At 39.5% G+C, this 72089-nt stretch overlaps 2 protein-coding genes across 6 annotated transcripts; both read right to left on the minus strand.

The window, feature by feature from the left end:
- Positions 1-5827: 5827 nt before the first annotated feature.
- Positions 5828-7152, minus strand: Kcne5 (potassium voltage-gated channel subfamily E regulatory subunit 5). The gene has a single exon (XM_052171497.1). The coding sequence runs from the start codon at positions 6922-6924 to the stop codon at positions 6490-6492; it is 435 nt and encodes a 144-aa protein (XP_052027457.1). The 5' UTR covers positions 6925-7152; the 3' UTR covers positions 5828-6489.
- An 11622-nt stretch (positions 7153-18774) lies between these two features.
- On the minus strand, positions 18775-57802 carry Acsl4 (acyl-CoA synthetase long chain family member 4). Of its 5 annotated transcripts, none has more exons than XM_052170608.1 (16): positions 57782-57802; positions 57585-57634; positions 50165-50401; positions 49756-49933; positions 48272-48381; positions 45110-45248; positions 43078-43228; positions 42838-42961; positions 41270-41341; positions 40150-40289; positions 38996-39168; positions 34573-34647; positions 32971-33162; positions 29574-29688; positions 28661-28818; positions 18775-21593 (listed from the first exon to the last, which is right to left on the minus strand). In XM_052170608.1, exons 3-16 carry the CDS (start codon positions 50390-50392, stop codon positions 21436-21438), a joined length of 2013 nt encoding a protein of 670 aa, XP_052026568.1. In that variant the 5' UTR covers positions 50393-50401; positions 57585-57634; positions 57782-57802; the 3' UTR covers positions 18775-21435. The 5 variants fall into 5 exon arrangements, with proteins under 5 accessions (XP_052026568.1, XP_052026566.1, XP_052026569.1 ...); XM_052170606.1 differs by having other exon boundaries at positions 50165-50404; XM_052170609.1 differs by having other exon boundaries at positions 57581-57634.
- Between the last annotated feature and the right edge of the window lie 14287 nt (positions 57803-72089).

Below are 72089 nucleotides of genomic sequence, written 5' to 3' on the forward strand. Positions count from 1 at the left end.
CCATTTTTTTTCCATTTCCTTTCAGAAAAAGAGCAGGCCTCCCAGGAATAGCAACCAAACATGGCATAACAAGTTACAACAAGACTAGGCACAAACCATCACATCAAGGCTGAACAAGACAACCCAACCGTAGAAGGAAAGGGGTCCCTTGAGCAGGTAAGAGTCAGAGATAATTCCCAAGTCCACTGTTATGAGTCCTACAAGAACACCAAGCTACACAACCATAACTTACATGCCGAGGATCTAGCTCAGACACATACAGCCTCCGTGATTATCATTTCAGTCTCTGTGAGTCCTGCTTAGTTGAATCTGTGGGCCATGTTCTTATGGTGTCCTTGATCCCTCTGGCTTCTACATTCCTTTTTGCCCCTCTTCCAAAAGATGACCTGATCTCTGCCTAGTATGTGGCTGTGGGTCTCCACATTTGTTCCCATCATGTTGCTGGATGAAGCCTCTCTAATGATTATGGAGCTATGCTTCAGTCTATGAGTGTAGCAAAATATAATGAGGAAGCGTTTAATTGACTTTTCTCCCAGCTGTATTTGATTCTATCTGAGGTCCCTGGGCGATCCAGACTCTGGTTCCTTGCCATCCAGTGTCAGGCACGGACTCCCTCTCCTATCATAGGCCTCAGGTTGGATCAGTCATTGCTTAGCCACTTCCACAAGGTCTGTGCTTTCCTCCATTACTCTAGCACTTCTTACAGGCAGGACCAATTTTAGGTTGAAGGATTGTGGCTACATTGATGTCCCAGTCCTGTCACTGGAAGCCTTGCCTGGATACAGATAGTGGCCAATTCAGGCTCATTGTGTATCCTTGTTACCAGGAGTCCTAACTAGATTCTAGGGAGTTTCCATTCCACTAGGAGTCTACATTGCCCCAGAATTGCCTGACCCCAATTTCAGTCATCTCTCCCAGTACTCTTTCCTTCCATCCTCACCCCCTCTTGATCCTTCCTGTTCCTATTCTCACCTGCTCCCAGTTCGCCCACAAAATCTATTTTCCCTTCCCAGGGTGATCCACGCATCCTTCCTTGAGCCCTCCTTGTTACTTAGCATCTCTGAGTCTGTGTCTTGCAGCATGATCTTATAATTCTTTGTTGACTCATCTTTCCCTTTGCGTCCTTTTAGTGGACAGAGGATTAAAGAGAGAACATGGCAAAGGTTTCGGTCATGTTCTGTTTACCCATAATTCATTTCATGCCAACCTCATTCCCCACCCCAGGAGATGTGAATACCCCTAGAGGGTCATCTGAGGCAATGACAAAGTTCAATTCTGTATAACTTAACCATTTCCTTTTTCTCTGACTTAAAGGGGCAATGTGGAACAACATGACCGTGTTCTTTGACAAAATGGTAAAGTGTTCAGGATATGTGATTTACCATAATTGTGCAAAACATATCTGAAGCGACCTCCAATCTGCTCTGGCTGAGTTTCCTTCAGAGGAAAAACGACATGACACAGCTTTGACAGTGACTCTGTCACCACTCAAACAAAACCCAGTTGACAGGACACTGAATCATGTGCTATCTTGTTCTGAGATTTAGCAGAGAAAAAAAAATATTACCTTGACCACATTGCTTTACTGGGCACACTGCAAGTTAAATAAGAGCATGGCTGAAAGATGACTTCCTGTCCAAATTCTTCTGCCACAGCCATCTTCAGTGAGCAGCTCAAGCTCCTCTAGGCTGGCCGCTGACTCATCCAATCTATTCACCCTTGATTCCCCACACCCATGCTCCTTACCTACACAGAGCATGCTAGACTATTCTTCCTCTAACAGTCTCACAAAATCTATACTTGCAAGGGACAGTGCCAATTACTTGAGACTGTCACTTAGGATCTAATGAGATCCTGCTGTTGCGGGGGAGGAGGGGAAGGGGGAGGAGGAAGAGGCTTGGAGAAATGCAGCAGCTAAAGATGTGCGAGGTGTTTGGTTTATGCTTTCATTTCCCTTCTTTGGCAGAGTAAGCTTGGCAAATCAGCAGGGCAATGTGGAGGAGAACTATAGAAGCTCCCCCCATATCCTGCCCTTTTTGGTTGGGTTTTCTTTCTTTTTTTTAAATTCGATGTATTTTTTTATTTACATTTCAAAATGATTTCCCCTTTTCTGGCCCCCCACTCCCCAAAAGTCACATAAGCCCCCTTCCCTCCCCCTGTTCTCCCATCCACCCCTTCCCATTTCCCTGTTCTGGTTTTGCCCTATACTGCTTCACCGAGTCTTTCCAGAACCAGGGGCCATTCCTCTGTTCTTCTTGTACATCATTTGATGTGTGGATTATGTTTTGGGTATTCCAGTTTTCTAGGTTAATATCCACTTATTAGTGAGTGCATACCATGATTGATCTTTTGAGACTGGATTACCTCAGTATGATTTTCTCCAGCTCCATCCATTTGCCTAAGAATTTCATGAATTCATTGTTTCTAATGGCTGAATAGTACTCCATTGTGTAGATATACCACATTTTTTTTTGCATCCATTCTTCTGTTGAGGGATACCTGTGTTCTTTCCAGCTTCTGGCTATTATAAATAGGGCTGCTGTGAACATAGTGGAACATATATCCTTATTACATGCTGGGGAATCCTCTGGGTATATGCCCAGGAGTGGTATAGCAGGATCTTTTGGAAGTGACATGCCCAGTTTTCTGAGGGACTGCCAGACTGATTTCCAGAGTGGTTGTACCAATTTGCAACCCCACCAGCATTGGAGGAGTGTTCCTCTTTCTCCACATCCTTGCCAACACCTGCTGCCTCCTGAATTTTTAATCTTAGCCATTCTGGCTGGTGTAAGGTGAAATCTTAAGCTCTACCACTCCCTGTTACCTTATTCCTAGTGAAGCTCTGTCTGTACAAGTGGTATCATGGTCATTTTAAATGGGAATTCTGGGCCTGCAGGCAAAGGGGAATAGAGTGGTGAGACCTTTATTCATAGATTCCTACTCAGCTGAGATTTCTGAGAATGGGGAAGCTGAGCTCAGAATTGTGATAGTTACTAGTTGAGAAAGTGTTGCTAATGTTCCTTAGGCAATCTGAGTAGATTCTACAAGGTGTGGAATCTTATCTCCCCTTTATCTTCCTTCCCTGTTTGTCTTTGAAAAGAGGGATAAAGAAAACAGAAAATGAACACTTGAACATCTGTGGCTCGTGCTTTTCTCCTAACTATTCCCTATCCATGGCTTCATTGCATCCTCAAATTTACCAAAGCTTGGAGAACTAATCCCAGAGAGGCTAAGCAACTCACTCTGATAAAGAACACTGGGTAACTGGCAAGACCATGGCTAGACTCCAGTTCTTGGGGTTCCTGGTCATCTGCCTCTCTCTAAGACATCACAGTACATTTGCTTTAAGCACCAGACAAGAGTGTTTGGAAAGCAGCCCAAGTCCTTTCCTCTTTGTGGATTCAAACTGTGTGCAGATCGTGGGTTTATAAAAGCAACTGCAAACTGAAAAGAAGATGGTAACTAGAAACAAATGAAAGGCTCCATTTATAATCCTGTAAAAAAAAAAAAACTAAACTGTACTACACGGAAGTATGCTTATAATGGAAGAAAAGCTTCTGTTCACTTTCTCACTGGTCATGAGCAGTTTGGCATACTGTAACTCAAAACATTTTCTAGGACTTGTCTATTGAGACCCTCAAGTTACAGGGAAGTCCGGCTCTTCTGCTTCTGTATGGTTACAGAGCAAACATCTAAACCTGAGTGGAAAGAGGATCTGTGTGATTATGTGGGGTGAAAAGTGGTCACTATTTTTTTTTAAAAGCTTACCACCTTCAAAATGAGTTAAGAGCAAATCTAAACCTCCCAGACTTAGAGAGTGACCTAATGCTATTTGAGGCTATGTTACCAAGACTGGAGGTTCATGCCATCTAGCTTTTCTCTGGTCTGTGTTTTGTTGATTGTGACATGATCACTTGGATGCTATGGCTATCCCTATTGGTTGGTAGATATATGGGTGAAGTTGTGGGAAACTTCATTAACTGAGCCAAAAATCTTAATTATGAAAGCATTTGACAAAACCTGCTGTAAAGCAGGTCACTCTCCCCCTCCAGCCTGTTCACTTTTCTAGAAAGGAGCCTTCTATATAACTACTGTGTGTAGTAAGTAATTCTTGATGGGCACCTAAGGTGTGAAAAGGTTAAAAAAAAATCTAAAACCAGGACCGACTTGACATGATACTGTTTTCCACTACTAGCATTATAATGCTCTTTTTGTGGGTATTGTTTCAACTCTGTCTAGTTTGTTTCTTATACTTTTTGCAATATATACTTATAGATATTGATAATGGCTACAACTATGTTTCCCAAGTTTCAGTACCAAATGAAGCCATTACATTTAATTATCAAAACAACTCCTTTTGCCCCTTTATGCCAGAGAAATAAATGGAAGTATTGCAGTTAACACACAGCGCTGGGGACTACCTCCCATGTCCCTCTGCATGACTGTGTATCTCTGTCCTTCTTCCACAGCCTCCCCAGGTCTCCCCTACATGGCTGGAGTGGCTCTCCCAGCATCCTCTATCTTCCCATCCTTGTCCTGGACATCTGCCCAGTTCTCAGCCCCCACCTTCAAGAGAAGGAGGTAACCTTAGGCCTGGAACTGGAACTGGAGAGGAGCCAATGAGGCGATGCCAGCATAGCTTCAAGGAATGAAGCCTGGGAATGAAAGTAAGTTCGTGTAACTTATTAATAGAGCCCGTAAAAACCAGATGAATTGGAAGGTCAAGGGCAATGGCTTGAATGAGTCTTCTGGTCTATCAGTGCATGTAACTGACCCATAATGTCTTCCTGATGCTATTACTGAGAAATCAGCTATAAGGAAACAAATTGGCTGACTTTAATGAAGTAATTTCATGTACAATTAATGAAGTCCAAACCATCCTTATAAGTATTTCAGCCCTAAGCAAGTTTCTGATAACCTGGAAGGAAGGAGAATGAGTTAGAATGGATTCACTTCTAGAGCCAGGTATAATGGTGCAGGAGGAGGAGTTCAAAACCAGTCTGGGCTACATAATGAGTTCAGGGTGTGCCTCAAGTGTATAATGAAATCCTGTCTTAATCTCTCATATGAAAACACCCACCCCTGACTAATGTGTCACAATTTTACATTGTGTAAATCTCATCTCATTATAAAGGTAGCTCTAAAAATTCACTTCAATTACAGCTAGTACTTTCCGGACTCGGAGACCTTTTTTAAAATTTATATTAATTTTAAAGTTGTATATGTGTGTGCCATATCTGTAGCACCCCCTCCCTCCAACTTCTTCCATGTCTCGAAGGCTTTTATAAACTGAGCATTGTCATTTTTAAAAGTGATGAGGAATTAAGAAAAAGGGTAGAGGTGACAAAGCAGTTAAAACTTCTGAAACCCATTTAAAAAAAAAAAAAGCATTCAGACACAGAAGCAGCTTCACTATGTTGTCTGGGCAGCCTTGAACTCATGCGTTCAAATGATCTCCCTGTCTCAACACCCCCAGTAGTTGGGACCCTGGATATGTTCCTTCCTCCCCCATCCCACCCCATCCCCCACAGCTATCTATCATATTTGGCCTGTAATCAATATAGAAATCACAACCACCCAATTTCCAAACAGTGTCTCCAAATGAAAACTAAACAGTTCCCTGTCTATCCAGTAGTTGGTCTCAAGGCTGGGATCTTTGAGGCAAGAGTCTTGAGTTATTGTTTAACAAATTTTATTGCCTGCCTGTAAGATTCCCCAGGGCTACAGAGCTGGGAAAGACTGAGCCTCGTGGTGAATGAAGCACACATTGCAGCAATAATTGAACCAATATAAGAGAAGCATTTGGGATCATTAAGGCTAAGCAACTAGTAATGATTATCCAAATCACTAATACTCCGACCTTTGCGATGACAATCAGGGGGAACAGGGAAAATAACCCCAGGACCATAGATCTTCCTTTCCCATTGAACCTTCCCTCCCCTTCAGTCCATTCTATCCCACAATAGTGTCTCCCTAATAGCCTGCTGAAGGAAAAGATGTCTGAGGTCTCTTCTTGCTCTTTGTCTCTGTCCCCAAGGCAACAGAAAGCCAGAGCTGCTGCCACTGGCCTGGCAGTGATGGCTAACCCCATTAGCTGTGCAGAGTGAGCAGTCCTTGGCAGCCCCCAGAGCAGCTGCCAGTTAAACGGCCCTGGAGTTCTGCTAGACTTCGTTGCTTCGACTCAATGCCAAGTGTTGGACGTGTTGGATTCTGTTCCCAGAAGGCTGGAGCATGGTGTTGGGGCTGGCTGAAGACAAGAGAGCAGAGACGATTTAATTCAGTTGGATGTGCGGGGTAGGGGTGCTGGCATGGAAGGGAGGGGAGAGAGAAAGTGGTCGGGTGTGAGGAAGGCGCTGCTTCTCCTTCCAGGGCCTTGCCTGAAAGGGTTCTGACTTCTCGTCGTCTTCTGGGCCTCAGGTAAAGCAAGCTCTGGAAGGGCAGTGAAAGCGCGGGAGCCAGGCCCAGAGCAAAATGAGGAAGGCAGCGGATCTAGACCCGCTCAGCGCCCTGAGCCAGCGCAGGCAGCGCCCCTGGTGCGAGCTGGCGGCCGCCCTCAGCCAGCAAGCCCGGGCCATTCTCCGGGTCGGCAGATGCAATGGCAGCAGGAACCCATTCCTGCTCGGCGACACAAGCCAGGGGTGGCTCATCCTTGGCCTCGACGAGCTTGCGGGAGCGGGTGTAGGCCAGGATGAGGCCTCCGGCTAGGCAGGCATAGAAGATCATGATGAGTAAGATGTAGAGATAAGCATCATCATTACCCTTGGCACTGGTCGCCTCGCGGCCCACGAAAGGGTCAGGGACGACCCCCATGCCCATGCTCGGGCCCGGACCGACACCCAGGCTGCTGGCGTTGCCACGATGGTGCAGCTCCAGCAGCAAGCGGTTCAAGAGAGTTTGCAGCCGTTGGCTCTCGCTGCAGTTCATGGCTGTTGGAGAGTGGCACGGAGGCTCCAGGACGCCGTTGACCTTTCCCCCTGGACGAGGGGAAGCAAGCAAGCAAGAGCGGCAGGCAGAGCAGGCAGGGTGCAGAGACTTCGACAGGGAGCTCCCCGGCAGGCAGGCAGGCGCTCAGTGACTGGGGGCGCAGGCATGGGCTTCCTTATCCCCTCACCCCCGCTCCTCCTCCCCTTCCCCACCACGCCCCCTCCAGCCCGCCGCCTCCTCTTTCCAGGCTTAGACAGTCTGGCCACTTAGGGGAAAGGGGACAGCTGGTATAGGGGGAGGAGAAGGGGACAAGGGATGGGACGAGCCCAGAGGAGGGGCGGAGAGGGTGGGGGCTCGGAATGCATGAGGCCCCAGGCAGCAGAGGTTGGCAAGGCAGCATGCTGGGGCCAAGCCTGGACCCTGGGCTGCGGAAGAGAATTCCTTCCAAGTTCTAGCCACCAGCCCTGCAGGCCTGGCTTTGGCCCAGATACAGCAGCCGCCTGCCTCCCCTAAGGCAGAACCTGCCCTGGAGCGTGCCCAAGCAAGACTTCAGATGTCTTCCATCCGCTCTAGCTAGATTATGGCAGCTGAGACCCCTTGCTAACATCCTACCCCTGTTAGTCAAGGTCTATTTCCTTTCTAGTCCTCACACATTTTCTCACATTCTCCCACCTGTGGTTTGAAGAGAGTATCATATTTTGAAGATACCCAGGGCAAATTTGGTGCCAGAGTGATTGATCAGGTAGGCCAACACAATGGAAGACCCCCAGGTTGTTCAAAATGCTAGCTAATAATACACAAGACTGCAGGAAAGAAGTCTTGCTCCGATATTACACCTTGACAGTCACCGGTGTACCTTAAGATATGAGTGTTCTATGAGCAATGCGACCTTGTTTCCTTTGACTAAGCCATCTTCCCAGCAATGACATCTAATTCTACCATTAGAAGGAGGAGGGACAGCAAAATAAATAAATAAATAAATAAATAAATAAATAAATAAATAAATAAATAAATCTATGATTATACTCTCTTTGGGTCTGAAAAATGCCCTTTCTAGAAAACATACTTATTCTCAATCAAGGCTGTGCGACTCTCCAAGGCTTGAGAGTAGCTCCAGTATCTGATGGCTTCTGGAAGAGTCGTGTTTTCTTGGGGAAGGGGGAAATAAGGCAGTCGGACAAAGATCATTTCCAGGCATGTCTAACCTGAGGTCTGGGGACCATGCTCCCCACAATAAAGATGAAAGGATGACTGCAGTCAAGGCCATTTGTAGATGACAATGTCATGGTTTATTCCAAAACTTTCGGTTGACTTAAACTGAATACAGACTAAGAAAGGGGTTTGTAGTCTAGAGAAGTACAAGAAGTGTGGTAGTGGCGGTCAGGTCTGGCTGCATGGAGAGAAGGGCAGGAAGAGAGGCCCATGCCGTCTGGACACTCACTGGCTGAACTAAGCTGCCTGAGCAACAAAGAGCATTTGTTCCAGAGACCAAGCTGTAAGTAAGTGCTAGGGGCTCTTAATATTTATTTTTATTTTATGTGTTTGAGTCTTCTATTCACGTGTGTTTCTGTGCACAGCACGTATGTTTTGTGCTTACCGAGGCCTGCCTGAAGCAGGTATCAGAGCCCCTGGAACTTGAGTTGTACATGGTGACTGAGCTGAGATAGCACCTGGACCCTCTGGAAGAACAGCAAATGCTCTTAAGTGCCAAGCCATCTCTCCGGCCTTGCCATGGCGTTTGAAAGAACTTTGCTGGCACCTTTGCCCCAGCCACCCGCCTCAGCCCATTCTCCCCTCAGGGGCCAGAGCCTTATAGGTGTGTGGGTCAGGTTGCTATCACTCTCCTAGGTCACAACTTATAACGGGCATCAGAGACCTTTTACATGTCTTGGATAGATGCCGCAGGCTTCTCAGCTCAGAGGGGCTTCGATCAGGGAATGGCTGTTAAAGCGACTTCGGTGATGAATGCTACAAGGCACCACTAGGGACTTTCTAATGCAGTACCTCTCCAGAGATAAAACTGTAGAACTAAATGACATTTCCTGTCTTTTAAAATATGCCTTAAAAAGAAAAAAACCTAAGGTTTGGGCAGAAAAACTCCTCCCCATAACCTAAACAATAACCCCTTAACCTTGGACTTCTCAATGAGTTATGAAACTCATAAGATGACTTCTGTTTTTCCAAAAAGGAAACAGATTAAGAAAGTCAAATAGATATGCTGAAACTGTAAGCTTAGGCTGGGTGTTTGTAACAAACACATGTCTTTAATCCCTGAAATATATATATATATATGTATATATATATATATTCTCCCTTCTAATAAATTAGTTACATGGGTAGGTTCTATGAGCCTCACCTATTTATTCTCTGCCTCAGTCGAATGCTTTCTACGAGACCTCTCTTTATTTGACCTCCTGGTCAAATTCAGGGGTCTATCCTCAGTTTTCCCCTTTGACCTCAAAGGTAAATTTGACACTGCAAGCACCAGTTTTTTTCCTGTCACCATCTTAGTCTTGGCACTCCTGGCGTTGCACCCTCAAGTGTCTCTTATCTCCCTGACCCATCATTCTCTGTCTTCTCTGTTGGCTCCCCTTCTTCCCTCCTCTAATTAACTGTTGGAACCTGCAAACACCCAGTCCTCAGCTATTCTCTCTTAATACCCATTTCCTTGGAAAGTATCTCCTTACATAGCTTCACCTACTACCTGGCAAGTATTTAGTCAAATTTGGATGCCCAGCTCTGATTCTTTCTGCATAGCATCTCTCAGATCTGTCCGCCTGCTTCTTCCTTTCTGGTTTTATTGCCATGAGCCTAATCCATGCTCTCATTAGCCAGGTCAAATGCCGCAGACTGTGAGTCTCTTGGCAAATCTCCTTGCTTACAACCCAATCCTCCCTTCTTTGGCTAGAATAATTCTCCAACATCCCTGAAATCAATTCACTCTGTATTCTGAAGCCAGAATTGCTCCTTGTTTCATTAATGGAGCTCAATGTCCTTTGGTGGGCCTTAAGTTTGTGTCACCAATAGACAGCCTCTCTCCCTTTGAACCGGAATAAAGGCATGTTCTCTAAAACTCTGTGAATTATGCCCTGCTCAAAATGAGAAAGAGCAAGTTTCAGTGGCACACACCTTTAATCTCAGCACCTAGGATTAAGGCCAGCCTGGGCTACACAGGGACAGCCTGTCTCAAAGGTCCAAATTTTAAAAAATGAAGAAATCCTTTAAAACACAAAGAACCTCCAAAATCAATTGTGCATTTCCCTTCGCCTGCATGTGTCTATAGACACACTTGCATGCACATTGGCCCAGTAACCTATTTTTCTCATTTAATATATTGTGCATGCATCCATATCACTTTCTCTTTTCCTACAATATGATTTCATTAACTATAGAACCTTCCAGATAATGGATCTATTATTATTTATTTAAATGAATCATTGTCTTAATAGTTCCGTTATACCTAAAACTTCACCTTTTATCCTAGGCTTTATAGATTCATAATATCGTATGTGTGTAGATAACATGAAAAAAGAAGCAAAATGGTCTAAGGAAACTAACAAAACCAAACTGAGAGGGGAGAGGGGAGAAAAGGGGAAGCAGCCACGTATAGGGGAACACATTCAAAGTGCACTATGTACTTGAATGAAAATGTCAACAAGTAACTTAGTATAATAACAATCCTTAAATCCATGGAAGTAGTGTTTTACTGAAGATGTACAAGGATATGCCTAATTCCATTAAAAGCATTACCAAAACAAAAGCAAATTATTAATGTCCAGTGCCATTGAGTGTGGTGGATGTGCATAAGAGAATGGAAGCAGAAATTAATAGTCATAAAGTTTAACTTGACTTAAACTTTAAGGTCAATCCTTGGAAAAAGAAATGTGTTAGGGGAGGGATGTCTGGTTTCTTTATACACCAGGGACTACTGGGCGTCCCTTCAAATCCTAGTCCCAGGACAGCCTTAAGTGGGCTTCCCTTTCACACTTAATGAAACTGATTCTATCAGACAGGAACCCTTCTTAATCTTCCCCACCCTTACAGCACCCCCCAGGTGCCCCATAACACTTAAGAACTCTTTTATTTATCCATCATCTAGGATTCATTAATTTCTTGAATGGTAATCACAAATATTGGCAAAGGGAAGTCATTTATAATCATATATCTGGGCATTAAAATTGTACAGTAAAGTTTCTGATCCATGTCCAAGTGGTCTTAAGATAAAAGACTTGAGATTCTAGGGAAGAAGGGGCCTAGTGGGGGGGGGGAGCACCCTCATGGACACAAGAGGGAGGAAGAACGAGATGACAAACTGTGGGAGGGGTGGCCTAGAGAGGGAGCAATGACTGGAATGTAAATAAATAAAATAATTTTTAAAAATTAAAAAAATCAGTAAAATAAAGGCACCATGGTCTAGGAAATGCTTCTTCCTCCATTCCTTAAAACTGGGAGTCTTAGCAGGGCAGTGGTGGTGCACGCCTGTAATCCCAGCACTTGGGAAGCAGAGGCAGGCAGACTTCTGAGTTCAAGGCCAGCCTGGTCTACAGAGTGAGCTCCAGGATAGCCAGGGCTATACAGAGAAACCTTGTCTCGGAGGAAAAAAAAAAAACAAATCCAAACCAAACAAACAAACAAAACTGTGAGTCTTTCTTGTTAACAGAGCAGCTCCATGCAAGTTAGTTGAATGGAACTTTGTTGGATTTGGCTACTTGCCAAAGGACAGGCACAGATGGCAAACACTGCTGGAGTCCAGAAGGCTGGGAAAGCCTTATGAAGTATCGAGTGTAGATTGAGGACACATCAGTCCATCTTTCTTCCAAACATGCATTCACCCAACAGCTTTTGCATGTTACTCTGTGCAATGCCCTGTTTTGGGAAGGTAGGGAAACACCAGTGATTGAATCACACAGATGAACAGTCTGTGGCTTTATAACTCTCCCAGCTACTCTTTTTTTTGTGTGTGTGAATGGGAAACAAGCAGGGAGTGCCAGGACATGGAGCTGAATGAGCAGTGGACAAGGAAGCCAGACAAAACTCTGAATTAGAAAGAACTCTGTCTCTGGACCAAAGCTCTAAGCACTAGAGTGCAGAGCCCTGTCTGAAGAAATCTGCAGGCATGCTCAGCTAGCTGTCTGCTAGGTTGTATCTTACCTGACCAGCTCCTAACAGGCCCACCTTGAGGGTCTGGCCTACCACCAGCCATTCAGCTTGTCGGATCCTGCACTACCAGTACCCACTCCTCACTTCCCCACCCCTCCACTAATGTATTCATTATCTGAGATCAATACACTTCACACTTCAGCACTTTGCTCACATCTCAATCCTTACTGATTATTTATTTTCATCTTTTCCATTGAAATACACATGCAATCAACTATATAAATATTAATTGTACATTTTCAAGAAATTGGCAAATGCTAAAATGTCATTTCCGTCATTCAAGGTCCCTCCTTGTCCTTTCGACCAGAGGCAGGTATTTTGTAAAGTGCTTCCATTGATATTTAGTCTTGTCTGTTAATGGAGGTTCATAACAAACAGAATCGTGCAGCATGAATTCTTCTAGGTAAGCCTTATTATTCCGAGATGGCTACACAGCATTGCCTTAGCTCTAGTAAACCTACTTCGAGGGAAACTCTTGGGTTCCACCTGAGCAAGGGAAAGCAGCACATATCGTTGTGTCTGCCTTCTTTGGCTTCATGTGCTCTGGTTCCAGCCACTTTGCTGAAATGACCCGATTACACCCTTCTGAGTGGCTTAGTAGTACTATATGGTGTGTGGTGGTGCTTTAAATACAAATGGCCCCCATAGGCTCGTATATTTGTTTCCCAGTTGGTGGACTGTTTAGGAATGATTTAGAAGTGTGGCCTTGTTGGAGAAGATATGTCATTGTAGGTGGGCTCTGAGCCCAGACCAGGCCCAGTATTTTGCTCTCTCTGCCTCCAGCTTGCCAATAATATGTAAGCTCCCAGCTACTGCTCCAGCATCACGACTGGCAGCCTGCCACCAGGCTCCCCACCATGATGATCCTGGACTCATCATCTGAAACTATAAGGAAGTCCCCAATTAAATGCATGTTATAAGTTGCCTTTATCACAGTGTCTCTTCAAAGCAATAAAATAGTAATTAAGACAATGTGCATATAGCATATATTCTCTATCCATCCACTTGTTGATAGGTATTTAGGCTGGGTCCTTATCTTAGCTGTTGTGAATAGCATAAACAGAGGAAAATGGGTATCTCCCTTATATATTGGCTTCATGTACTTTGGCTACACATGCAGGAGTGGAATAGTTGGATCACATAGATGGTCTTTATATAGATAGGGTTTTTCCCAGGTACCAAAAACTCATTTTCCACAGTGGCTGCACCAAGTTCCCACAGACAATGTATACCACTCTTTTTAAAAAGAAGACTTCTTTTATTCAGCCCATCATTTTCAAAACACATCCGCATTCTTGTAAGTATCTGCTGTTTCTTCACATTGCTGATCAGTACTTTGCATGCTGGACTCCATGATGCCCGTCTATTCGTTTCCCTACTAATATACACATAAGCTGTTTCTATTTTCTGACTATTAAAGATCACACTGTTGTGAGTGGTATTGTAGAAATCCTCTTCAGGGGATATGTAGCCCTTTTCCTTAGGTAAATACCTAGGGGTAGAAATTCCAGGTTGTAGAAAAGATGTGGCCTAATTTTAGAAGGAACTGCCAAACTGGTTTTGAAAACTGTTTTATGCTCCCACAAGTAATGGATGAGGAATTCAATCACACGAAGTTACTTTTGCAGCCTTCTGCTTCATTCATATTCACAACCGGTGTCTTGCATCTATGAAATAGATTTGCCTTCATACTTCTAAGAGGAAGCCTGGTTTTAGTTCTTAGCTGACCCCGAGTTTGAGGATAACTAAATGAACATCCACCCAAGTGCTAAAATGTGAGCAGCAGTCCTGTGCAATAATTGCTTTTATTGAAAGTGTGCGTGTTAAGCAATTTCCATAAAGAATCTCAGTGAGTCCTTACTGACGACTCTGTGTAGTATGTACACTACCATTCCCACTACATATGTAAGGAATCCGCAGCCAAGTGGGAGAAGAAACTGGGATATTAAGTAACTTGCTCCAAATCCCACAGGTGGCCAGTCTGAGATTTCAGCCAAAATTTCATTGCCATAGCTTACTAATCCTTCTCTCTATTGTCTGTGTACCAAGGATAGTGGAGGCAGAGGGAAGCATTCCAAGTGTAAGGTCTCATCTGCCTTCTACTTTTACATATAGCTGAGAAAATGAAGGTGGGCCTAGAAGTGAATTAAATTAATAGTGAAGCCGCCGGAATACAACTATATCATTTTCCAGGCAGGAAATATTTCCATTCCACTTCTCAACCTCCTTCCATGCTTTGGGCAACTCTTGATTTTATTTCTAGCTTGTTAATAGTCCTGAGGATCTACAAAGCACTTGGAGATACTTAAAATAAATGCAGGCCTCTAAAAGAATGAATGCTAACCTTCCCTTTGGAGAAGACATAGGTCATCAATAAAATGAAATTTCTGCCAATGCCTGCTTGGGCATTATCTGGAAAATGTTTCGCCCACCTACCCAGCCTTCCCTGAACAAGGGAAGAAAATGCGTGGCTACTTGGAGCATTCTGTGGGAACAGTGGGAAGGGGGAGGGTGAGGAGCACTTTTCTCTTGGCGTCCCACAGCACCATCTGGTGGCGGACTGGAGTTTTCACTTCTCCAGATTTTTTAGGAGCCTAGCCTAACTGTCCTTTGAGAGGCTCCACCCATCAGCTGACTGAAACAAATGCAGAGACCAACATTGGCTGGAGCTCAGAGACTCTTTTAAACGAGTTGGGGGGGAAATTGAAGACCCCAAAGTGGATGTGACCTCCACAGGAATAGGGGGCTCTCAAGAGACTGAATTATCAACCAAAGAACATGTTCGGGCTGGACAACCCCCTCCCACCCCATCCCCATCTCTGACATATGTAGCTGATATGCACCTTGGTCTTCATGTGAGTCCCCCAATAAATGAAGCGGGACTCTCCATAAAGCTGTTGCCTGTCTATGGAATCTGCTCCCCTAACTAGAATCCCCTTTCTAGTCACGTTGGGAGAAGATGTGCCTCTGCCTCACAGAAACCTGATGTGCCAGAGTCAGGGGATATCCAGGGGGGACCTCCACCCTCTCAGTGGAAAAGTGGGTATGGGGGAAGGGACTTATGAAGGGGGAACCAGAAAAAGGGACAGCAATCAGGATGTAAAGTGAAAAATTTTTAAATTGTTTTAAACCTTTAAAAATGTAATTAAAAAGGAAACAATATTTCTAGTCATTAGAGCCCAGGGAGCCAACTTTCTCTGGTCCTGCTATGATATGGCTCCTGATATGATGATGCTAAAATTACCAAGAGGGCAAGGAAATGGCAGAAGCCAGCCTGACCATTTTAACATAGGGGTGCAACGAGTGCTGGAAGAGGTCTGTAGCAAAGCAACGTGCTTCCGGCCAACAGATTCAGCCAAGCTGTGGTGGTGGTGGTGCGTGCCAGCATTCTGGAGGAAGAGGAAGATGGATGGACCTCTGAGTTTGAGGCTAGCCTGGTCTGCAAAGGGAGTTCCAGACAGGGCTACACTCTCGCTTTCTTGCACAATGGAGATAACCATGTTTACCATAGGAGTCTGAGGCAAAGGCTAAATACGAAATAGCCTGCCTCATAACACTGTGTATGTAGCTGTGATTATTTTATTCTCAACAGTAAGGTTGCAATGCTGTGGATCCAGGAGGGAGGCTTTTTACTGAACCTGGGAGAACTCAGAGCTCTTCTGCTTGGTTTAGCAGGTGATGAAGAAAGGCAAAATACATGGACTCTTGAACTGACCAGCTAATGGAAACTCCCTAATTTCCAAAAGATGGTGCCAGTTACTTGAGATATAGCAAAGAGAGTAATCTAGGTCTGCAGCATGTTAGTGAAGGTAGTCTTTTAGTGGACAGAGGATTTTAGAGAACATGCCAACTCTCGACACATTCAAGGAACAAGCAGAGTTCACTTCTCTTCACTCCTACATCAGCAGGGAAGGTCTCCACTCCACGGTGGGATAGCAGGAATCTCTGAGTGCTTTTGAGTTAGCAAATGACCTAGGAACATTTAGAGATTATTGAAATCAGGCCCTAGACCAGGAAAGAAATTGTTCCCACATTTGAGTAGATAGGGCCTGCCTTGAAACTCAATGCCAAGAGAAAATAAAGACCAGTTGTGTCAACTGCCATTGGTCTGAATTTTGACTTTCTTCTTAAGAAGACAGTAATGCTTCAGGGGCTCGAGTCATCAAGGAATATGCTAAATGGTGATGGGGTTAGATCATTTCCCTTTGCCTCAAAGCATGAATGATTCTGGGTGCCTCTGCTGCTCTCCAAACTGCCCAGGACACAGCATGGGCAAACCTGATGGTTCCCTCCCCTGTAAATCTTTAACATGCCAGGCTACCCACACTGAACTCACCCTAAGTCCACTTTTCCTCATATATGCTGTGGCCAGCACAGCTGTATCAATATATGAGACTAGCAGAGTGACAAGGGCATATGACAGCCTGCCTGGGACCACAGACCGTACATTACTGTGCTGAGAACAGGAGTCAATCCATCTAAAAGTGCTTTTCAACTGTTTTTTAATGGCTCAGTATAAGTGATAAGAGAAGAAAATGATCCCCTGGGAAAAGTGGCTAAGAATGCAGGCTGCCAGGAGTCTGGGCCACTCTGAAGGCAGAGGGCATCAAGATCTCAGGTAGGTATGGAATCTCTTGGAGCTTTCTGGGGTATGACCTCATTCCATGCGGTCCTCCAAGGCTGTTGGGAATGAATGTATATTCCTTGAGCAAAATTTGAGGACTTCACTCTTGCCTCTGTTAAGTTAAACTGGAGGTTTCAAAAAAGTATTTACAGACATCGAACTACAAAGGGTCCTCTGCCCTTTCCAAGTTCTGACAGGCCGAACTGTCAGCTCACAGTACTGCTTCTAAGACACAAGCAGTGTCTGTTTTATCTGAGGAGAGCACAAGATTTTTTTGTCTCCTGTAGCATCTAGCAGGATTAGACCAATGCTTGGGTATACTTTTTTATCAGACATTTTCTTTATTTACATTTTAAATGCTATCCCCTTTCCTTGTTTCCCCTCTGAAAACCCCCTATCCCATCCTCCCTCCCCCTGCTCACCAACCCACCCACTCCTGATTTCCTGTCCTGGCATTCCCCTATACTGGGCATCAAACTTTCTCAGGGTCAAGGTCTTTTCTTCCCTCTAATGTCCAATAAGGCCATCCTCTGCTACATATGCAGCTGGAGCCATGGGTCCCTCCATGTGTACTCTTTGGTTGGTGGTTTAGTTTGGGTATACTTATTATTTTTATTTTCTATATTTTTTGTTTACATTCCAAATGCTTTCCCCTTTCCCAGTTCCCCCCTCCCCATATGTCCCATAAGCCCTCTTCTCTCCACCCATTCTCCAATCACCCCCTCCCATTTCTCTGTCCTGGTACTCCCCTACAATGTTACCCAGGATCAGGGCCCTCTCCTTCCTTCTTCATGGGAATCATTTGTTATGCTAATTATGTCTAGAGTATTCAGAGCTTCTGGGCTAATTAATATCCACTTATCAGTGACTGCATTCCATGTGTATTCTTTTGTGACTGGGTTACCTCACTTAGGATAATATTTTCCAGTTCCAGCCATATGCCTAAAAGTTTCATGAATTCATTGTTTTTAATGGCTGAGTAGTATTCCATTATGTAAATATACCACATTTTCTGTATCCATTCCTCCATTGAGGGACATCTGGGTTCTTTCCAGCTTCTGGCTATTATAAATAAGGCTGCTATGAATATAGTGGAGCATGTGTCCTTATTGCATGCAGGACATGGGCACAGGGGGAAAGTTCCTGAACAGAACACCAATAGCTTATGCCCTAAGATCAAGAATTGACAAATGGGACCTCATAAAATTACAAAGTTTCTGTAAGGCAAAGGACACTGTCAAAAGGACAAAACTGGACATGACACTTCCGGAGGACCCTGCTATATATACCCAGAGGATTCCTGGGCATAAAATTGGGTATACTTCTTAAGTGGTGTCATTTAAAGCAAAGGAAATCTAATAGGTTTGGTGCTTGGTGGGACTTTAAAATGAAAATGGTTTTGCTCCCTAAACCAGTCCAGTGCTGTGCTATGCTGTATTTCTCATTAAAAATATTTGCTGGGATGGGGATAGGGGAATGGGGGTGTTAATACTAGCACTTGGAAGGCAGAGGCAGGTGCTACACAGAGAAACCCTATCTGGAATTAAAAAATAAGGGTTTAGCTCTATGTGGTGGTGTACACCTGTAAGCCCAGTTCATGAGACCAACCTGGGCTACAAAGAAGCTTTCCCACCAAAGAGAGGAGAGATAGACTCCTTAGTACTAAATAATAAACTTTCAGACGCTACTTTTGAGTAATGCCTGAAGTCGCCAAAGCAGAATTACAAATAGAAGCAAGTAACAGTGTGTGTGTGTGTGTGTGTGCATCCTCATACACTTTACATATATATGTATATGTAAGCATTAGCCTAAAATTAATGATTATTTAGTAGAATTTACCAATAATTCATATACCCTAACTATCCCACAGTTTCCATGTTACAAGATACTCAACTCACTATATTAAAATAATAGTTCTGGATTCAAATAAACCAATGTAATAAATAGGATTCATAAAAGCTAAGTTAACCACTTACTTCCAGATACCCAAGCATACTACGTAAAAAGCCTAGGTAACATTCAAATCTATAGATTTTCATACTGACATATAAGAAAAACAAATTGGCTTGATAACATGGGTGGATTTATTTTATAAGATTCAAGTGCAAACTTAAAAACAAGAACAAACAAAGCTTTGCAAGAGTAAACACAAAAATCTAAAGAACAATCTTACAATCGTGCATTTTAACAGAAAGTACAAATATGAATATAAAATTTGTAACTACATTCAAAATTAAAATTTATCTCTCCAGTTCCCAAATGCTACACGATCTTTAAACCTGTTCTCAGCTTGTCACTGTAGAAACATTTGTCATATGCTACCAGGAAAATATAGGCAAAGATTACTAGTCAGTCTCTATGAACAAAGAGACAGGATTCTCCCTCACTTTGGACTCTATCAATCATTCATCTGTATTTCTTAAAAGTCAGACAATCATACCTTCATTCTACATAAAAAAAGAATGAGTACAAATATCAAGAAACTAAGACCCTTTCGTGTAATTAAAGCAAAAATCATGAGTGTTCAACTTAGAAATGCACACACTGATAATCAACAGTAAGCACAGCTTTATTTGATGGCTGACATGTAATAATTGTGGACAATTTAAATAGGTATAAAAATGGAGATCAAAATCTTTAGGCTCAAATACTTAAAAAGTCACTATGAATATGGAAAATAGTTCTGTTTACATAAACATGTATATTTTTTGATGAAAAGTCGGGGGTGGGGGGCAGTGGCATCTCCCTGGTCCCTTAACATGTTTGGATTTTCATGAAGAATTAGCAGCACCCAACCTTGTATGAATTGCGTGATTCTTAAGGACCTAGTTGGCAGTGTTCCAGCTTTGGGAGATGGGAGTGGGTGGGATGCAAATATCTTAAATAAGATAGTATGCATGCACTCACATTTTTAAGGTCACCATTCCAAATGGGATACATATATTGGGGGAAAACACCCTTGAATGATAAACAGTGCACTAGGAAGAATAGAAGCTGGACAGTAGTCTACTTGATAATGTCTTTTCATGCTTCAAAGGCAAGATAGAAGTGTGAGAATGCTCACATAGAACTTCAGGGAAAACTTGCCTCAAATTTTATTTTGCAGAACACTGAAAAGAAACTTTCACAAAAACCTTCGCTGTTGCTTATAATACCAGATGATTTGTTTTTCATTATTACCACCATATACATAACATTTAAATAATTTCTTTATAAATATTTTAGAGCACAAAGAACTCATTTTGTTGTAGTGGTGGCCCACATCTGTACAATGCAATGTAAGCAACATATATATATATAATATATATACACATACACACATGGGTGTGTGTGTGTGTATAAAATGATTATGAAAAAGTGCAAAGAATAACAGTATTAAGAATTTTTGCTTTTTACAGTAACTATGGTTCAAGTGCGAATATCTACCAAGAATAGAGAATTCCAGATTTTAGCTTAAGATTTAAAAAGAAACTCACACTCCAAGTTACTGCACAGACAGTCCTTAATCAAGTAACTCTGCCCTTCTCCCAAATCTAGCATTTCCAGTTTCTAAACTCTTCACAAACAGGAAAAGTGGTAACAGTGTTTTCTTCCCTTTCACTTCCCCAGGCTCATCCAAGACATTTAATCACCCGTAGGTTTGAACAAGATTTTGAGGAAGTCATTTATCATAACCCGCTTTGCTGAAATTAAAGCAAAATGAAATGCACACTACTGACCAAGAATCAATCAGCAACAGCAAACAGACCATAAATTACAAGTGTAATTTAATACAAGCACATTTTAAAACCAAGCCCTGTTATCAAAGTTAAATTCCGAGTCTAAATCTCTTTCTGAGGTTCAGTGCTATGCAAGGATCCTAATTCTGAATACTTAGGATTCTATCAGCTTTCTAACAGAAAAGCAATGTATCTTGTTGAATTCTGATTAACTTTCTAACACGTTCCCCCTTGGTCTCAGTCTTTGACGAGATCACACACAGAAAGGTCACTTTTACAAAGTGGACATTCCTCTTAAGACATTTAAATAATTACAGTTGCTGACTTTAGTTCTCAGACATCCAAAGGAGCAGTTCCACTTCCCTTTGAATATATTACGAGATATTTTTGGTATGTGTGTGTGTTGTTTTACTCTTAACTTCAGGCACTGTAATTATTCACAATATTGCAATGATTCTATGTCTAACCTACATGACAATTAATGATCTTAAAATAATACCTTCTAAGATACTGATTCCATATATTATGACTGATTTTTTTCCCTTCAAGATAAGTGGTTGGAAGAGGATTTCAAAGCCTGGTGGCACTTCAGTTTTGAGTAGTGTTAATACGTAATTTTGTCATGATTATTATAGAAGCTTCTGAACTAGGAAGACATAGACATTGGAAGCTGTAAATTTCTTCAACTCTATTCCAAGTCCAATTTATTTACTTTAGTGTGGAGTATCTTTTCTTTATAAAAACAAGTGTATCTAAGGCTAATTTTAAAAACAGATTTTTCTGCTCTAAACTTAATAACACAGCTAAAGGGAAATGTCTTTTCAAATTCAGCTTCACTAGGACTATGCAAGTTAAAGTAGACTCAACTATTTTAACCACTTTTGGTTGTTTTTGCTTCATGTCTTTAGAAGATACACCTTACATTCTAACAAAGAGATCAACAAAGGCTTAAACTCTAGAACTAAAACCCATTAGGCCACCTCCTGCGCAGATGAAGAGGGCTACATTTTATTTGCCCCCGTACATTCGCTCAATGTCTTTGAGATAATGGTTCTTCAACTCCTTCCTTTTGAGCTTGAAGGCATCTGTTACCAAACCAGTTTCAGGGGTCCATGGCTCTGGGCTTAGTCGGACCTTGATTGGAATTTCAAATCGCTCCAATTTCACTGAAACAAAATAGGGAGAGAAGGGTAGGAGAGAGGCAGGAAAGAAATATAAAGGAGGAGAAAGGGAGGGGGGGAGAAAAAAATGAATCCAATATAGAATTTCCAGAATTGATGGCCTAGATGATGCAATAAAAGAAAATTTATTAATTTATTGGTATGTCAGTCAACAATATGCAGACTCATTGGCACCTTTGCTCACACAAACACACACCCATCTTCCTCTTAGGGCCTTCACACCACTGAGCCTCTGCCTGCAGTGCTCCCACACATGTCTACTGACATCCAGAATTCCTCTATTTGTAACAAAAAAGAATATATATATATATATATATATATATATATATATACATATATATATGCATGTGCATATGTATATACACACATATGCATTTATATCTTCATATTTTATGACCACACATATTATTAAATGTCTGTATTTCCCTCCAAACATACATGTTTGTCTCAAGTACTACAACATAAGCCCCATGAAAGGTCTTTGTTTTCCTGGCTGTTACCTATAGACTAGACCAAGAGTCCTCAATAAATTCATATAAAACTATTAAGTCATTCCATTAAAAAAATTAAGCCTCCAGAAAACTATTCCTTAAAAGCTGTATTATATGATCAAATGTGAACCAACATGATATTTATTTGGTATAATAATAGTGTTTCAATAGTGTAAGAGCAGGCACAGAGTACTTGTGTGGGAGTTACACAACTCAGTATTTGTCGGGAGAAATATAAAAAGTTGAGAACATAGAATTAGCTGGAGGTGGCATATACCTCTAATCCTAGCACTCAGAAGGCAGAAGCAGGTGGATTTCTGTGAGTTCCAGGCTAGCCAAGGCTACACAGTGAGACTGTCATAAAAATAAAAGTATTAATAATAAAAAAGAAGAGGTTATTCAATCATATTAGCTTATTTCTTAAAATGCCCCAAGGTATGTATTAACACAATCTTATTATAAAAAATTCTAAAGGACAGACATGTTATTCTGCATGTGAGCTTGATTTTTTAATAGGATAACTTAAAGTAAAACTTATGCACACTTCCAAAGCCTTGGTGACATTAGAAAATGCTTTGAAAGAATATGATGCTGAATATGAAAAAATAATCTCTCACATAGTATATAGTATAATATGTTACCTCAAGTAATACCTAAAGAGGTAGAGAAAACATAAAACTTGTCTGAATTAACAATATCTACTTTTTCCTCATATTATAGCTCAGTTACAGAAAGGAACCTGAGATCCTCTGAGGTCCCTTGGCGCACGCATATCTGAATCAAAGGAAATCTCAACTATAGATGTAGTTCCAAAAACTTTCATTTCCTACTTAAAAAGGTCTAGTTCCAGAAACACTACAAAATTGGTACACCATTTCAATTGTACATGTTAACGATAGCATGTTTTTAAATGTCCTATCATTATAAGCTAACTTATCATTTAAGGGATTAAAAAAAAGGATGCTTGGGGGTGTCATTCTGAGAACTCCCCATCATTAGTTCATATTCAGCAGAGAAACAGATGATCACAGTTTCATACAAGAATAAACCAGCAAATGAGAAAGAGAGGACTGAAGAACCAATAATTTCCCACATGCATTTTCTCTGAATAAAGCTGAACATTATAAAGGTGATCCTGCAGGTAGCAGCATATCTATCTGCTGTTGTTTTTAAAGTGTGTGTGTGTGTGCGTGTGTGCGTGTGTGTGTGTGTGTGTGCGCGTGTGTGTGTGTGTGTGTGTGTGTGTGTGTGTGTGTGTGTACCACAGCAGAAGGAAGGAGCTAGATTTCTTGGAGCTCCAGGATCATGATTATCGTACAGTTTCCAAGTAATATGTATTTTAATTATATATCTCATTCCAAGAACAGGAACGTAGGACCTTTATGGGAGTCTGGTGAGTCCTGTGATTTTTCTACTGCTTTCTCTATGCAATTATGACACAGCTTGACATTCCCCAATTATCTTCATACAGTTAAATACACAGTGATAAATATTCAAGTAACCTTCTACTTTATTAGCATCTCAATAACTAAGGATAACTGGAGTGATACCTCTAATGGGCATGTTATTGGTTGAAATCGTTTATGAGATACCATATTAAAAGAAAAATCAGAATATGTATCAAAGAAGGTTCTGGGAGCCTGGAGACAGTAATATAAGTTTTATTTATAAATAATAAAATTACCTTGAAGAAAGCATTACATATATAATGCACCTTTACAATGTGAATAATCAGAAAATGAACTTTGATCATGTGCTGTAAGCACCAAGAAGGCCTCCAAGGACCAGCCAGTCTCAGAAAATTTAGCAAATAATAAATGAAAGAAAGAAAGAAAGAAAGAAAGAAAGAAAGAAAGAAAGAAAGAAAGAAAGAAAGAAAGAAAGAAAAGTGGAGAGGAGAGAAAGAAAGAGAGAGAGAGAAAGAAAGAAAGAAAGAAAGAAAGAAAGAAAGAAAGAAAGAAAGAAAGAAAGAAAGAAAGAAAGAAAGAAAGAAAGAAAGAAAGAAAGGGAACTTTGAAATTTAAAATATTTAGAGTGGTCAGGTTTCAGAAAGTTCTTTGGCAAATAAGATATTGAGGTTGGAAAAGTTATTATAAACTATATTTTAAAACCTAAGTAAAATCTAAGTTGCCTTTTGAAATAAAAGAGGAATTTGGCATCACTACTAAGGAAATGTCTGTGACAGAAATAAAAGCCAGTGGAGCTTTTCTGATGAAATTAGAACCACGTTGACAAAGAGGGAAAAACCTTCTGTAATGCCCTTTCCTTTTGACCCCAAAGTCTCATGTCTAAGAATTCACACCAAGAAGAAAATCACACACAGGCTGCGGAGATGGCTCAGTGGCTAAGCTGTTTGTCTCCTAAGCACAAAGGCCTGGGTCTGACCCCTAGCATGTCCATGAAAAGCTGAGCATGGTGGCATGCCACCTGCAGTCTCAGAGATAGGGAAGAAGACTCGGGGAGCCGCTGAGAGACCCTTTCTCAAAGAAAACAAAGTCCATGGTCCCCAAGGAATAAGCTCTACCCTCTACATACATAAGCGCTCCCACCTGACCATGCATACGCACACACAAACCAAAACTGTCACTCAAGAAAATAATTTTGTAGTCAAGATGTTTAAGTAGGGGAATGTACTGCTCATGAAAAAATAGAACAGATTAAATAGTTATTTTCTGAAGAAAAAAAAAACCTTATGAATTAAGGATGATGATGAAATGATGTAGCTACTGACTTCGAAACTGCTGATGTTACTGACAAGAGGAGTTGATGCAGAAGGCCAGCAGAGGGAGCTCCAGCCAGGTGACTATTACTTACTTCCTTATTACTTTCTGTATTGTCCAACATTTCAAAATTACAGCTAACTAGTAATTAAGAGAATTATTACTTTCATCGTTAAAATAAAACAATAGATTAAAAAAAAAGGTAAACAGCTTGAGCGTCGACATAGGGAATACAAGGTTCCCCTCTACTGCTCCTAGGCTCCTAGGAAATAAATACCCTAAAATAACTTTTCTTGGGAGGCAGAGGTAAGAGGATCACCCCAAGTCTCAGGATATCCTGATTTAATTGGTAATCTCTAGGCTAGTCAGGAATACATAAAGAGATGCTGTCTCAATATTTTTTATAATGAAAAAAACTCAACTACAATGAAGTCAAGGAAAGGGGAGGAAAAGGCACTGGGTGGGAAAGTTCACTTAAGTCTAGAGAAAAGAAAAACTGAAGAACCACTGCTAAGAGAAGGCTAAAATAACTGCCTACCAGAAAGGATGCCAAGCATCCTCAATGGAAGGCCCGGCGCAGGGAGCCATGAGCGCTGTATACCTCTGAAGACAGGGAGGAAGAGTCACACAGAAACAACAAGTTGCCTCTCCCTCTGTGCTGCCCCTCCAGCGCCAGCCTGCCAGCTAGCTGGGTTTTTTGGGCTAGAGCACATGAAGCACAGCAGAACTAGGGGTTAAGGAGGATCCGGTGATGTTTACTTCCTCCATCTCCCTGACAATACCTTGTTCTCTTTGGCTCTCAGAATTCTGGCCACCAAACTAAGAGCATCTACACAATAGATGAGAGAGGCTTCATTTGAGAAATGGAGTGGTCCAGGAGGGAGAAAGGATGCACATGTGAGTGACTTCAGTGACGCCTACGAAGAGTTCCTTTTAGAATCTGGATAAACACACAATGATCAGCAGAAACTAAGAACCCAGCAGATGTCGCTGTTGTAATAGCCATTCATTGCCCAATTCTTTGTGTGACCTGACATCCTAACAATTATTAGATAAATCCTTTGGAATAAGTAAAGAGACCTGTACTTTTCACCAAACCGAAGGCTAAGAATGTCATCAGGCCTATAAACACAGATTTCCCTTCTTTGCTGTGAACTTGCCTTATGTAGACTATATACTTGGAAAGTGTTTTGATTCATGACCTTTTGTGCTCTGTTACAAGAGAACTTCATAAAAAAAAATGTTACTTATTTAAATATAGCTGAGGTCACTTAAATCTATGGTCCAGGATCATGACCACTGATGTTTTCCTCCAGAATAATCAATTCCCTATTCTCCTTGGGAAATTAAATAACAACAACATCATCTTTAAACTCAAACTAGGGAGAAAGGATTTGTTTTTTAAAGACACTTTATAACGACTAAGCACATAAGTCAGCAAGAGGATACTTTAATTCTAAAGCATAATGTACACCCAATTTCATAAAATATTAGTAGATGTAAAGTCAGATTAACCCCAGCACAATAGTAATGGATAACTTCAACACTTGACTCTCACCTACTGACAGGTCATTTCAAAAACAGAGGAACATGTGACTTAAGTGACATCATAGAATAGACTTTAGGAGGGACAAAGGGATCTATGGGAAATCCCTTGTAAGCACTTCAGAATACATCCCCCCTCCACTGCAGAAGTCCATGAAATGCCAAAATATATTAAGGCACAAAGCAAGTCTTAGAAAATACACAGAAGAAACTAAAACAATCCCTGTATTCTATCTGATCACAACAGGAATAGACCACAAATTAACAAAGAGAAACTCTAGAGAGTTCACAGAATCTCTGAGAGTAAACAATACTGCAGGGGGTGAGAGGGGACCACAGAAACATGTTCTACTAAACTGCAAAGTCTAAACAAAAATCAATGAATGTCTAGATGTATATAACTTTGAAAAAATGAAATAAAGCTGAGATAAACAATTTAAGCAGATCTACAATCAGTGAAATTGAAGCAGCAACTGATAATCTCCCAACTAAAAATGTCCAAGTCCAGATAGATTCACTGATGGTTTTTACTAGACCTTCAAGAACTAATAGTAACACTTCCTAAATTCTTCCATAAAATAGGAAATGTGCATGTTGTTGCCAAAAAAATTTTTATGAAGCTACTGTCACCCTAATATCAAAATCAAAGATTCAATAAAACAGGAAATTATAGACCAGCTCAATAAACATAAAGCAAAAAATTATCAACAAAATTCAAGAAGACACCAAACCATTCACCGTGATCAGGTTGGCTTAATTCCAGAGATTACTCAACATATATACATCAATAAATAGCTACATTCAAGGACAAAAATCACCTGGTCCTCTTGACAGAGGCAGAAAGGCTTTTGGCAAAAAATCCAACATTCCGCCTGGATGTTGTGCTGCAGACCTTTAATCCCAGCACTTGGGAGGCAGAGGCAGGAGAAGCTCTGTGAGCTTGAGGCCAGCCTGGTCCTGAAGATTAAGTTCCAGGATGCCCAGGGCTACACAAAGAAACCCTGTCTCAAAACAAAACAAAACAAAACATCCAGCATCCCTTAATATTAAAAGGCCCTGAAGAAACTCAGAGTGAAAGAACATATCTGAACACTATAATGGAATCCACCAGAGCAGCAGCAACAATAGGGGTAACTTTAACTGCCTTCTGATTGGATTCCAGGGATGCTCCTTAGGCAGAATTCATTCCCAGCATTGTCAATCTACTCAAAAACCTAAGCATGTCATAGCCCTAGGGGTATCCTACTTTTGTTTTGGTAAAACACGCATGCAAACCAACTGCCTTCTAAATACTTATGTTTATATACATAGACCTGCACTTCTCTCATCCTTGCTCAGACATTTCCTTTGGTAATAGGCAGAAATAAATACACACACTCATAATTGTCAAAGAATTGAGAATAAGTGACTTGAGTATTCAGCTCTAAATAGCATGACTCTCAAAAACCCCATCCTCCCTGCCCAAGGCTCAAGGAACACTGTGGAATAGAAATAATGTATAATTATTATTATTATATAATAATTATTATAATTATTATTATTCATCAATAATAACTATATTATTAATGAATAATAAAGAATGTAAAAGATGAAAGATAGAGGATGTGGTGAGGAGTGCTGTGAAATGCTGTCTTTTGTATAATGGATAAGTCACTGGGCAAATGAATTCATAGCAATTTTGGTTATGCCTGCAAAGACCTATACAAAATCAAGCCAGTCAAAACATCAACATGGACGGCAGAACATCTCACAAGGCCCCACCCTTATTCAAGGAGTTATTGGCTGCAGCTGATACCTCTTCCTTGTGTGTGTGTGGGCACTGGTAGACTGCCCATGCTTCAGTGGATGGCCCTATACTCATGCCCATGTAAGGAACACTAATGGGACTTAGTGGGTTATTAAAAGAGAGAAGAGGACATGAAATTGGAAGGGCGAACCACTGTTGGGTAAGGTCTGAGGGAAGTTGTAGCGAAACAGATTACGATTAAAACAGATAATGATTTTAAATATATATATACATATACATACACACACACACACACACACACACAAACAGATATATATATATATATGAAATTCTCAAAGAACAAAGGAGTATATATTTAATTGGTATGTTGATTTTATATCCACACACATACAAACATAACACTTGAATTGAGACTTTTAGACTAAGGATATAAAGAGTTGGTGAGAAAATGTTTTAAAAGGAGTTAGATACAATCAAGATACATTGAATATGTGTTTGAATTTTAGTGTAATGCACAAAATATTTATTAGGTGACTTGTATGGACTTACTGGCATTTGCAGCTTCTCGAATTTCTTTCAGTATTTCAGCTTCCATGGCAGGATTATTGCAAATATCAACCCAAGATCCTTCTACCCCCTTCTGTTGTGCCAAAAGAGTCAACTTTTTCTGGTTAGGAACCACAAAACTGATCACATAGGACTGGTCACTGAAAAATTATACATATTAACAAGTAAGCAAGATTAGTCACATTATTCAATGTAACAGTACAGTAGAAGTAATTCTAAATATACATATTATATGATATGATATTAATAAAGAAAGTGGCTCAATCTCAAAGGCTTTTGACTTAGAAAAACTTGGACTGAAAATTTACCATGTACTACTTATGTGAACTTTTGGGGAAGTTATTCATGCTAAGTCTCAATTGCCATGGATCCTATATGAAAGAACTTGTAACATAGGTTCAATCAGATAATAAACATTGGCAAGACATGGTAGATGTCTAATAAAGAACTATAATAAATGAGTTTCTGGAAAAGACCTTCAATGCTGTTAAATAAATTCAAGAACTTTCATGTTCATTTTCAGAACCACAAGCAAAGTTCTAAGAGACTTTTGATGGTATCTGGTATCTGAATGTTTACACACAATCAAATTTATTTTATACTGTTCTTTTTACTGTAAGTATATGAAACACAAAACAGAACTACTCTTTGTCTGGAAAGGGAGCGATCAAGTCTGATGACCTGAATTTGAGCTCTAGGAACCTGCACAAGTTGTCCCATGTGAGCTTGCCCCAACAAACACAAAAGAGATGATAGATAGATAGATAGATAGATAGATAGATAGATAGATAGATAGATAGATAGATGGTTGGATGGATGGACGGATGGACGGACGGGCAGACGGACGGACGGATAGATGAATGGACAGAGAGACAGACAGACAGACAAAATTTACCTTTTGGCAAAAGCACAGATGTTGTCGATCAGTGGACAATTCTTCAGTGCAGCTTCTACCTTCCCAAGAGAGACATATTCTCCTGCTTGTAACTTCACCAGATCTTTCTTACGATCTAGAATCATAAAAACATGGACCCTCAGGTTAAATAAGACATCGGTGGTTGTCTCTTGGGAGGCCTTTACTTCTCTGACTGGAGATGGAGGGAGAGTGGATTTGGTGAAGAAGAAAGGTAGGAGGCAGCTACGAGGAGTGTGTGGGGAGGGAACAATGGTTGGGATATATTCTATGAGAGAATAATCTTATTTTCAATTAAAAATACAAATCCACAGTTTGTTGCATTGTGGCATACATAATTCTGGTTTCATTTCAATTTATTGCCTTAGTTTTTTTTATAAAGGTATTTCCTCTAAAATCTTGACATATATGTATATATGTACATATACATAAAATTTAATGTAAAAATTAATATGTATAATTTAACATATAAAGTTATATGTACACAGATGTATAAAATTCTCCAATGCATACTGATAAAAATGCATCAAATAGAAAAGTTCTGGCACTCAGGTGTATATGGTAAGATCACCGTAAGTTCTAGGCCATCTCTTAATAGATTCAAGTTCAGTCTGAGGTATATGCCAGAGTGTATCTCAAATCAGTTTTCTCCAATGCATTGTCACCAGATATATCAACTGCATACCAGAGCAGGTCCCATTTCTAGCAGTAGTTAGCCAACCACATACACACACACACACACACACACACACACACACACACACACACACACGCATGCACACAGGCACACACAGGCACACGCACATGCACACATGCAAACGTGCGCGTGAGCAATTCCATGTTTGTTTGCTTCTTCTCTTTTGTCTACTGTTTTTTGATCGTTTTGACTTTCATTTTGTCTTTTTCTTTAAAGAGAGAGAATGTGTATATAAGTTTGAGGGCACAAAATTAGGTAGGAGGGTGAATAAGATCCGGGAGGGCTTGGGGAGGTGAAAACACGATCAAAATATACTGTTTGAAAAAAGTTTAATAAAAAACATACTTAAATATTAGCTAAAGGCTATATACATAGCTGTAACATCATATCGTACTCCTGAATATTACAATGATCTTAGCATACATGCTCAGAATTCCAGTGATATTAAGGGAAGACAAAACTTTGGAGCATTAGATTAGGAAGGGGATCATTGGGGATGGAGAGATGGCTCTGCTGTTAAGGTCATGAGTTCAATTCCCAGCAACCACACGGTGGCTCACAACCATCCGTAATGAGATCTAATGCCTTCTTCTAGAGTATCTGAAGACAGCTACAGTGTGCTCATATACATAAAATAAATAAATCTTTTTTTTTAAAAAAAGGAATGGGAACATCATCTGGTACAGGCTGTGCTGCTTGGCACTTCAGCTAACCTCCCTCTACCTCATTCACGGCAGTGATAATGGCGCCTACCCCACAGCATGTCATAGTCTAGTCCATATAGAGCACCCTCAACAAATGCCAATTCCCACATTCCCTATTTGACATTTTCTTTGTAAAGTGACAGTGCTGTAAGAAAGTACCTTCATATGACAGCTCATCTTGAGTAATTATTAGCCTGCTTAAAATCCTCTGTATGAATGATGTGTTGCCTACCAACAGCGATAGTAGGAAGACAGAGGAGTAGGAGGATGGTGGAGGAAGGTTGTGATCCACACTCATTTTACTCATGGATGAAAAAATAGGTTTTTTAAAAAAGACTGTGCTAAATGCTTTTCGACAAAAGACGGTCTCTGACATTCTGCTAGCTCTAATGGCTTCCTTTTCCATTTTAAACCTGCAGCAACAGTGTGTGCACACATTGTACAAACATGTGTGTTGGTAATAATATTCATACATTTGGATCACAATTGTTTAGTTTTTTCCAGAATGCACAAATGTATGGTTACATACAAGGCATTGGGATAATAAAAATAATCCCCTAATACGCAAGGGGGGGGCGGGGAATGAAAGCATGATGAACTGAGTTCAGATCTCCAGCACCCACAGAAAAGCTGGGAAGTGGCATATGTGTTTAAGCTCAGTGTTGGGAGAAAGGCAGAAACAGGTAGATTCCTGAAGCTCACTGGCCAGGAAGCCCAGACAAACTGTTCTGCATTCAGTGACAGACTGTCTCAAAAGAAGCCAAAGCACTTCAACCTCTGTTTTCCAGGTTTACCCACACATTTACATGCACAGACACACACCAGGTACAAACACCATACACACATGCAAACTGAAGAGAAGCCAGACGCGATGGCACATGGATCTAATTCTTATTCGTAGGAGTCTGAAGTGGAAAGCTTGTGAGTTCAAGGCCAGGCTGCACTACATAAGTTTATAGCTAGATTTTGTTATACAACCACATTGCACTGGTAGAGGATGGGGGAGGGGGTAGGATGCAGATGCATAGTACTCCTCTAGCATATATTAAGCCTAGGTTTGCTCCTCAATAGATGGGAATAGGAAAAATTATGAGTATGACTGCCTAGGAAAAAAGTTTATCGTTTTTTTTTTTTTTTTTTTTTTTTTAATGAATCAGCAGACCAATGTTGAAGATGAAGACAAAACTTCCCAGGAAATTTACTAATGATATTCTGCTCAGATACTGTGAAGTAGAGCCACAGATTAAATGTCTCACTGGAACTATGACAGAGTGACTGCATCACCAGAAGACAGGACAGACACTGGAGAGTAGCCCTTACAGCTAGTTAATGTTTAAACCTTTACCTATTTAAAGTGAACACAGGATTTCTTTTGGAGTCACTTTTGGAGTTGTGTTTTGAATGTAAACTTCAACTTCAAAGTCCAGTTTTAAAAAAATGGCACAGCAACACTCATTTTCAAAAGAGGATTTGAAATGATCTAGTTCTTACAGATAGAGCCATAGGGGAAAAAAAGGGGGTACCAGGAAAAACATAGGTGCATGATGATCACTGAAAAATTTTGGGGTAGGAAGGCCTAAAATCATATATGCATGTCACCATATAGAGTCCTGTGGAGTTAAGCAAAAGAGGTCTTTCTTGAATTGTTTTTTGTTTATTCATTGCTGAAACTGTTATTCATTTTTTTCTGTCCACTTTCCCCCTTTCCGTCCTCAAACACTGCTACTACTATTGCTACTATTTTAAAAGACTCAGGTATTTCTCTGAGCATCTCTCATGGCTTAACTCATCTAACGCTAGCAGCTGCTCTATGAGGTTGGTGTATCTCTATTTCACAGATGGAGCTCAGGCACAAGGGTATAAGTAGAGGAGGTGGTGGAGAGTTGGAACTAATCAATCTATCAACCCCACTGTTGGCCTGACCTATGTTATTATTCAGGTTCACTGAAGCTACAAGATGAAGAGAGAACACACTGACCTATGATCTGTAAGCATCCATCAGGATGGAATTCTCCAATATCACCAGTGCAAAACCACCTTTGTCCATTTTCATCCACAGAATAATCTTCTGCTGTTTTCTCTTCGTTTTTAAAATATCCCATGGAAATATTCTGGCCACCAATCACGATTTCACCTCTGGGGTTCGGCTTATCATGAACTGTATAACCACCTATAAATATTATTTTAAAAATCTGTTATTATCCTAAAACAATTTATCATCTTTTATAAATTCTCTATTACACTTATTTGTGTGTGTGCACACCTGCATGCCACCATGGAGATAAGTCAGAGAAAACCTTGCAACAGCTGGATCTTGTCTTCCACTATGTGGGTCCCCAGAAACAATCTCAGGCCATTTAGCTACTGAGTCATCTCAATGATCCTTCATTAATTCTTAAATTTTCTTTGTTATTCTAAATTTTATATTGTGTTTATGGGAGAATCTTAGCTTACGTTTCATCAGTGATGTGAATATAGTAAGGGGATAATTAATGTAAGGGACAGCAAGGAAAAACTGCAACAGCCACTATTGCAAACCTCTTACCCAAACCTTCCCATGACACTAAACTTCACACAGAGGACATAATTAAAGCTTAGCATTCACAGGCCTCTTAACATCGAATTGTCCCAACAAGAGCAATGCTTCAAGCTGTTTTAAGTAAGTCTTCAATGTGTTGCTAGCAACACTTCTCAGATTTTATGCTCAAGGGAAGTTTCAGGCAGAGAAAGTAGACAGGAAATACTAAGAAAGGCCACAGCATCAAGTGAGAGAGAAGGGGGGAGGCCATGGGAGATGGGGAAAACTTTACAGATTTAAACAGCAGCCAGACAATTAATTACTGTCTGGTAGTTACCATCAATTATTTCTGGCATGGCGAGGCTGTTTAATTATTTGTTTATTTAATAATCTATCATACTGTAATTAATGTATTATTTATTATCCTTTATCATGTCCATCATAGGAAAATTAGTTTATACTGTAATTAATGTATTATTTATTATCCTTTATCATGTCCATCATAGGAAAATTGGTTTATACTGTAATTAATGTATTATTTATTATCTCTTATCACATCCATCATAGGAAACTTGGTTTACATTTGACTTCAGGTCTTTGAAAAGAGAATTATCAACAGTGTGTTTATGATTCTGGTTTCCTCTAAATGCCTTGCCCATGTATATATACTATACAAAATAACTACATAGATGAATATTGACTGGAAATCTGGTAGTGTCAAGACCTTGTTGTATCAATGTGTGTACTGTCTCCCTGAAAATCCAGGGTTTCTTCTTCACAGCCCCAATGTCATCACTAGCAAAGGTGAGCTTCAAAAGGTGCCTCACCTGGGGGAAACTCGGTTTGTCCCACCTTGCCATCGAGTATTTCCTCAATTGAAAATGACAGTGGCTAATATCTAGTCATTTCCCCTGCTGTGCATAAGGAAACCATAGGAATGGGCAAAACCAAAGAACCACTTGCTATGACAGGCAGCTTCTCGCTTCGATGTAATCCAAGTCGTGAGGCTCCTGGTGGTTTTCAGTGAGTCTAGAGTGACAGAAGCTTGTGTGAAACCCTTACCTTCCTGCCAGTCTTTCAGTTTAATTTCACAGCAAATAAGAGGAGCTCCAACTCTTCCAGTAGTGTAGTCAGTAACTACAGGAGAAAAGCAACACAACCATTAGTACACACCAAACCACAAAAATACCGAGTCTAAAAGATGACAGAAGAGGCCTTATGGGGAGTGCCAACTCTTCATTTTTTAGCATTTCGACTCCCGTTTCCACAGTATATTTTTGCTTCTCAGGGCTATATTTTAGATAATTACATTTTTTAAAATCTGCTACAAGTGAAGGGTGAGGTCTACCATTATCTAACCTAGGATTCTGCCGAGACAGAATATGACAAGAATTCCTGTTCTATCACTCACTGCATGTATCAAATTACTTGTCTTTGGCCTCCATTTCTTCACCTATAAATACACTGACTTCATATAAGTACACGCAGCGAAGACCAAATATGATGATGAAAGCAGTGCTGGCTACTACTTCTCACAAATAAAATGTTCAAGAACTGCAACCACTGTTCTCAGGAAGCGGCATCATCATCATCATCATCATCATCATCATCATCATCATCATCTGATTATCACCACCATCACCATCACCGTCATCATCATCATCATCATGTCATTAGCCCTTCCTTAGCAATCTGTGACTACTCTTAGCAATAATCACATCTTCATAGATGGTTTATTATGAACTCAGCACTATATTAAATATTATAAGCTAACATATGAAGAATGATCTGACAGAGCCCTCAAAGGCTTTAACAACAGACAAGCCAGGGAAAAATGTATGTGAAGCAATACAGGGAAGACTTAAATTGTCATCTGCATATACAATCGATGACAGAAAGGAGCTGGGGACCTAGGACAAGGGTGCCAGTCCTACAGAAAGCATATTACAAAACCCTGTTTGCAGCTTTTACAAAACAGCTTCAGTTGGAAGGATTACTAGTTGTCTTATCCCAGAGAGTTACGAAATCCATAATTGGACCCTGAGTACTCTCAAAACAGAGTTAGATAAGAGATAACCAAGAAATGCAAAGAAGAGTGCAGCTGTGTCTTACACACTGTGTATTATGATAGTGAGAATGCCCTTTGCAGGTATGTAGATAGGTTGGATCCAGTGCATTAAAACTAAGGTACTGTCCCACGTTCACGTCATTCTTCCTATGTTAGCTCTCAATGTTTTCTATAGTTCTGGGTTCATAATAAGCCATCTATGAAGATGTGATTAATTAAATAGATGATTTTAACTAAATTACAATCTCAAAAACGATAAAGAAACCCTCTCTACAATGACATACAGGGGACGTTCACCTTACCCCCCCGTGGGTACATTATTCACCTCAGTTAAGAGTCACAGGGACTTGGGTTGCCTTTGCCCCTTTAGTGCCACACACTCCAATGTGTATGTGGACTACTTGCATTGCTTTCCTACCCCCTGTCCCTTTCACCTGGAGACTTCTACAAGTACCAGAAAGACCCATACAAAGCAAAACATCCTCATAAAAGTCACGCAATGTTGACTGGCCTTGACTAGTGAACAGAAAGGGTATTCCAAAAGAAGAAAAGAAAAATTACAGTGAGGTTAAGCCCTAATAGCTCTTGTCAAGAGGCAGATGGCTTGCCTAGGGAAGAAAAGACAGGTGTATAAGATGATAAACAGGTATAATGGCACAAGATCAACAATATCTCTAAAAAAAAAAGAACTACGTGAGGGCATGTTTAGACTACACATCCATCAAAGAGTGGGTGAACTAGCAGGAGGGACTAAAGGGCTGTCATTTACAGCTGAAGTAATATAAAGTGGGATGACAACTTTGGCCCAGAGGGAAAGGGCAGCCTAGTGAGAGAATGAGGAGAACCGATTAAAAGATAGGCAACAGTCTGAGGACTTCAAAGTTGATTAATTGCTGGAATGGTTTCAAAGATGTGATAACACTGACACAACAAATAATTTAGCAATCGGTGGACAATTTGGAATAGGGCTATTAGTTTTGGACACAGTCAGCGTGAAGTGATACTAATCTGATTCACAAAGGTTCCTCGCTGCAGAGATAGTTCAGAGGTTAAGAGTCCTTGCTGTTCTTGTAGAGGACAAGATTTTAGTTCCCAGCACTGATTTTGGGTGGCTTATATCCAATAATCTGTAAGCCCAGCCACAAGAGATCCAACACACTCTTCTGGGCTCTGTGGATGTCTGTACGTGTGGGTGTCTATGGGTATGTGTACACGCACATGCGCATGATTAGAATGCCATTTTTCAATTAATGAATTTTCATGTGATATTTTGATAAAACTCTTTCCCATCCCAACTCCTCTCCACCTCCCTATCCATCTAAGTCCAAAAAGTAGCAACAAAAATATTCTTTATGACTTAGGGGACCACCACACTATGAGGGGCTGTATTAAAGGATCAGGAAGGTGGAGAACCACTGATCTAGAACTTTCTTCCATCTAATGCACAGGGAACATCTCAGAGGTGGTAAGAATCCAAGAGCCAGAGGATAGGAATATGTCAAATACTGACTTCTGAACCCAACATGGCTGTTGTACATACCAACTCACAGCAGCCATGCTTCCTATACAAGACCTGCACAAGACTATGGCAGTGAGAATCCCAAAGAGTCCCCAAGACCCCACCTTGGCAAAGGAGTTATTGGTAATTGATAGCTGCTGAGATGGGAAATCACCCTTTGGGAACATGGCCAGCAGGAGGTTGCCTACATCACAGGAGACAATTCTATACTATGTGCATATGGACAGCAGTAACTGGATTTAGGGTTAGCATACTAAAAAATGGAAGGAGGGAAAGAGGACTAAAGGCCCTAGGGGTAGTTGGAGAGATGTAACATTGTATGGATATGACCAAATTCTGTTGCATTCATTATGACATTTTGAAAGAATAAAAATAGTTTTTTAAAAAAATGCTCAAAGAAAGAAAATTAAACTCTTATGGCAGAATTCTGAGGCTTAAAATGAAAGGGTACATATAACTGAATGTTTATAAAACTCATACAGGGTGGACTTATAACAAACCCATTTTTGCTTAAGAAATTACAAGATAGGTCATTATTGCAGAAGATACCATTTCAGATACAGGGCCCAGAGGCCACTGAGCTAGAACTAACCTGAATGCCTCTCTCACTGAGGACTAGCATTCCTAGTCCTAGAAGCTGCCATGCTTCCAAAGGAATAAAGAGACCAATTGTCCGAGCCAGTTCTGATGCCTATGAACCACAAGAATGACCAACATGACAAGATAATTCTACGGGTGCAACCCTGGCATGCATAGTGGCAACCAATGGCTCTCTAACAAAAGAGAAGCCATGCTTAGTTCTGGAAGCCTAGCCAACTACCCAGGGCTAGAAGTCATAGATCTTGGCAGACAATCCACAACCATTAATGTACTAAGCCAGCATAATCCCTAACCACACTCTAAATAGGCATAGGTAAGTGTAGTTCTCACCCTTCATCAAAGAAACTTCTCTTTGCAACAGCTGGAAACCATTAGAGAAAACAGAAAACCACAACCCATCAAAACTGTGGGACCCAGTTCAAATGGATACATTTACAAACCAATTCCTGCACCTAACGTTCAGGCAACCGGGAGGGACTGGGAGCTAGGGCATTAAGGAGGGAATTTGCTGTGTGATCGTATCTCCTGGTAATGTCAGATGCTACATGCATAAGATCTCACCAATATGACTGAATGAATGATAACAATAAGAAGAGCGGAAAAAAAGACAAAGAGGCCTCAACCTTACAACAGAGAACTGGGCCGTGGTGGCGCACGCCTTTAATCCCAGCACTTGGGAGGCAGAGGCAGGTGGATTTCTGAGTTCAAGGCCAGCCTGGTCTACAGAGTGAGTTCCAGGACAGCCAGGGCTACATAGAGAAACCCTGTCTCAAAAAACAAAACAAAAAACGAAACTTACAACACAGAACCAAGGAAATGCTAGGACAGAGAGAGGTCTTCTTCCACAAGGAAAGCACACCAGTTCGATATCCAATACCAAATGGTCAGCCCTGCTGGGTGGCAGTGTATATGTACCTTTAATTCCAGCACCCAGGAGGCAGAGACAGGCAAATCTTTTGAGTTTATAGACCCAGCCAGCCTGGTCTACAAAGTGAGTTTCAGGACAGCCAGAGCTACACAGAGAAATCCTGTCTCAAAAAACCAAAATGGCCAACCCTGAAAACATACATAGGAGTAACACTATATAGCATGAGCAGGTTCTAATTGGAAATCTTTATGTATATAACTATATGCATGTTACAACAATTTTAAAAAACATGAATTTGAAAGAGAGCAAAAACAGGCATATGGCAGGGTTTGAAGGAAATGATGTAACTATTATAATCTCAAAAAAAATTTAGAAAGTTATAAAATAACCATGGTCTTCCCCATGATGTGATTATATGACCAATGCTTACCTTCAGTAACTGTTCCAGCACCGCATGATTCTGTCAGCCCGTAGCCCTGACCGATGGGGCAGCAGAAGCAGACATTCATGAATCGGTGTGTCTGAGGAGACAGTGGAGCGCCACCAGACAGCATCATGCGGACATTCCCTCCCAGCAGAGCCTTCACCTTTTTAAACAGTATCCTTGAAAAGAAAGGGGAGAAATACTGTCACACACTATTCTTGATACCTGACCGACTTATAAACGGTGATAAAATTCTCCAAACTGTGGCCGAACACAGACATTTCCAAGTCATTGTCGTAATGGGAAGGTAAGAAAAACAGCAAATAATACATTCAAAAGCAAAAATGCCAGAAAAGCCTCCCCTCAAACCCAAATGTGTAATATTAGGATCCTGCTCTGACACACTAAACAAAATAAAATGGCGTCAAAGGAAAAAAAAATTAAGTTATCTATGGAGATCAACTTACGAAGTTTCTAATGACAAATCCCATTGCTACACTTTAACTGCTATACTCCTCGGCTCACTCTAACTTTATGAACACAATAAAACAGAAACACAAGTAGAATACACCTTAAAAATCTCTTCTCTCTGTCTCTCTCTCTCTCCCTCTCTCTCTCTCTCTCTCTCTCTCTCTCTCTCTCTCTCTCTCTCTCTTTCTCTGTGTGTGTGTGTATAATAATGCTATTCATTATGTTACTTTTAAGCTTTAATGTTTATATTCAAAAATTAAGCTTTAATGTTTATATTCAAAACTGTATTCTGGGTTTTCTTCAAGAGACCCAATTAAAACATATTTAACTTCATCATTAAAATTAGTTAAATTATCAAATTCAGAGTCCACTGTCTTTTCATTCTTATATAAACAATAGGGGATATAAAATAGAGAAGAAATGGATGTTTTAATCATGGTGATAATATTCAAACTACATGAATTTGCCATTTGGTTGGTCTTCTCTCAGATTTAAAAACACAAAAAAGTTCATAAGCACACTAACACATGGTCATGGTGCCAGACTTTGAAAAGCTGAGACAGGAGGGTCACTTGGATTAAAAAGTTTAAAGCCAGACTGGAAAACATCAAAATTTGGATGCCATACCACACTATACCAAACAGAACACAACACAGGTTCAAAATACAGGGCCTCTGAAATGTACTTACAGATTACAAAGAGGGGCATCATAGCCTTTCTTGATTTGCTCTAATTTGTAGTCATACCCAATTTTAAATAGAGTTTTCTGAATATAATTCATCTCTTGAACCTTGCTCATAACATTCTTGTAAATTCTATCCATGATTTCCTGCAAGACAACAAAACACTAAATAATCTGAAACGAATTACAACAACACTCAAGAGGGTCTCAAATTGACAAGACCTTGATACAACCTCTTACGGCAGTGGTTCTAAACCTTCCTAATGCTGTGACCCTTTAATACAGTTCTTCGTGTAGTAGTGACTCCCCCAACTATAAAATTATTTAGTTCCTACTTCAAAATTGTAATTTTGCTACTGTTATGAAGCATGCTATAAATATGTGATATGCAGGATATCTGGTATGTGACACCTGTGGATGTCACAAGCCACATGGAGAACCACAGTCTTAGGTAGAAATCTCCAGGATAATGGATACATTAATTTCCTTTATTACACAACTAATTTTACTGACTTGCTCACTACTTCTAGGAAACTAAAGATAATGTATATTAATTAGCACACTGTACCTAATAAACATATACAATCTAAAATAAAATAAAAATTTAATCTTAAAAAGACTCAGGAGGGCTCTGATCTAATCCATGTTTTAATCACTAATGAATCCATTTCTTTAGGAAGAACTTCAGGGAGATGATAAATCAGATGCTACCTTTGTGTGGTGTGTAGCATGAAAAGTGTTACCCTTTAGACTCAGATCTGTCACCAACCTGTCCTGTAACATTGGAGATGCTGCCTCAGTACTGTAGGATGGTGTAGGACTTCCTTAATGATTTTGAATGGTAAGATTTAACAAAACTATTTGTAGAGCACATTTCTACCTTAAGATATTAGGAATATGCCTCACTCTGGGTACTCTGAAGGTCAGTTTCATTTTGAATTTTCAAGCACCAGCAAATACAGGTATACATTTCTACGTTAGTATTTCTATGATTATTAAGGATTGTCTATGCCAACACTTAACATTTAAAAGTAAAATTATTCTTAAGTGGACACATTTATCTAAAAGTGTTACATTTTAAAAATTAGGAGTGTAAGCAAGAGCTTGTGTGAGTATTCTGTACTCACCGGAACGGCAGCCATAAGTGTGGGTTTCAGTACAGTACAATCACCCTTGCTTCCCTTCTTGATTTTGCTGGACTGCATTAATGAAAGAACAAAAATCATCAGGGAAGATGTTAGCCAAAAATGGGGCAGGTCTAATTCGAACACTGATAACAAAGGCAGAATGTGCACACGGGACTTCATCTTCTAAAACTAGTCTATTCAAAGTCCAGAGAGTGCATGTTCTGTTTTTATCCTGTTGGTTTAGCTTCTAGCACATCTCAAGTCTTCCACAGCAGAGAAAATGATCCAGAATAACAAGAGAATTGGACATTTTGGTGAACTAAAGATTTGTATTAATAATGTACGATCAAATATAACAGCATTTTTTTAAAAGCCCCACTAAAGGATGCTTATCACTAAAACAAATTTGAAGGTTATTTTTTTAAAATTTTTGATTAATCAATAGGCAAAGGTATATGTCAAAATGACCACTGTAAACATTAATTGGCATCACAGAGAAATAATGTTGACAATATTCTGGCTGGACCATAAGGACCATGCCAGTGGCCAAGTGGCAACATGCATATGCACACATCAATATGTACAATTTCTTGCAGGAATAAATGATTTTGGATTTCAAATGTTAGATTAATGACAGGTAGAAGACTGATAAGGTCACTTGATGGAAACAAAAAGATGAAACTAAGAATCTCCTATAAGGTGATCTATAAATTTAGATGAATCATGTGAACAAGAAAGAAAAGTAGCTCAAGAAGCAGTGAGAATCCCTAAGCACTCAACGTCTTTTCTTGTCCTTTTTGTAAATCAGATTTCTTTGTATAACTTCAAATGTGCTTAAAGTATGAGCTGGTACTGCCTGCTGTTGGGCTTTCGGCTATGGACAGTAGAGAAGAAGGAGAAGACTGCAGGGCTTAGTCTAAAGCTGAGTGATGCCCTTAGAGATGCAGCACTGCTAACGCAACGTTAGTTTCTGCAAAGGTGTAAACATCTGCTATCTGTACTGTCTAGCAAGAGAGCAACTGGTCACATAGGTAATCAGGCACCTGTAATGTGGCCTGAAATGTGGCCAAGGGGGTGGTGGCACATGTTTTTATCCCAGTCCTCAGGAGGCAGAGGCAGATGGGTGTCTGAATTCAAGGCCAGCCTGGTCTATGGAGTGAGTTCCAAGATAGCCAGGGCTACATAGAGAGACCCTGTCTTGAAAATAAATAAATAAATAAATAAATAATCAATCAATCAATCAATCAATCAATCAGACATTTTTATCAATTTCCATTTAAGACATGGCTAGTGACATGGGTAAAACAACAAAGCCTAAAAACCTACACCTCTTCCACAGAACCAGCTGGTCCAGAGCAGTATGTCAAAGGTTCAGTAACTATACTTTCTAGTATAACTGTCCAAAATAAAATCTAGGATAGCAAAGAAGTAGTTATTTCAAAAATAACTTTAAAATATGGGCCTAAATCAACATTAATACTATCTTACCAATGGAAAGCTGTTTTGGATGCTGCAGAGATCTTTTTACTGAATAAACAATCATGAGCCAAGACCAAATTTGCCATTACCTGGTCAGACAGTGTAAGTGGTGAAGAGTATCCAATCCTACAGCCGTAGGTAAAGCAAGATATCTCTGCTGTCAGTTCGAGCACGTGAGCCAAAGGTAAGTAGCCAATATATGTGTCCTTTGGTCTAAAACAAAAATAAAAGGGAGAGAAACGTGTGAACCGCTCTTGCAAAGGCATTTTAAGCAAAGAACTTAATCAGGAACTCTGCAGTTCTAATAAAGTTGAACGAGCAGCTCTTACCCTAGTCCAGGTATACGCTCACACTGGCCCGTCATTCCAGCAATCAAATTACTGTGATGCATCATCACTCCCTTGGGGCGGCCGGTGGACCCACTGGTGTACATGACGATGGCCATATCTGAAGGAGTCGGTCTACTCGGAGGAACGCTCGCTACATAAAAGAGCACATTTTCTTCAGTGCCACGCTGAATTACTTGACAAGAAGATGATTTTCACTTTACATGATTATACACATTACAAACCCAGTTGATTTGAAATAAAGACTTCAAACTCATTCCAGCCTATTTTCAGGCCCACCTGACTAAGCCCCTTCATAGAAGTGGGGAGGATTTCTAAGGCTTTGAAAACTAGAAAGGATAGTATCCTATGTAGATTCCCTCGCAATAAATAATGGTTCAGGTCAGGTGTGGTAGCATATACCTTTAATCCCAAACCTCTGGAAGCAGAGCCAGGTGGATCTCTGAGTTCAAGGCCAACCTGGTCTACAGAGTGAGTTTCAGGACAGCCAGGGTTACACAGAAAAACCCTGTCTGAGGGTGGGGGAAAGCATATCACTGAAATGGCCAAACTTAAAGTTACACACTTAAACAGGCTATATCAAATACCGCTTGAGTGTGTTCATAGTCATTGGTAGGATCCAAGAAGGAAAAGGATTCGCCCGAGGATGAACTGAAGAGGCAGACCCAACACACAAAATAACATTTCCCATCGTTGCCTATTTTTTAATAAACATGCAAAATGTGCCCTCATAATAATATTTACCTACTCAGGTAAACTATCACTACAACATGTATCATAGTTCCACATATAATATCTACCATGACAGATGATAATGACTCTCTACTCAGGTACAGTAGTATAACTGAAATATATGGGTCCTGTTTCTCCTAGAAACAGCTGCATGTCAGTAATTCGTGTCAGCAGTCAATCAAAATGGTGAAGGCTGATAAAAATTTTCCTAAGACTTTGTGTCAAACGTTTTGGTGAATCATTGGAAGTGGCAGTAATAGGCCCTGGGGATCCCAACTCCCCAGGCAAGCATGCTCCAGTCTTAAGAGTATCAACCTGGTGATAACAGGCAATTCTCCATGGCTTTCTGTGCAGCAAGCCAAGAGATACTTATTTGCTCTGAATTGCCTTTTCAAAGGATGTACAGTGAGCTATATACTTTTCAGTGTGAATAATAGGCATGCTTACTGCCCAGAAGAGTAAAGAGAATAAAAGATTTGGCCTCGGGGCTTCTTTTCTATGCTATGAATGCTAACATGATACTCTGTTGTAGCCAGACTTTGGCTATTTTGTGGGTTCTTTTTTTCTTCCACCCTTTTAACCCGCTAACACTAGATAGGGGAGAAAAAGGAGAAAAGGGAAAGGGGTGCCATTATGGCTACACTACTTCCTCATGATTAGGGACACAGAGTTCCTTGGGGCAAGTTTGATCTTCTTCATCAGGATATCTAATTTCTTCTTGTTTCTTCTTTGCACAGAACTGTTTAATAATCCACAACCAACAGCAACCAACCAACACCCCACAACCCAAAAGCAACAAGTCTCTCGGGGGCCCTAGCATTTACATATCATCTAAACAGTCTCCGGAATTCCAAATGTCACACACGCTCAGAAACTATTATCAGCTGGCAAAACCACAAACCTGCTAAAGCACAAGGCAGATCATAGTCAACTGCTGAGCAAAATCTCAAGCAGCCTCAATCCCCCACAGGGGGGGTTAAAATGAAAACACATTCTTATAATGAATATATCTGTGTTTTAAAAAAATTCTCACTGCAATTCTGACCATTGTTTCGAAGAAAATAATCTGCCTCATCTCTAACCTAAAGTCAGCTTGCTGTCTTCAAGAAATTCAGGCAGGACTGCCTTCTTTAGGAAAAGGAAAAAAATTTTCTGTCATATGCAGTCTTGATTACTTTTAAATCAAACAGCTCCAGCATTTTGACTCATGTCACTTTTTATTAATCTGCTAAAATAACAAATATGAATCAATGAGGAAATTAATTTCAACTGCTTTACTTACAGTTTTCTGGCTTGGCTCCCAGCTCCTCTACTGACTGCATGCTGTGAATCTCAAGCCCCTCAGGGTACTCCGCTCTATTGATACTCTTATTATCCACATAAATGATATGTTTAACACAATTGATCTCTAATAATGCCCCCTGTTGAACAGAAATAAAAGCCAGCTATTCAATTTGTCACACTATAAAAATCAGTATTAACTGAAAGGACTGGAAAATGTTTACGAAGTAAATCTCATTGTCAATGGTAATTATAGACAAATTCAGGATGCTCTAGCATTGTAAACATAAATATTAAATAAATCAGCCATATCGGTAGGATGAAAACTACTAAAACCAAAACAAACATAATAGCAACCACAATAAGATGCTGAGACAGGTAATATAAAAATATGTAAAACTAGATAACAAATATTTTAAATAGAACAGGGAATGAATACAGGTATATTTTTCTTACTAGTATATTTTTTCCTTCTGTTTCTTATCATTCTAATCATGGGTCCATCTATTAATACCTTAATGTTGCTTGTCACAAAAATAAATGTACTTTTGGAGCCTCTGGATAACCACAAATCAAAAAGCAATGATAGGCAAACAAAAATAAAAAGCAACCGATCAAAATTCGTCATTACAGCAAACCACTTAATCATACATGAGACTCTAAGCCAGCTAGATAAGACCCCAACAAAACCAGAAAACAAGCCACAAAACTGGTGGCAGTAAGGTCCTACATTCCAATAGCTAACTAGAATGCACATAGGAAAACACAGAGTGACTGAATGGATTACAATTACCTAACTATATACAATCAAATGACTACATTTCTAGGGGCATACCTATACTAAGTATCAGGCAAAACAGACTTGAAATTAAAAGTAGTAAAAGGAAACAAAAAAAAGTCATTCATTATAATGATAAAAGGACAGGGGTCAGCAAAATGACTCTGGGGGTGAAGGTGCTTCCCTCCAAGCCTGGTGGCCTGCGTTAGATCTCCAGATCCTACATGGAAGGGAAGAATGAACTCCCTCAAACTGTTTCCTGACTTCTGTATTTACATGGTGGCATGTGGCCATGTGTGTCCCACCTCAATAGACAAACTAAAGGGATAAGCTGTACAAAAAAAAATCTTAATATACATGCACCAAATATCTAAGCACCCAAATAGTTTATAAAACCAGCACTCAGAAAGACTGTGATGGATTTCAATATAGGGACAGACTGAAACCCCACTCTGATCAATGACCACATGACCCATATATGAAATCAATAACAACAACAAAATACAGAATTTAAATCTGTACCCTAAAACAAATGACCTACTGGGTTACCAAATAAACGATTTTTTTCTTAAAATATTTTTAAATCAGTATATAATGTTTCATACTATTATGACATTTTAAATAAAATGTGGTTTTGTGATTCTCTCTTCCCTGTATCTCTCCCAGACAATACCAACCTGCTTCCCACTTCTTACCAATATATGGAATGCACTTCATGATAGACAACTGCATAGGACATGAAGAAATTCCAATAAATGTTTAAAATTAAAATCATGCCAATAGTACAATAAAACTAGAAAATAATGAACTTAATAAACTACACAAATGTACAAACGTTAAGTAACCCAAACAATGGATCAAAGATAAAACCAAAAAAGAAATTTAAAAAAATGTCTTGAAATAAATAAAAGTAGAGACACGAGATATTAAAATATATAGGATACAACAAAAGTAGTATCAAAGCTGAGGTTTATAGTATTTAAAGTGTATATTTTAAGAAAGCAGACTTCAATAAACCATCTTTGTATCTCAAAAACCTAAAAAAAAAAATCAACAACAAACCAAACCGAAAACTAAAGCAGAAGAGAAGAAATAACAAAGAACAGAGCTAAGTGAAACAGATATCAATACAAAAGATGAAGGAGACTAAGAAGTACTGGTTCTTCAGAAAATAAACAGGGCCTGGGGAGACGAGTATTGAAGTGGAACAAGTTTTTTCTATTTATTTTTGTTTTGTTCTTGTTCCAAAAGAATAGAAAACAGAAGCAAAGGCAGATAAGTGCCATTATAGGAAACTGAAAAGTTTCTGAACAGTAAAGGTTACAATCATCAGAACAGGAGAAACCTACGAGACAGGATAAAAATACTGCAAAGCCTACATGTGACAGGATACATATCCAGAGACTCAGCAAGAAAGAACCCAAAGAAAAAGGGCAATAGATATGCATGAGAGATTCTGTCTCTCAAAAGGAAACAGAAATAACCAACACCTAAATGAAAAAAATCTCCGCATCACCAATTATCAGGGAAATATAAGTGAAAACTACATGAAATTTCACCTTACTCCCAAGAGCATGACTATTAACAAGTAGGCAAAAAAACGTTAGTAAGTCTACAGAGCAAGTGGAATCTTTGCACCACACTGTTTATGAAAATCTCCATCAATATAGTCATACAAAAACAGTACTGAAGAACCTCCAAAACTTTAAAACAGAATTTCTATATGACCATAACAAACTTAATATTGGAAATCCTGAAGATATGAAATCATTCTGTCAATGGCATTTACCCTCTCGTGTTCGATACTGTACTAGTCACAATAGCCAAGGAATGGATACAGGCTATGAACTGAAGATGAGAAGATGTGTTACATACACACTGGAATACTATTCAACCATAAAAAGGAGAACCTTCCATTTGCAACAGTTTGACTGCACCTAAAGGTCATTACTGTAAGTGAAACAAGCCAGGCACGGAAAGCTAAGTAGCACATACTCTCATTCATGTGAAATGTAAGAAAAGCTTATCAAACTGAAACTGAGGGTAGAACTATAGCTACCAGGAGGAATGGAAGGACAGGGAAACTGGTTCATGGATTTGAAGTTACAGCTGGATATTGAGCAAAAAGATATGGCATTACTGCGTGGAAGGATGGCTATATTGATATTGTACCATGTATTTATTTTAAAAAAAAAAACTAAAAATGAGTATACTCAATGTTTTCATCATAAAGAAATAAAAAATGCTTTTGGAAACATGTTTTAAGCTGATTTGAAGACATCACAGTATAAGCATATATCGAAATAGCACATCTATACACATACATTTTTTACTAATGGGTTGAAAATTAAATATACATTCAAAATAATGAAGTTTCATAGTTACCTTCAGTTTGCTTTCCAGAAGTTCAACACTAGTAATCAGATAGGAAGCCTCAGATTCATTTAATCCATGAACTACAGCTTCTTTGCCAAGTGTGGCATACAAAGTCACAACTGTGTAACAAAAAGTAAACATGAAAACTGTATACTTAAAACTTTTGAAGATATGTTAGCCAAGGCAGGCCTTACAAACACAAAAGCACTTTATAATTTGAGGTGATCTCACAGTGTCTAGGTACCTCAAACTTGGCCATCCAAATGCCCAGGAATCAAACCGGGAAGAGTTGTGTCACAGCGGAGCCCAGCAAAGACTTGCCAGTGGCACATACTTTCATTGGTCATTGTTCTTACTCCTTCCAAGATGGTTCCCCCCCATGGGTTCAATTTCTAATGCCCCTGGTGATCTCCACCCCTTACCTAGCAAGGCTGGCAGATGCATTCCAAGAGGAATACAGACAATACCACACAACCAGACACAGCACACACTAACAGTAAAATCAGCTAGAATGGAGTGACATGTGCTAAACTTAGAACAGATGTGGAGATTCAGCTTTGCTCTGCTAACTAGAAATGGCCCATGCAGCAGTAGCAGGCACTTTTCTTATTGCTTGCCAAAGGTGGCTGATGAGGACCTATGGGAACATTTTTTTTTGTAGCATCTATATTTGTTCAAAATAAAAGTTGATGCTACACTTAATCTGAAGTACTTATTTCCTGAAACAATCAATCAAACACTTAGGGTACAACAAGGTATTCTGCTATGCTCAATTTTGAAAAACCAGTTCTTGAGCTTGTAAATGCTAAGAGACTTGCTGCTCTTGCAGAAAACAAGGGTTCGAGTCCCAGCATCCATATGGCTGCTTACAGCCATTAGTAATTGCAGTTCCAGGCTTCTGCTCACCAAACACACATGCAGTGCATTTACATAAACGCAGGCATATACTCATATACACCAAATTAAAATTGAAAAAAAAACTTTACAAAATTATTTCTGTACAAACACTTGCCAATCCGAAACCTGCATACCCAGTTTTTCTCTTGTGTCTCATTGCTTTTTTTTGCTGCTGTGCATGCAGGAGAGTTGGCCCATGAGCTTCCAAGAACGCTCATGTCTCCATTTCCCACCTTGCCATAGGAGAGCTGGAGGTACAGATGTATGCTACAACTTCCAGCTTTATGCATGTCCTTGGGGATTTGAACTCAGGTCCTTGTGCTTCACAGCACATGCTTTACCCACCAAGCCATCTATGTAGACACTAGCCATGTTTTACGGACATAATCATAAAGAAAAATACCTAAGTAACACTGTGTGTTTGTGTGTGTGTGTGTGTCTGTTTACAGTTCTAAGGAACAAACCCATGATCTTGAGCATGCTATGAAAATGTTTTACTGAAAATCAGCTCACTTTTAAACAGAAGCATCTCAGAACACACAGTGCATGTCAGCAAAAACGCTCCCTCTCCCCTGCAAAAAGCACAAGGCACTTACGCGGAAAGTTGTACTTAAAGCAGGTCTGCGCTGCAATCATCCACTCTGCCCTGGTCTCGCAGAAAATGGCAATGGTGTTCTTTGGTTTCAGTCCCAATGCAGTGAGGCCACTTCCAAAGTTATTCACTCTGCAGTTCACTTCAAGATAGTTTATCCATTTATAATTCCCAAGAATTAACTGTGAAGCGTGAGACATTTTCCACTATCAGAATACTTACGAATAGGCAATTAAAATACTATTCAAAACATGGAACTCCCAAAAATTCTATGATGTGAATGCTCAGAAGCTATGAGACCTCTGAGATTCTATTACCAAGCACCCAGATGCAGTTCCAGCATTCTTAAAATGCACTTGATTTAAACGGTACCTCTGTCATTAAAACAAATAAAAAGGACAAAAATACTTTACCTTCTTAAAAACCTTTCCATTTGGCTGCATTTCATTTTCTTCACTTAGGATCTCCCGGGTCCCAAGGCTGTCCTTCTTCCCAAACTTGGCTACAGCGTGGTCAAATAATTTATCCAGTGTATCTGCTCCAGGGATGTCTATGACAGCTAGTGAGTCGAAGTGCGTGACAGAGCGATATGGACTTCCAGGTTTGTCTGAAGTAGGCTTAGCTTTAATTCTCTTTGCCATAGCGTTTTTCTTCTTGGCATTGGTAAGAAAATACCATGGAATAAATATAAGGGCACTGTATATTGTTATTAACAAGTGGACAGGCAGCAATATAATGGTGAGCACATTTAGCTTAAGTTTCATAGTGGAAAGGCTTCTAATATGGCGTTTATTTGCTGTTATTCTTTGGATTCTTAAAGCCTTAGGTTTCTGGAGAAGGCAGTAATGGAAGCAGCAGTAAGAGTAGCAGTATAGCCAAGGTAACTCAATTTTAGTGATACAGATAAAAGTTAGTAATCTTTGGAAGCCGACAATAAAGTACACCTGTAGATAAAGACAATGAACCAGGCAGAGAATAGGAAAAAAAACAAAAACAAGAGAGTATTAGCAAGTTGATAGCACAATTAATTAAAATACTCAGACCTTTTATTAGTTTCTATAATTGATTCAATAAGGAAAGATGAAGTAACTGGCATGAAATGTGAACATTTTCCAAGTTGTCATTACTAACATCACCATTGTTTAGCGAAAGAAGTTCTGAATTTCATTTTTCTTCTGGGTCGAGTTATAAAAGTGCTATGTATTTGTCTCTAAATCGGGCCTGTAATAGCCATTTCATGCTCTCGTCAATGTATGATGCAATGAACATCCAAGCAATATTATCCTTACTTGTTAAGATAAATTTCTAAAAAAAATACCGATCACTATCTTCTCTAAATGGAAACAATTATAGTTGTTTCTTAGTGACTATATGTGCTCAAAAATGTACCAGTTGCCTGGGAGGAGTGCAGCTCTTAAACAGTGTTAAGTCCTAGCCCTGGCCTACTATATTATGGATACATCTATATAGAGATACATATCATAAATGATTAAAAGCATACAATCAATTTACACCCTAAGTTCAACAATGAGTCAATGCGGTGGTACTGTTCCTTAGGGACATTGTAGAAATTTGAAGACATGCTTTGTCTTCAACTATTGTCCCTGGGAATACTCAAGGACCTTTTTCAAAATCTCTCTTTTCAAATTGTACTTTTTAAAATACATCCTTTATGTCTTTAGAGTTTCCATTGCTGTGAAGAAAAAAACTCTTATAAAGGAAGAATTTAAGTGGGCTGTATTACAGTTCAGGGATTTAGTCCATTGTTGTCACGGGGAGGGGGAAGTATTACAGGACACAAGTAGACATGGTGCTGGAGCGGTATCTGAAAGTTCTACATCCACATTGGCAGGCAGCAGTCACACTGGGCCTGGCTTGAGCACCTGAAACCTAAAAGCCTTTCCCTAGTGACACACTTCTTCCAAATAGACCACGCCTACTCCAAAACCCCACCTCCTAATAGTACTACTCTCTGAGCCTCTGGGGGTCATTTTCTTTCAAACTTCCACACATTAGAACGTTTTTTTTTTTAATTAGGAATGTGGATAGCTTGACTGTGACTGCCTTTGTCTCGTGACTTTGTTACGAGAAAGAAATGTTGGAAGAAGGCTGGTGACACATACCTAATAATCCTAGCAATTGTGAACTAGAGGCATGTACCTCTCTGAGTTTATAGCCAGTCTGGTCTATGTAGTGAGTTCTAGGTTAGCCAGGACTACATAGAGAGATCATTTCTCAAAAAAAAAATATGTTGGTTTAGAAGTATTGCTCTTTGCTTTAAAGTTAGCTGCCCAAATGTGTGGAAACAAAGATATAACCAAGTAGCAGAGTAAAGGGTAGATATCTTTAGTAATGTAGGAAAGTAGATAAAGGAAAGATTATTGTATTAGGCAGTTAAGAAATTTCTGATGGAAGAGTGATCTTGGGTGTTTGAAGGCTGAGCTTTTCAACAGACCCTTGACAACTTGAAGAAGAGAATGCCTAGACAGACTTGTCCCAAGAAGGCAATTTCTCAGTTTAGTATAAATCAGAATTTAAACTTGAAAAGTCCCAAATAAATCATGTGGACCTAAACTTTGTAGGTAAAGGATGATGTCATCCATTTGGGTTCTTGAGATGGTTTCAAGAAGATCTTGAAATCATATATATCAACTCATGAAATGAATCTGTGAGTAGAGTTCATACAGTTCACTGGGTTTTCAAAAGATTAATTTTTTAAAGGAAATTAAGACCTGTTGATTTAGTCTGATCACAAAAGATTCTTTGTTCAAGGTTACACAGTGAGGTAGTGGCAGAGGCACATATTGAAACCCAGTAACTTAGGTTTCTTACCACACTGGGGTCCAGTTTACATCGAACTATCACCAATCCCTTTGATCTCTTCTTTGCTGTTAGTGCTGCATATTGCAGTGTAGTGCTTCAGGGGTGAGGTTCCAGGGAGTTCTGAGTTCCTAGGATATCATAAACCTAGGATAACTTCACCTAGAATAACTCCATGGTGCCGGCTGGTGGTGGCAAGATAGAGATCTATATCTGCATATTCTATATGTAGATATAAGTCTTGGTAGAAGTGAAATGCCTTCTGTATAATAGTGCTTGGTACAGAGATACAGATAAATATTCTCCAATTGTAGGTAAATGAACTATTGTCTATAAACCTGATATCCCAGGCAATGAGCATGCTTAATCGAGCCGGGAGATCTCAGGTCTAACCTCAGTGTGTACTATCAAACATGACTCCAAAAGTTCTGTATCAGCATCTTTGCCTGTAAAATGATACTATCTGAATTACTGATTTCACAGAGCAACCTTTTGTCTTCCTTACTTAAATCCATGGGTAATCAGAATCAGCCTCTGCCCTATTCTCATGTTGCTTCACTGAGCCAGCTAAATCACGTGCTGGGTCAACCCAAGTCTTTACCTCATCATCACCTGTGCCCATGCACCTTTGTGTGCAAAAACATTATCATTGTGCTGAATGCCTCACTAAATGGTGGTACACAGAAACCATATTTAACCAGCGTGCCCACTACGTTTCTTTTCTAAGTTTCCTGCCTCAGAAACTCAGAGACTATAAGTACAAAGTTTGCCAAAGCTCAGCAGGATGATTGGACTCTAGGTTTATTAACATGCAAGTCTCTATTGTCTGCTCATACTGATAAGAGTGACAAACCTTATATAGGAAGAAATACTAGCAACAATTTTGAGCACTGGTTTCTCCTTCATCCAAAGGCATTGTATGAGGCACAAAAGAAGCAAATTCCAGAAGGTTTAGGGAAGAATAAAATACACTTTTATTTACTTTTGTTCTTATGTCAAATTTAGTCATTTCATTCCAGTTACTTCAAAAACCCTGACACAGGTTAAAGGCAAAAAGCATTAGCCATACATTAAGCTCCAGGGCCCAAGGTAAACACTCCGTACTGATTAAAGTCTGAATTTAAAAGAAGAAATGTCTCCACCAGAAGCATGTCACACAATACTGACTTATGATTAATGCCAATACTTTTTTTTTTAAAAAAAAAGTCTTAGAAAATGAACCAAACCAAGCAAAGATCAATGCATCTGCCACCATAGTAGGAAAAGAAAACCCAGCATCATGGATCTTTTCCTCTGAAGCAGCAGTTCTCAACCTGCATGTCAAAACTGCATTGGGGGGGTTAAGCAATCTTTTCACAGGGGTTGCCTAAGGCCATCGGAAAATGCAGATATTTATATTTTGATTCGTAACAGATGCAAAATTATAATTATGAAGTAGCAACAAAAACAATTTTATAGTTGGGGTGGGTCACCACAACATGAGGAACTGTATTAAAGGGTCACAGCATTAGGAAGGTTGAGAACCACTGCACTAAAGTTTTATAAAATTGTTAAATAAGTCAATCTGAAAATCAACAGTCAACTGTACAAATACTATTTACTCATTTTCCAGTCACATTATTTATAAGTAAATTAAACATCAACTAAAGGAACTTTGCCCACAATTGCATCTATCAAACACTAAATCATGTTAAACAGACTTAACATTAAACACAGTTTAAGCAGATAAGATTACCTGCTATACTTTAAAAGATCATATTTCTACACAGATGTTGCATCACCAAGATTTTTATAAAAGGGTGGAGTCCTTAATAAAGTATATTTCACACACTATTACATTCTGACTTTGAAACATGAGAATGTTCACATACTACCTTACTGAATGAATGAATACCTACCTATTTTTGGCAAATAACATGAGATTTTAAGAAGATGTATTACCATCTAATTTGCTCCACAGCTTAACATTAAAACTTAGAAAATAGTTAATACTTTAAGACAATAAATAAATTCTGATTAGCCAGCATGATCGCTTGCTATCAGATAATCTGCAGTACCAAAGCATACCATGAATGAAATTATCTGTCTGTCTGTCTGTCTGTCTATTTCAGACTCCCTGGTCAATCTCTCCAAACTCAAATTGTTACCCTGAAAGCAATGATCATTTTAACCAATACAAAATAATTTTTATCAAATTTGAAACTCTGTTATTAAAACCGAAAACACAAGAAATTAAAACCTTGGAGAATGGGTATGTATATACATACACACACACTGCCCTTTACCAACGTATACAGATAACTGGTTATTGTTTTGCTTTAAAGTATTCTACGATAACAACTGGTCTTTGAGTGCATCTCTCACAAGATCACCCAAACCTATTTACTTCATTACCTGGAGAGGCGTTAACTCCTGAAGTCGCCATCCTGCCAGTCTCTTCCCAGCTTTTCCCAGGAAAGAAAGCACCCCAGCAGCCATGGTGAAGTGGCTCCTGCTCTAGTGTGAGCTCCCTCCCTCCCATAATGCTTTAAAAAGATCCCCAGCAGGCATCAGATGTTTCATCTAGGTCACAGGTTGGATTAATTAGGATCCTATCTCTGTATGTTGAAATGTGAAGATTTAGGAGCCAATGATAATGCTCAATTTAAAACTGATTTTTAAATATGTATTGTACTGGCTGGTTTTGTGTGTCAGCTTGACACAGGCTGGAGTTATCATAGAGAAAGGAGCCTCCCTTGAGGTAACGTCTCCATGAGAGACATTAAAGGCATTTTCTCAATTAGTGATCAAGTGGGGAGGGCCCCTTGTGGGTGGTACCACCTTTGGGCTGGTGCTCTTGGGTTCTAAAACAAAGCATGCTGAGCAAGCCAGGGGAAGCAAGCCAGTAAGAAATATCCCTCCATGGTCTCTGCATCAGCTCCTGCTTCCTGACCTGCTTGAGTTCCAGTCCTGACTCCCTTTGGTGATGGACAGCTGTGTGGAAGTGTAAGCTCAATAAACCCTTTCCTCCCCAACTTGCTTCTTGTTCATGATGTTTGTGCAGGGATAGACACCCTGACTGAGACATGTGTATTTCTTCAGTTCTAATTTAAGACATAGTTAAGGAACAAGGAGGAGAAATATACTAGAAGGTGACACCTACTGGCAAAGCATGATATTACAATACAAGTTCATTAGCCAGAAAAACTTCTTGGCCAGTCAAGGAGAGTAAAGGAGAAATGGAGAACAGGGTACAAGAAATAATCCCCAAATGACACTTTTACTTTCACAATTCATTACAAGTGCTTTGGCCATTAAAATAATACTGAATTCTTGACTGAAAATAAAAATCACACAAAGTCACATACATAAAAACCATGGGAAACTACTCTTAACAGTTAGCATGTCCACACTAAGGTCAGGGCTATATTCTACTCAGTTTTTGCTTCTTACAGTCATGTTGTTTACCTGGCCCATATCTCAATAAGGTGAGTAAGGCAAAGGCAATTTTTTTTTTATTTTGAAACCTATTCTGAGATAGGAATGGTTGTGACAAATGATGGCCAGCCTCCAAAGTGCTACAGGGCAGTGTCTGAAAACATAACTGGTCAGGAGTTCTGCCAACTTGCTGACAATTCCTACTCCTCACCTTGAGAGTAGCATTTCTGCCCAAGCCTAGATCAAGTGCTGTGTCAGTTGCTATAAGTGTGTACCTGTGTGCTTAGATAGGGGTCCAACGTAAAAAAGAAGGTAGTCCTCTCTGGAGACATAACTACAGTGGCTTGATATACCGACACCCTCCGCCAATGGCAGCAAACTCTTTTCCAAAGAAATGCTAAGCTTGCTGATAGGCTACCTACTTTGTCAACCAAGCAGTAGCACAGAACCTTAGGCTAATTCCGGCCTCCTCTGTGGCCATGATTCTTCTAATGCAAACTAATGAGTTGCCACTGATTTAGACGTGTAAGAACATTCAAGCTTCTGAATTTCTTCAGGCTTGGAAATCAGTCAACAGCATGGAAGAACTACTTCATCTTCTGTTTCAAGTTTATAACTTATGAACAATAAAACCAATTCTCAAAAGACCAGAAATACTAGACAGGCCACGTCAGGGCTGCTGAGCTGTCACGGCAGAAACAAATGAGCCTGTCATCTCTCTGGCTATAAAATTAGAAAGTTGGATTCAGATTTCAACACATCAAAGTCTAGTTTTGCTTTTAAAGATAAGGGTAATGAATGGCACAGAGCTCTTTTGTTGCCAGGTGTGGGTGTCAAAAATACCCCTACCACTTACTATGACCATCACTTTATAAAGTAAATGCTTGCCTCTTGAATTGTAATCAGTATAGCCTTTGCATTAAAGATGGCTAGCATTAAATAGAGAATTCACGACTACTGTTCCTTTTTGCCCTGTTTCCGAGTGGACTAGTAAAAACTGCCCCACTGGGTAACACTGGCCTAAAAATCTACATTTGGGAACCTATTTGAACTAGGTAATTTTCAAGTTCTAAGTCTCAAATAATATGACTTCAAGTTCTCTGCAGTGTCTGACTCTCCACATCATGGTCCAGAAATAAGCACCTATTGAAAGACAATACTGATATTTAAATGTATGCAGATCAGATAAGTATTTACATCCATTTGACAAATAACCACTAATGTGCAATAAGCTTCAATGTCTGAGATGTGCATAAAGGGCTACAATGATTCAGCAACTGTGTCCTTTCTATCCAGCCCATTTTACAGACAAGAAAGCTATCTAGGCTGCAGAATAGAGCTTGGACTCAGAATTGAAATTCTTTTATGTAACTCCATTTTGGAATATGACTCAAAGAAAGGATTTAATTACTGTTCCCAGTCTACTGTTCCCCTTGAGTGACATATAGGTGAAACTCTAGAAATTATATATATTTTCCCATTTTACTTTCCCCAATATTGCCTTTTTAGCATCATAGATATTGGTAAGTTCTTAACTCAATAGCCTCAAAATGTGGACACAATTATCATTTGAAGTCCTAAGGGACACATACTTACAGATTTCTTCTTTCACTTTTAAGAACAGGTGTAACTCCCGTGATCTGACTCTGCAGTGAGAGACAACATTTATTAGTACAGTGACATGGGACATGAATCTTTGCAAAAGAAAACCAGGTGATAGCTCACATTTTCTGGGCCCCTTAGCTCAAGATAAGCCAGTTACCAAGGGCAAAATAAACTACTAAGATGAGTACCTGATTCAAAGTAGTAATAACTGGAGTTCAAACAAGAGGGATTCTGAATGCTTATGAGGCCACGTCAAGCAAACAAGACAAGGTTTGTGACACCAGTAACTTCAAAAATGTAGAACTGCTCTTGAAAACTGTGTGATCCTCCTAGGTGTAGCTGAGAGAAGTGAGCCGACTTCAGCTGTGGTTATTCATGTGCTTCTATGGAAAAACACATTTTTGCCACAAGCGGCTTGTTCTTATGACTGAACATCTTACTCATGTGAATCTTAACTCTCAAGAGTAAAAATTGTCTGATGCTCTGAATAAAGTTAGCTATTGCATGAGACTTAGTCTCCCTCATTTTTAAACGCTGCTCTTCCAGGTTTACCCAACTGTATTGGGACAAGTAGAACAGCAACACCTAGCACCAAACAGAGAAAAGGAAAGCAAATCACATTTTCTAATTTAGCCAACCAGAGTTTCCTATTAAAGGGAACTAATCCAGAACTCTCCCAGAGTCCCCCTACAAAACAGCACCCTCTGCTCAGCCATTCTAGTCAAATAAATTAAGAAGTAACTTAATACAGGAAACCTAAATAGGTTATTGCAAGCAGGTCAGTTGGCAGGTGATGAGAAACAGACAATTATGCTAGAATTAAAAGGCAAACCTTACCCAGAATTTTTCATGAATATACAAGTGTTTTTAATAAGGAAGTTGAAATAGCTTAGCTTAGCAAAATGTTCACACACTGAAAGCATATAATATGGTTTGTTTCTATTGAATAATAGCCTGGTAATATGGAAAAATACAGTGTCAAATGTTTACAATTATGCAAGAAAAAGAAATGAGAAATTCTAATTCACCAAATTTAAGGGAGAAAAACCACATGGATAAAACTAACAAGCGCTGTTGAACTTCAGATAACCTCATACTTGGAAACAGACTTAAAAAACAAATCATTACAGTGTTTGGCTTGGGCCCTCTCTGTAAATAAATCAGTGTTAAACCAATAGTTAAAAAAATTCTTTGAATAGTCAAGTAAATACTAAACATGGGATAGCATCTATTGGATATGGTCCAGGTATGAGCTGGTCTCCTGTATTTAACATATCTGACTCGTCAATGTTAGGTTGAAAAATAAGATGTTTCTGAGACCAGTGGAAAATATTAGGGAAATCAGCACATTGCTTTCAAACACAAGCCAGCACAATTCAAATAATTTCCTAACCGATAGTGGTGTTTTATACATCTTATTAAGGAAATTGATAATCCTCTATTGATAAGTGCTTGTGAATTTAAAAAAATTTCCTATCATGAAATACAGCCTAAAACTTTAAAATATTGATGTCTAAAACAATTACAGTCCCTGTTATTCGCACATGTTTGAGTTCTACATATTCACATTTTATACCAAAATATTAAGTCTAACTGTTTTAATATTTGTATGCTTATCATATTTTCACTCAAAGTCACTATCTTCCAATTTTTCCATAAAATAAGAAATATATAGTTGGGAGCTGGATAGAAGGCCCAGTGATGGCTAAAAGTTCTTACTGCTCTTGCTGAGTTCAGTTCCCAGCACACATATTGGGTGGTTTATGACCACAATTGTAGGGTCTAACAATGTCCTCTTCTGGACTCCATGGCCACTGCCCATACCCAGAAATTGGGGACTGCCAGAACCAACAGGAAAAAACTGAAAAGTTGAATCTGGATACTGTATCTACTCAAATATACATTGATAAAATGTATACAATTATGCAAGAAAAATATTTATGCAAATATTATAAAATTTTTCAATTATGCAATAAATAGTAATATTTATTACAAATAGAAAAACAAAAGCCAGGTATGGTGGAAGGTACACAACAAGCCAATTCTACATGGCAAGTTCCAAGTCAGCCAGGGTTACATAGTGAGACCCTGTCTCAAGCAAACAAAACAAAATACACAATATTTTGTCACATTAATAAGCAAAAGTATCTACTGGTATTGTCTCAAAAAAAAAAAACATTAACTACATGAAAGACCATTAAAATTCGGGTCCTTGGAAGTGCTCTTGTTTTAGAGACTTTAATTCAGCCCCTACCCAGAATTGTGTCCCAAAAGCTGCCTTTACTAGGAATACCCTCACCGACACAGGATAAAATGCCTATTCCTCTTTGAACTCCTAAAGCTCTCCAAATAGTCCTTAAGTTGAATGATATTGTCCTGTGTTATGATCTAAAGAGCAAGGACCAGGTCCTATTACCGCTGTATCCCCCCATCTTATAAATAGCATCAATTATTTCATCAGATAGGTAACAAGAAACTAACTCCTGGTGCGAGCCATTACTTTTCTCCTCACAGTTCACATCATCCTTCATTTGTTTTAAACTTTTTTTTTTAGGTTTGATGCTTTTTACATTCTTTTCAGCAGACATTTTGAAGACATACTTAAGACAAAAGCTTATTGCTATATTTTAGAAAGATGAGAATTCATTTTAGCTAAACAAAATCTTTAGATCTTCAGTGTTGATTTATGAATTTTATTTTTATGCTAAAACTATATATGGATTGCATATCATAACAACAGTAAATATTTCGTTGTGTGGTTAAATCTGCACTATACTAATGAAATTTATATTTATCAACTTTGAAGCCATATTTACTTATATTCTAGAACCATAACTTTATATACGCTCTGACAGTCTAATTTTAATGCCAAAGGAAACTCATCCCAACTATAAGTCTATTATTACCTATTACTTTACATAACTTCTCCCTAAAGTAATTAGTACACAGCAAGCTACAGCTTTATTAAGTATCTAAGCTACAAGGTGAGTTCCAGACTTCAACTGAGACAAATTGTGGACAAATTCCACTCCTTTTTAACAATGTTGGGGAATTCAGAAATGAAATAAGCAGTTATTTTAGGTATAGCCTTTCTGGGTAGCACAGGCTGGCCTCAGACTTGGCAATCCTAATGCCCCAGCCTCCTCAGTGCTACAATTACAGGCCACAAAACACCTGAAAAAAATACTAGAAGAGAAAAGAAGTAGGGCTGGAGAGATGGCTCAGCGGTTAAGAGCACTGACTGCTCATCTGAAGGTCCTGAGTTCAAATCCCAGCAGCCACATGATGGCTCACAACCATCTGTAAAGGGATCTGACTCCCTCTTCTGGTGTGTCTGACAGTGTACTTACATATAATAATAAGTCTTAAAAAAAAAAAAAAAACGAGAGAAGTGAACTCAGTTTAAAAGGAAACTCTTCTCATAAATACACCAGTGGGGCATTATGCTAAGGGAAATAAACCAGGCATAGGAGTACCACAGAATGAAAAAGAGCCAAATTCATAGAAACAGGATAGAACAGTAGTTTACCAGGATCTGTGGGAAAAATAAGGTTGTAGCAGTCAAAGAACATAAAGTTTCAGTTATGCTAGATAATTCTTAGAGGTCTATTCTGCAATATGGTGACTAGAGATAACAATGCTGTCTTGCACACTTAAAATTTTTCAGAGAGAACTTCTGAGTTTTCTTGTCAGCCATATGCAAAGAATAAGATGAGAGGAAAAGTCAGAGGGTGATAGACTGGTTTATTGTACAGGCTGTGGTTGATGATTCTGTGGTGTAGACACACTCATGTGTAAACTTACCAAGCTGTACACATTAAATATATTCAACTTGTGCCAGGTATTGGTGGCTCATGCCTTTAATCCCAGAATAGGAGGCAAAGGCAGTTGAACCTCTGTGAGAATGAGACCAGCCTGATCTATAGAGCTAGTTCTAGGATGGCCAAGGCTACACAAAGAAACCCTGTATTGAAACACACACACACACACACACACCACCACCACCACCACCACCACCACCACCACCACCACCTCTCTCTCCATATATATATATTTATATATATTCAAATATATAAATATATATAAATATATAAATTCAAATGACCATGTGCAGCAATGAGCATGCAAAACAAGTCAGCCCATTTCTCCATCAGATGGCTTTTGAGCACACATTTCTTAAGATAGCTTACTTGAAGGAGCTTGACTTGTTCTGTTACCAGTGGCAGATCCTGCTTGACTGGAAACGACCACTAGGTGGGAGAAGCCTTTCATAGATGAGCACTAACTGCCATTACCTCACATGGACTCAAATCTCCTAGACAAGAAAGTGCAGAACGGCAGGCACTGGTCTCAGCTGCTGCCGGGCAAGGTGATTCAAGAAGTGTGCTAACCCCCGTGGATGAGTCTACATTTCCCAAGCTTCCACTTAAAATATTAAAAATCTAAATAATACTTCAAGGAAGTGCTTGTTACTTGGTGAGAAAATACTACAGTCATGTCTTTCCACAAAATGTGTACTTTTTTTTCATCTAGAAGTTATAAAAAGTCACATAAAACGTCTTAAATAGCTGTAATTATAGAAATGACTAATATAATGATTAGAGTTTTAGGAAAACATTTGAGACTTCTTCTGTAAACTATTTAATAAAAATATATCTTTAGAAAAAGGGTCTTACAGCTTAAAATACAGTCTATTCCTGAAAGTGTCACCGGATCTTTAAAGTCTAGTATTTATTTATATTACTGTACATCTACTTCCAGTTCTGCTGGAAAAATTTTTATTTGAGAAAATGGATAAGATTAAATTATAGTTTCATCAAATATAGGGCCAACTAAAATAAATTGATGCCATCAAAGTCAGATAAAAAGGAGCTTTTTAAATATTATGTTAAAGCAGATAGAAATTGGCCAGGTGTGATGGTATTTGCTTTAATCCCAGCACTCAGAGGCAGATCTCTACATTCTAGGCCAGCCTGGTCTGCATAGCCAGTTCCAGGACAACCAGGGCTACAGAAAAAAACCCTGTCTCAAAAAAAAAAAAAGGTAAGATATAAACTCGAACATGTTTTATAAAAAGAATTTGGCAATGTGTATTAAGAGGCCTTAACACACACTGTTGTTAACTCATGACCTTACTATAAGAATGTCTTTAGGGAATAACGAGAGGTGGAAACGCACATATACATACATACAAAATGAAGTAAAATAGAGCCGTGTGGTAGAGATACCAGGAAAATTAGTTAAGACTTCAAACGGTGGTGGCGCACGCCTTTAATCCCAGCACTTGGGAGGCAGAGGCAGCCGGATTTCTGAGTTCGAGGCCAGCCTGTTCTACAGAGTGAGTTCCAGGACAGGCAGAGCTACATAGAGAAACCCTGTCTTGAAAAATGAAAAAAAAAGAATACAAATAATAAAAGACAACTGCATAATACTCAATAACCCTTTTAATCTGTGTCTCTTTAGTCTGTGTGTAGAATACAGAGTGTAGCTTTCTACGCTGGTAAATCAGAGGGCCTTTGAAGGGATGTCAGTAGTGAACCCTTTTGTAGTACCTCTTGTTTAATATCTGGCCTCTGGAAACAAACATAGAAAACTTGGAGACTACCACTTTACCAAACAGCCTTGCTTTAGACATTGCAAGGATATATGATACCTTACAAATGTGTCCTGGCTAACTTCACAAAGTAGGATGCAGAAAAGGCTGAATCATTTCTCTCCCTCAAAATTTTTCATTTCAAAATGTTTTGGGCAGTCATAAAGTATCATTAAGTAATCTCACTTCCTGTAAGGTCAAAGCATCTATGAAAGTGTCCCTCAATAACCTCAACTGGGCCTAGCTGCAGGAAGTTCACAATCCTGACAACTGGGAAAGGAAAACAAGTGCTGTGCACATGAAATTTATTGCAATACACAACACAGATTTACTCAAAACAACATTGCATGTCCACGTTAAAGGAAACTGCTTCTCTGCTTAGATATAACTGCACAGAAGCAACACTTGAGAAACGAGATTCAAAACCAGGGTTTATCAAGAATAGATTAGAATCAGTGTGCTCGAGATTCCCAAGGACTGTAACTGAGCTGCATGCCTGTCAACCTAGAGGAGAATCAAACTCCTTCTCTTTTAGAAAAAATATTCTCAAGTTGTTTCTAGTTATATCCCACATACAGAAAATAGACATATGAGCACAGTAACCAAAGCTAGCCTTCACTATACAAAGAACATTGCAGGTTCAAACTCCTCTTTGAATCCACAGCCATGTATGTGTGATACCTAAGTAATAAGAGCACTAGCTATATAGCATTAAACTCACTGCGTCTTCTGTCTCTCATCCCCGACTTCTTTCTCCTTCACACATGTGTGCACATATGCTATAATCCTCCAAAATCTACAAGTTTAGTCTCTGTCCAACTGAGCATTTACAATCCAGCTAAATTCTAAAATAACGCCTTGTTGATTCCAAATTAAATTCTTCATCTTAAAAGTTTATATTTTAAGATAAATAAAACAGATGTACTGCAAGAGATATCTCATTTAGTTTTTATTTTCACATTCGTGGAAGTTTTAAAGACAATAGTCCACATACTGAAACTGAGTTCTAATTTAACTTTGAAAAATCAAAGATATATATTGCCAAGTTAACTTCAGAAACCAAACAAAATTTCTACCTTTGCAAATAATGAATATCTTGTGGAGGGAGGGGTTGGTAAAATATACACAGCCAGTTATAATTTCCCATCCATAATTTCTTGGAAACCTTAGCAATACATTATTAAATAATGCTTGTTTGTCTACCATCCAGTGACGAAAAACTATAGCAAATCTGAGTGTTCATAAACTAATGCAGATCCTATAAATACCGGCTACTGGAATGGTAATAATCTGGGTCTCCAATGCAGCCTAACAGCATGCTAAGAAATGAGAGCAAAGAGCTCCCACCGGCTCACAGGCACAGTGCTTCACCCAAGCTTAAGGCTCCAATTTAACACCGCAGCCCAGATGAAAGGCAGCCTACACAGCAAATATGCCACAACAAGACAGCCTATCTTTAATTGCTGGCTGGGCCACTTACTGGAGGTAGGTGACCTCTTAGATACAGTTACCACAACTATAAAATGGGGAGAACACGCCACGGCTAGTGCCCACAGCTTTTGCCCTGATAAACTTACAGTTTCTCAAAAGCATTAACTTTTGGTCTTTCACCTCCTTTCCTAGCACATATTTTTTTTTCTGCCATGAACATTCTATTCTTCTCTTTTCTGGCTTCCTTTACGTCTTCATTTAAGCAGTACTGGTAGAAAGCCCTCTTTGACTGTCCATCTATGCCACATGAATTTAACACTGGCCCTCAAAGCACCCCTGAGCTCTGCCCTTAAACTTCTTGTGTTCTACTGCTTTGGTTCTCTCATTGAAGATGGAAGCCATGCTTGTCTTGATCACCACTGAAACACTGGGGAGCATCATACGGGTACAGTGCAGGCTCCAAGCAGATGCTTAGTAAGTATTCCTTGAGTGAATATTGAATGAAACGACCAGTCAGACAATGCCAAGAGGAAATCGGGGAATAATTTCTAAGCTACAGCTTTCATGCTATGCTGGAGTATGAGCATCTTCAAATATTTATAGGAGTGTTTCTTCTTATACAGTGAGTAGCTTTCCATTAAACATCAAAAGAAGCACCATATTCTTACCAAATACACAGTATGTGTGCAAAGAACCATAACTTCATAAAGCAGAGCAAACAAAAATCCACTCGGTATGTTTACACTTATTATTAATATCGTATCCCATATTCCAAAGTCTTTATTTAACTAGACTCTTAGAACCACATCATGTAGCTAGAGTTCAGCTCCCTGAATGCCAGCTGAAACCCTCAAGTATTAGTGGCGTGAGTGGAGAAAAGAAAACAGAAGGTGAAACCATGAACACAGAAGAACATACAAGAAAAAGTATTTGAAATGGTGGGAAATAACGAAGCAATAATAGCAGCGTGTCTATTAGTTGCCACTAGGTGGCAGTACTGTCACTAGCTACAGAAATGAACCCTGGAGACAAATCAGGCTGTTTTACAGAGCTTGAAGTTTGAAAGCTCCAGTCAATTCCTATATTGATGGTCAACACATTCAAAGTTCTCTAGCCATAGGTCTTAAGTATGTTATGTTTATCAGAGATTTGTGGAAGGTAAGTTTAGTTAACACTTTGGCCTAAAGATTAATGCCAGCACACTATTCTAAATGTGGAGATTCTCAGTGGAGAAAGAGGGATCAGAAAAACCTGGAAAGCATTTACAAAATTCAGGTTGAACCACATAAAACTATGACAGTCAAAAGTTCACTACATACAAATTATTTATATTTAAATAAATTATTTAAATATTTCAATTTGACATACACATATATTAATCTAGTACTGTAGCTGAAAGGTAATGGTTCTGTTTTTTAAAGGTGGAAAAAGCACTGGAAACATATATAGTTGGCGTTTAACTGAAAGTAATAAAGAATTAAAAGGTAGAACAGACACAACAAAGTATTTAAGGTGAAGGAATATGTTATATATAAAAAACAATCCAGACATGAGAAAAACTTTATAAATGTTATATTTAAGTGTAAAATGACAATTTTTTTTTAAAAATGTATTTAAAATATGTTTGGCAGCCTATCTTATAGGGAAATCCAGGGTTTGTGAAATGGGTTTATATTCTCCATAGAAAAACAAGACAAAGACATTGATTAAAAATGGTAAAAATATCAGTTCTCTCTCTCTCTCTCTCTCTCTCTCTCTCTCTCTCTCTCTCTCTCTCTCTCTCTCTCTCTCTCTGTTTCTCTCTTTCTCTCTCTGAGAGAGGGTTTCTCTGTGTAGCCCTGGCTGTCCTGGAACTCACTCTGTAGACCAGGCTGGCCTCGAACTCAGAAATTCACCTGCCTCTGCCTCTCAAATGCTGGGATTAAAGGTGTGCGCCACCACTGCCTGCCATATTTTTTTTTTGTTTGTTTTATTTTGTTGTTGTTGGGGGTTTTTTTGTCAGTTGTTTTAGAAGGATTATCCATACTTTGGGTTTTTTTGTAATTTTTCTATATATTCTGAAATAAATATATAGAATACTATGACAGGAATCAATACATAGGGAAAAAAAAGTGAATTCTAGGTTAATTGCTTTGCCACTGTTATGTTACTCACATACAATGTTAAAATTAGGGGTAACAGTACCAATTATACATGGGCAGTAGCACAATCTCTAATATATTTACTATGAGCTTAATATTGTTCCAAATAAAAAAAGTGTTCTTTAAAAGCAGTAAGTAAGATCAGCATTAACGTCACAATTAAAAATGCAGAGTATGTACCAATTGTTTGAATTTATGAGAAATCATTTGATTAAGCCATCCCTAAGGAGGTATAAGAATAGGTAAACTAAACTCTTGATCAATAAGTCATCATACCTTCTAACATTATAACACAAAACTGTAGAGGCCATTGGGTCTCCCTCAAATATACAAATGGTACGACTCTGCTAGACCAAGTTTACTGAAGCAGGAAACAAATCCTTAAAGATCTCCTGATTGACTTTGTAATCATCATAACACAGAGTTGAGTAGGAAAGGAATTAAAAGTTAAAATATAACCTTTCCTTTCACATTAAACAAAATCTACTCTCCTAAATACTTAGTAGTTACAAATGCATGTGCAAGCATTTGTTCGAGAAATAGTACATACATAAACTGTACTCTGCCCTAAATAACTTGGTGTTAAATAAACATTTTTGGTAGACAGCAGCCTAATATGAAGAGATATACCAGGAGAAGGTCGCAGACAAGGCAAATCCTCTCATCCAACTAGATGATTACAGACTTTTTAAAAGTTATTAATAATAGCTACTGAGTATCCAGTTATACCTGCTACTGCTTAAAAATAAATAAATAAATAAAGGAGAGAATTATCTGGCTTGCTTACTTAAAATCAAATTTTATTTTAAAAGTTCATTTAAATGTCAGGCCAGGAAAAACACATGCACAACAAAGAATGAATAGGAGGTTCTAAAAGAGCACAGAGGAAGGAAAAATGCCCCGTCCAAAAGCACAAATAAAGGGCTGGAGAGCTCGGCGGTGGTGTCGCATGCCCTTAATCCTAGCACTCTGGGAGGCAGAGGCAGGCGGATTTCTGAGTTCGAGGCCAGCCTGGTCTACAGAGTGAGCTCCAGGACAGCCAGGGCTACACAGAGAAATCCTGTCTGGGGGGGGGGGGGACCCGAAAAAAAACAAATTCAAAAAAAAGGGGGGGGGAGCTGGAGAGATGGCTCAGTGGTTAAGAGCACTAAGTGCTCTTCCAGAGGTCCTGAGTTCAAATCCCAGCAACCACATGGTGGCTCATAACCATCCATAAAGAGATCTGACACCCTCTACTGGTGTGTCTGAAGACAGCCACAGTGTACTTACATATGATAAATAAATCCTAAAAAAAAAAAAAAAAAAAAAAAAAAAAAAAAAAAAAAAAAAAGCACAAACAAGGTAAAGGTCCTGACCAATCTTATATATTGACCAGCCAACTATTACAAACAACACCCCCCACCTGGTTCTATTATTTTAGGAAATATAAAATCTGAAGTAGTTTAGATCCATGATGGAACTGAGCCAAGGGAGGTTTAATTGCCTAGGTATTTAAAGTGCTTTACTATAAGACACATATCCAGACTGCCAAAATAAAAGCTTAGGAATGAGGGTACAAAGCTCAGTGGTATAGCATTTACACAGCATGCTCTCAGGCACTGAAAAAATAAAGTAAAAAAATAAATAAATAAACAAGGACCAATTAGAAATGAAGTGTCAGAATACTACAAGATACCAAGGAGATGCAAAGCCTTCTTCCATCTCAATGAAATACTTTTTAAGGAAGGTGATCTATGTATTCACATTCAGTGGTTGGCTAAGAAACAAACCTGCCAGATTTGAAAGTGTTGGTTATTTAGTGCTGATGAAACCAAATACATTTAGCTTCTGCTGGATCAGAGATGGAAAGTACCTTTCAGACACCCATTTATGCCTATGATCATTTTACGTCAAATGTCATCTTTCAAGTAGGCAGTAATCCAATCCTCTTTGCAGCATCTGTAACTAATGTCAACGTCAGTAAAACAAAGTCGTTTGCCTCTTCACGTGTATGGAGCAATCTGCTGCTTACCATTCTTCAAAAGCAAGGCCAAGGTCAGCAGCGTGACAGGATGTTGTGAAATGTTCTCTCTTACCTTGCATTCCCCTCGAGCACTGCTGTCTCTGTCACTCTGCAAGACTGGCTTGCAGTTCAGGTTATGTCTTCATTGTTTTAGATTTACATTCTGCTTATGTTTGTGAGTGATTTGCCCACGCGTATAGCTGTACACCATGGGCATACCTGGCACCCATGAAGGCCAGAAGAGGGCACTGAATCCCCTGGAAGTGGAGTTCCACAGGCCTGCAAAGTTCCATGTGGACTCTGGGAACTAAACAGGGGCCCCATGAAAGTGCTCCTAACTACTAAGACTCTCTCCAAACCAAAGAAGAGATTTTAAAAGAGCTTTCTCCTCTTTTAATACCGTTTTTTATGCCATTATCTTACAGTTTCCAAGTCAAGCATGCCTGAAAGTAGATCTGAGATTGAGACCTAGGAGTCCAGTCCAGGTTAACATCCGGGGCTTTCATCGGCACGAGGATCGTGTCAGTGAAGCCAGAAGGAAGGAGGACTCTCAGACCTGGCTGAGAATGAAACTCCAAGCAGAGTTATGACCTCTGGGTTGAATGTGGACGAGGAGAGTTAGGGATTGGGTCCAATATAAAATCATACACATTATGAGCTGATTTTACAATTTGTCATTGAAACTCTCAACTGAGCAGTTCTCAAACATAAACTCTGCCAATGACATCTTGTTGCACGGTCTAAAAGGTAGGCATACTATTGAGAATCTGCACGCACACTGTCCAACTTTGAAATGCCGTTTTTTAAAAGATTTGTTTATTTTTAGGTGTACTAGCAGTTTGCCCGCATGTTTATCTGTGTGAGGGTGTCAGATCCCCTGGAACTGAAGTAACAGACAGTTGTGAGCTGCAATGTAAGTGCTAGGAATTGAACCCGGATCCTCTGGAAGAGCTGCCCAGGGGTCTTGACTGCTGAACTATGTCTCCAACCTCTTCCCCCCATCTCTTTTCTTTAACTGAGAGGCAGAAGCCAATCCTAGCATTTAGGTATATGATGTAAAACGACAAGAAGTATGCCAGGCGGTGGTGGCGCAGGCCTGTAATCCCAGCACTCTGGGAGGCAGAGGCAGGTGGATTTCTGAGTTCGAGGCCAGCCTGGTTTACAGAGGGAGTTCCAGGACAGCCAGGGCTACACAGAGAAACCCTGTCTCGAAAAAACCAAATCAAAAAAAAAAAAAAAGGACCAGAAGTTTGACTGTTATTTTTTTTAATCAGCTGACAACAATTTTCCATCTTAAATTTATAGTCACTCCTCCTAAACAAAAGAAATATTTTCCATGATTTTGTAATCAAGTGTTACATCATGCAGAAAGTATTTTAAATGGTTTGTTTTCTTAGCTAAGAATGATGCAAAACTAGAGAAATAAACGTCAGCTGAAAAAATAAAAACTGTAATCAAAGTCACTACTTCCAAATTAGCTACTTGCTATCTATTAAAGTCATCACAGTTTTATTATTAATAGTATACAATACTCATTTTATATTTAGTAAATATTTACTGGAGTCTGTTCATAAAGTTTAACACTACAGAGCCTCACATTCTAGTTAGCTTCCAATTGCTGTGATAAATACCATGACCAAAAGCAACTTGAGGAAGAAAAAGTTTATTTCATCACCAGCCTATAGTCCCATCACCAGCCTATAGTCCCATCACCAGCCTATAGTCCCATCACCAGCCTATAGTCCCATCACCTAAGGACATCAGAGCAGGAACCCAAGGAACTGAAGCAGGATAATAATAAAGGAACACTGTTCAGTAGCTTGTTCAGCCTACTTTATGAAGCAACCCAAGTCCACCTACCAATGGGTGGCGATGCCTGCACTGGGCTGCCCTCCCACATCAGTCATTAATCAAAACAATCCCCAACTGTCATGCCAGTGGGCAATCTAACTGAGGCATTTTCTCAGTTGAGCTTCTTCCTTTTATGCCAGATGACTCCAGCTTCTCTCAGGTTGACTCAACTTGTTCTTTAACTATCAGTAGAACAAACTGAATTGCAAATGTCTGTTTTTCACAATTCAAAGGACACCCAGAGTCCAGACCATCACTGTCACTTCCTCCTTATCTTCGGTAATTACCTCTCACTTCACCCACCTCCTCCTTTCTGCAGAGAGTGCCTTGTGCAATGTGGTCCTTCAATTAAAGCCAAGGCACAATCACAAGCTTACCCATGTTCAAGACGGGAGAGCTGGGACCTTTCTCCCTCTAAGGATAAAACTAAGATAATCTGGTCCTTACAGTTAAAAGTTGTTTAGAGAAAAGTACTTGTTACTTTGGAACAATCCCCCATTCTACTAAATGTTGCCATTTCAGCCCTAGCCCACCCACTAAAAGAGAAAGACTTCATATAGTCAAAGGGCATAGTAGAAATGTAGGGTGACACACACAAGGACAGGAAGTGGGCAGCTACCCTGCAACACACATATTTTTTTCTCACAAATACTAGAGCTAGCACCACATATGGAGCCTTCTTGTCTATTTCTCCCCCACTATTAAACCTGTGCTGAGGACAAATACCTTTTTAATCTTACTATTTTATACTTTAGGGCCTGATAATTACCAGTTATCCGGCTCTACCTGGGCAAGTCCCAAAGGAACTGTAAAAGAGATGGCTATGCTGTAAAAGGCCCGGTTGCTTCCAAACAGGAATGGGGGGTGGGGCAGCAGGAGGGTTCTGACAGAGGCCACAAGGCTGCAGCAGAGAGCCTGTTGTCAAGAACTGTCCTCAGACCTCCAGGGCACATGCACACAAATACTTAGCTTCAGGTACATAGTGAGACCCAATCTCAAAACACAAACAAGTCAGGGATTAAAAAAAAGAAGGTAGGTAAGTCACTGCAAAGATTTCTGTTTTGTAGTCATCTCTTCTAAAGCTGCCTGTGCTTTAAGAGGTTACCACCTGTAAGGGAGTACCCACCCCTACTATCCAGGGAGGAGAAGACATTCCTTACGTGCCTGCAGTTGTGGATGGTACCATACTTTACCCATGCTAATGTCTCCTTGTATACACATCTCTTTAATAAAGCCTAATTTAGAATTAACAGTTTAATTAAAGTTTAATGAAAGATTAACAGTAATAGCGACCAGTCAAATAATTATAACAAGATACTGTGGTAAAAATGTATTTCAAACTCATGAATTGTTCATTTCCAAAAATTTCCATTTAATATTTTCAGGCTGAATGTGGCAACAGAAATTCAAAAGTGAAAGTGCAGTTAAGAGGACTTCTTTGGAAAAAATTTAATAATTAATGTCTTGGTCATCAACAA

The sequence above is a fragment of the Apodemus sylvaticus genome, chromosome X, assembly GCF_947179515.1.
Source record: "Apodemus sylvaticus chromosome X, mApoSyl1.1, whole genome shotgun sequence".
Lineage (NCBI taxonomy): Eukaryota > Metazoa > Chordata > Mammalia > Rodentia > Muridae > Apodemus > Apodemus sylvaticus.

Coding starts and splice junctions, on each gene's coding strand:
- Kcne5 (XM_052171497.1), bottom strand. CDS start 6,924: ATGAACTGCAGCGAGAGCCAACGGCTGCAAACTCTCTTGAACCGCTTG.
- Acsl4 (XM_052170610.1), bottom strand. CDS start 50,515: ATGAAACTTAAGCTAAATGTGCTCACCATTATATTGCTGCCTGTCCAC. Junction 43,229..45,109: donor GGGAGCCAAGCCAGAAAACT/GTAAGTAAAGCA, acceptor TCTTTTATGTAG/CGAGCGTTCCTCCGAGTAGA. Junction 29,689..32,970: donor TGGATGCTTACAGATCATAG/GTCAGTGTGTTC, acceptor TTATGATTCTAG/ATCGTAAGAAAGATCTGGTG.